The 63770-nt window shown below is 38.6% G+C and overlaps 1 protein-coding gene across 1 annotated transcript; it reads left to right on the forward strand.

The window, feature by feature from the left end:
• The first annotated feature begins 2664 nt into the window (after positions 1-2664).
• On the forward strand, positions 2665-59035 carry LOC134653683 (uncharacterized). The gene is made up of 25 exons (XM_063509075.1): positions 2665-2737; positions 4209-4378; positions 5778-5938; positions 6488-6924; positions 7390-7613; positions 9024-9126; positions 14837-14964; positions 15190-15480; positions 16091-16378; positions 16744-17243; positions 17436-17619; positions 18288-18483; positions 18955-19721; positions 20057-20249; positions 21148-21258; positions 21598-21658; positions 39735-39852; positions 40641-40798; positions 49619-49769; positions 50308-50565; positions 51219-51430; positions 52316-52601; positions 54556-54681; positions 57967-58108; positions 58869-59035. The coding sequence occupies exons 1-25, from the start codon at positions 2692-2694 to the stop codon at positions 58985-58987; spliced, it is 5430 nt and encodes a 1809-aa protein (XP_063365145.1). The 5' UTR covers positions 2665-2691; the 3' UTR covers positions 58988-59035.
• The last annotated feature ends 4735 nt before the right edge of the window (positions 59036-63770 follow it).

The following is a 63770-nucleotide window of genomic DNA, read 5'->3' on the forward strand; positions in this document are numbered from 1 at the left end:
ATTATTATTTATATTTCAATTCAATTTCAATGTTTATTTGCAACCAAGTAGGTACAGTGGGCACATGCAACTTAATGCTAGGTAGGGTAGGCACATAGGTACATAACTACTAGGACCCGGATAGGGCTTAGCAAAATAAGGTTTTAATTTTTCCTAATCTAGATTTCAGTAGTAGTAGTATATTATTTAACTATTAACATTATTTCATATTCATTTAACCACTCATAAATATTTACAGGTCAAATATTCCTCGACACTATAAAACGGCCGCCCAATAAGCCAATTTTTGAGTTTAGCCTTGAAACTTACCAGACTAGGCGCATCAGTTATGGATGCTGGTAGGTTATTATATGTATAGATTTAGCCGTTTTGGCTAGAGTACGTGGCACTGCCGCTAATTTGTGTCCATAGCGAGTTACACGGGCGATTTTTTCACCCCGTCTGGGATATTTATCGAGATTCTAGACCCACATAAGTCCTATTTGTGAAAAAAGTTTTTTTTTTCTACAGCGAATGTATGAGAATTGTAAGGGGAAAATTCAAGGGGCTGGTGGTGGAAACGGCACCACTTTTCAGCCCGGCAACATCGGGTTACGACACAGTTCTAGAGATCCTGGTCTATATCATACCATGACCGTAGTAGGAGCGTGTCAGGCAAAAAAATATTTTTTGTATTAAAAAGTATGAGACTATGCCCACTAGCCCGTTCCGTCACCGACCATACCCGTAGCGTGCCATGCACGGACCGTTAAAAATTGTCGGCGAGGATATTTTGCCGGTGCCGAAACGCTCCGTGCACGGCACGCAACATTGCCGGAACGGTGCGTGCAGGCAGCGAAACGGTGAGCATACGGGTTATAACCGGGTATGGTGACCGTTCTGAGCCCGTTATAAACGCGTTGCCGTATCTGTTGCTCGCTCTTGCCAGTATGATAACTATTCGCTCGCTCTTTCTGACGAGTCTGGCTCTCGCGAATAAAACGCGGGTACTAAGGGGATGAAACGCGGATGCTACGGGAATTATAGGTGAATGCTATGGGGATGATACGCAGTTACTACGGGCACTAAACCCTTTATGTACGGTTAGGAAACAATATGGACACGGTGTAGTGGGCATAGTAGTCCGTGTCGCGTTACATTCCGTACCTGATACGTTCATAGCACGGTCATGGTATGATACGGTGTAGTGGGCAGAGATCTAAAGGTAACTACTGAGTTCTACGTATATCAGGTATCTAAACACAGCAAAAACCAAAGTTCCTTATAGCGGCTCTGCCTAACGGAATGTTCTGTTGTTTTTATCGATATAGGTACGGCGCGTGAGTTCACATCCTCCTTTTTAACCGACTTCAAAAATAAGGAGATTCTATAGTATACATATTGCAGTGAATGACATTAATAAAATATGCTGTCGGATCTTGAAATTCCTGGTGACTTTCATTTATTAACCTTTTCGACGCCGTGTCAAACACAAAAGCTGTCACGCTTACGCCACGTCAGCGTCACCGAAGTGTCAAAACTGAAATTGAACTTTATGCATGCATATGCACGTAGGTCTATGTTGCTCTGTGGTCTGTGACCGATTAATCGGTATTTGGCGTTGAACCTACGGTGCGGATATATCGGTCATTGGCGTCCAAAAGGTTAAATGTCAAAATTATAAAATTTATTTCTCACAAGATAGCCTAAAAAAGTTGTTTAACAACATGAACAACTTAGTGTTTCCCTGTTTAAGTAAGGTTTATTCGGGTAATTCCGGAAATCGGGTAATCCCGAAAATCATTGTAAAATCACTCATATTCCGTTGTGGTAAGAGTCAGCTTTCGGAATTATCCGCCACTCTCGTTCATTCGGAAATACACGAATACACCTTAAATATGTGACTCTTAGGCACCTTAATAACACATTACCTAAACATCTCCAAAAGCCTTCTACTAAGTCCGGTTCATCCGCCATCATTATTTACGCCACAATCATTATTTATGTCATTAAATCCCCAAATGAGTAGTTACAAAATGCCATGGACAGTGTAACTGGATTACTGCGCTACCTTCATTATTCTGTAATAGACAGATTACAGAGTGGTTTAATTTTACAAGACTAATTGCTATTTTAATGAGGTCAGTTTCAGCCCCGAATTGAAATCGGGAGCTTCTCTGAGGACGTTGTAAATATTGTATGTACATGTAAATAACTTTTTATGAATAGCCCCCCTGTTGTATATACCTTTGTACTGACCATGTTTTAAGCAAATAAATTGTATGATTTCTGATTTCTGATGAAGGGAAAACATCCAAATTATAATTAGTTTAAGAATACCTAGTTATTATTAGGTAAATAATTGAATTTTCACTGTGCGTGTACCTACAGTAAAATGTGCCTACTTTGCTCCAAAATTTGCTACGTAATTCGAAATTTAACTAATTTTAATTTTAATATTATTATATTGTGGTAGGTATCATGACATAATGCCGATTTAAAGTTAGTTTAGTCTTGCACTTAAGCAGTGATTAACCAGTAATATATTATAATTAGGTATGGGACCACGTTAGGACGATAATCTCTACCAATGATTCATAATTGGCAGAGATTATCGTCCTAACGTGGTCCCAAGTCTATGGACATAATATATTTGTCTAAAATAAAAGTTTATCTTCTTTTCAGCCTCTGCATCAGTCAGGTGAAAATAATATGACGTCAAAAATTGTATTCAAGATTAATGGAAAACAATATGAAGGTAAGTTTCCGCCGTCGTCATACTTAGAGCCACCCCACACTAGCGTCTTTTGAGCGTCGGCGTCTAGTCAGCGCTATGGAAAATGGCGTCGCTGTGCAGGCGGCCTAGCCAAGGTGACGATCGCTTGCGCTTCGCCATCGAATCGCTTTGTGTCTCTCTATCACTCTTCCATTTTAGTGCAACAGTGACAGTTGCGTTACGTTCGCTACGTAGCGTTAGCGATTGGCATGTTGTCTATGGGGCCAGCGCTATTGAAAGTGGCGTCGCTGCGCAGTTGCGTCAACGATGCGTCGAGCAGCAGCCATACGGTTTGAGATATATGGGAGCCAGGAACTAATTAATTAGGCCAAACACGTTGTTCGTATTCAAAGATGTATTTCGAAGAGAATTACAAAATTACCACCAAAACATGACATTTAATTATTTATGAAATCTTAACCTACCCGCGAGTTCACTGACCCGAGTCAGCTGTGATACGTGTCTATACTGTCTATGTATAATATACATGTACATATATCACACGGCTCAGCCACGACATTGAGCGACTTGCGACGGCGACAGCGACAACCATAAGTGGGAACGAAAGGTCCAATCGCTGAGTCTCGCTCCAACCTATGGTTATTGCTGCCGCCGTCGCAAGTCGCTCAATGTCGTGGCCGAGCCGTTAGAGACGCCGACGCTCGAGAGACGCTAGTGTGGGGTCACCCTAAAGCTTCTACGAACTGCAACAACCCGTAATTGAATACTTGATCGAATGACTATTTGTCTACGTTTGTCAGGTAACTCAAATGCACTTCCCAAATTGGCAACGGAGCTTTTCTGGTAGCGATACATTGGATTCCTCGATTCAATTTACTTTTAACTTTGTTCAAGTAAATTGATTTGCTCGATGAAGTTAAGACACTGTTTTAACGTGAAATGTCTTTTAAATTTGTTAGTATAGTGTTTCGTTTTTGTTTTTGGCCGATCCACTTCACAGCGAATACAAAGGGATTGTTAGGTTTACCGCAAAACATGGAATAGACCAGTAACAAGTCGTTAGAACCATCTTGGCCCAACGGATTATCGAGTCTATAAATGACCATTTATCTATTATTTGACATTATACCTAATCTATTGTTTGGATTGGCCAAAAAGAAAAAAGAAAACACCTTAAAGGCTCCTCTAAAGTTACTAATGAACCAAATCTTGATGTGGGTTTGTTTTTTCGTTGAGAAGTTTCTATAGCCTGGCGATTGCATCATCCACTATCGAATTACAGCTCAAACAGAAACTTCACTTATAACACCGACAGATGATATCTAATTCAAGATCAAATTCATAAAATCAGAATAGGTCTCTGGGAAGTAGTTCAAAAAGTTACAAGTTTTGACTGAAAACCAATCATTCTTAGTCTTATCGGCTATACATACTTAACAAAGGTAAGGATTAATTAAAGCGTATAAAAAGACACATTTTATCTCATTTTCAGCAAACGGCAGATTCGGTCCAGACGTGTCTCTGAACGAGTACATCCGTACAATAGCAGACCTACGCGGCACGAAGGCGATGTGTCATGAGGGTGGCTGCGGTGCGTGCATAGTTTCCGTACGCGCCGCCACACCGCCCACTCATGAGATGAAGACATTCGCCGTCAACTCTGTAAGTATAATAAAACGAAGGCGATGTGTCATGAGGGTGGCTGCGGTGCGTGTATATAGTTTCCGTACGCGCCGCCACACCGCACACTGATGAGATGAAGACATTCGCCGGCAACTCCGTAAGCCGTTCCGTAACTTTTATCTCTATCCCCTCCACTTGGATTGAACTGAAATCTGATCTTGAGACCCAATGAGCAAACTGGCCTTATTGGGATTCATTCCATTTCCTTTTAAGAGCCAACAGGAGTGGTCATTTCTCCATACAAACGTACTCGACTGTTTCCTCCGTGGGTTTTGAAGCTAGAGCAATGATTTTTTCAACACAGATTAATATTGTCAATATCTGTGTCAGACCGTTTTGCTTTTTTTGATATTTTTGTTTTATAGGCGCTAGAGCCCTTCAAAAATTGCCAAAATGGCCTAATTGACTATGCCGCAATGAGAGGCGTGCTATTCAAAACTGACATCAATTAGTCAAAAAAGCAAAACGGTCCGACACAGATAATGTCATAATCATTTAGATTTCCAAATTTGGTTACGATTGGTTAAGTTTTGGAGGAGGAAACAGTCGAGTACGAAACCTCGATTTTTGATATTTTTACGCAGGATTTTTCGCCTTGTCCTTATCGCACTAGTTTTAGGAGCCGCTTCCGTTAGCGAGATGGGTATATTTACCTAAAATATTGAAACTTAGCTCCTGTTGGCTCTTAAGGTTTTTCTTCATTCAATAACTATATTTGACCGAAGCGTAGCGAAGGTTTACGTTTTGACTCGGGCATTTTGCTTTTGTATGTCCGGATGTTCTCCTCTACAGGTCACAATTCTCAACCGATTCTTGTGAAATTTTGTGACCAGATTCTATGAGTAAATATTTTTTTTTTGTCGATCCCGTTTTTGGAAATTTTCAAAAATGGAGGAGTTGTGATACCTCGCGCTTAAACAAATAGTCGTATCCATATCATAAGAGTATTTTCTTTTTGAGACATATTTACATAGTAAATGGCAAAAAATGCAGAAAAATTGTATTGCTGGTTTAGGCGGTATTTAGATATTTAGTTTGTACTCGAGAATGAGTAGCCGAATTTCGTCAGCTTAGCTAAGAACTATCATGGCGCATTTTGTAAACAATCGCTTTTTTTGTTTGCACACAGAAAGTCTGGGTTCGATCCCCAGTAAGACATAACTTTTTGTATTTTTTTTTTCACTTAAACTTCAATTTTTTTTTAATAAATTAAAATCTTTGTATTGTTGATTGATTACACCGATGTGTGGCGCTGTCATCGTGCACGGTCCCAATAAGCTATGCTCGCGAGGTCTACAGCTCACAGAGCCACTAGTAGTATCGATTTGAAACTTCACACAGAAAATTTTACTATAGGTACCTATAAATATATTTCCAGTGTCTGGTTTCCGTCCTCTCCTGCCACGGCTGGGAGATCACGACAGTGGAAGGAGTTGGCAACAGGAACAAAGGCTACCACGACATTCAGACCAGGCTGGCCAAGTTCAACGGGACGCAGTGCGGGTACTGCACTCCTGGCTGGATCATGAACATGTACAGGTAAATAATTACTGTAATCCGCAGACCATTGATGACCAAGGTCACGACGTTGCTTCACGAAGCTTCTCATTCACACTTGTAGGTTTTGGTATGGGAAAAGATAGTAATTAAGAGTTATAAAACAGCAAACCTCTAATTTTGTCCCTTTGAAACAAACACAAATGATAGATAAAGTACGATTATCAATAGCTTGCGAGACTGCATCCTGCCAGAAAACTTAATTTATTCTAGAAATTATAAAGTTACATAGAATTAACAATAGATCTAAAATAATAATCTTCGACTATGTTGTCAAGGTCAAAACACTAGAGCAATTGGTTTCATTAAAAATATTTCAAATTGCTAAAGAATGATCTAGAAGAGACTGACTGGATGTAAATGTGTGATAGATAAGGTAGCTTCGACTTGACTGAATATGCAACACTGTAATCTTTTACAATTACTTACATACCTACACAAATTCAAGTTAAATATTTAATGTAAGTATGTAGGTACATAACTAACTAATATAGTTATTACATTAACTCAAGATTTATATTTTTGTTGCAGCCTTCATACAGCAAAGAAAGGCAAACTAACTACAACAGAAATCGAGAATTCATTTGCTGGCAATATCTGCAGATGCACAGGATATAGACCAATCGCAGATGCATTCAAAACCTTCGCCACAGATGCAGACAAAGATCTCGTCAATAAAATGACAGATCTTGAAGATTTGGGCATGTTTAAACCTTGTGGTGTATCTTGCAACAAGAAATGTGTACACAAGAACAGAGATGATGATATTCTACTTGGTAAACTAAATTTTGAAGAAGTCAAAGAAAAATCAGATGATGATTGGTGTATTGTAGAAAAAGCAAACAAGGAATTAATAATTTTAGAGTATGGGGCACAGAAATGGTACAAAGCTTTTACACTTGAGCATGTGTTTGAAATTATGGCAATGTGCAAGGAGTACAAATTGATTGCTGGGAATACGGGACAAGGTAATACTTATTTTACAAGGAGGCAAAGATGTTGTTTAACCTCTCGTGCTAATATTGATAACCGAGCAAGCCAAAGATTCCAAAATTTATTCATATTTCAAAATGTGGAATCTACAGCGTTGCGAGGATTTCAAGGCACGAAGGTAAAACAAACTTTGCTGACCATTGAAACACAACTTTTTCACCACACCAACGCGAGGAAAATACTAACTGTAAAAATCTAATCAAATCAAATCCCATTGAACGCTATTAAATACTTATTTATCATTAAAAAGTCAATTAAGAGCTAACACGAGGAAACAACTCAAAAACTGCATCAATTTACGTTGTCACTCTTGTGGATAAAATGCAAGTTCCTCATCAGTTTTTGAAGAATAAAGAGTCACCTGACAATGTAGTTAACATAAAATTAGCAGAAATTTTAGTAAACGAAGCGGTCCTTTTCAAACGCCTATGTAATTTCAGGTGTCTACCACGTTGAAAAATACCCTTCAAATGTGATAGACATATTTAACGTGGCGGAAATGAAAGGATACATGATGGATGTGAACCTAGTGCTGGGGGCTGGCATGACATTGACAGACATGATGGAGCTTTTCCTACAGCTGTCAGCGCAAAACGAAGACTTCGCTTACCTCAAGCAGTTTTATGAGCACATGGACTTAGTTGCCCATATACCAGTGAGAAATGTAAGTATATTGTGTATTAAGGGCGGTAGAGAATTTGAACGAGTGTGAAGAGAAGCACGGAGCTGGAAGCGACGGCTTCATAAACACGAGTTTGTAATTCCTGTACCGCCCGTGGCAAACACGTTTTTCATCACACTTGTGAGGAAAAAAGGGACTTGTGCCTAATATAGCATTTATGGACCGCATCGCCTAGCAAGTGTGATGAAAAAACACATTTCCTAGCAAGTGTGAAGAAAAAATAATGACGTCAGAATACGTGTAATTCATATTGTCTCTCTTGTTAAAGCAGCGATATTGATGCGAGTGCTAATAAATATTGAGTCCGTAACGAGTAAATCAAGAAATTCTTAAATAGAGTCACAGTGTGGGACTCAAAAACATACTTAATAGTCCCTGGTGCAGACTTAATTATACGGCAAATGATGATGATGGAATTTCCTTTTGCAGTGTTGCTCCTCTTGACACACAGATTGATTTAGGAAGGGGAGCCAATCGAATTTTTCATGCAAATTTTTGTCTTCCGGGGGGGTGCCCCCCGAAATTTGTAAAAAATAATTCTAATAGCTGTAACACACATCGTTGTATACTATTCGGTGAGCTTGTGGTCGAAAGTAGGTCTACATTTTATTTTTTTCTTCACATTTTTTAGAAATAAATATACCATGTGTATACTTTTTATAACGAGGAATAGTAGGGCTATTTCCTGAATTTTTTTTTTGTATATATTAAAATAAGGAAAATTTTGGCATTTATTCGGAAAAAAATAAAATAGCAAAATTTTTTTTTTTCAAATTATTTATATGAAACCATATAAATTAAATACCAGAAATTAATTTAGCATCCTTGAGTTACACGAAAATGATACCAAACTTGACCAAATAGCAAAACTTTATTTTTTACAAATTTCGGGGGGCACCCCCCTTGAAGTCAAAAATTTGCATCAAAAATTCGATTGGCTCCCCTTCGTAAATCAATCTGTGAGTCAAAAGGAGCAACTCTGCAAAAGGAAATTCCATCATCATCATTTGCCGTAAATCGCACTTTTTTGTCATGTGCGCCAGGGACTATAATAAATAACTTTTAACTCATTGTGAAAATGTGCAAATGCATATTTTCCTCACAAGTGTGATGAAAAACATTGCGCGTGCCAGGGGCGGTACCTACACAGGAGTTGCGAACTCGTGTCAAATAAGTAATTAAGCCCTCGACTTCGGCTTCGGGCTTCAATTCACACTCGATCGTAAATTTTATAAAACTTCTCAGATTTTATAAAATGGACTGACGCAATTAAATAAAAAAAAATGCATTTATTTCAGACTTAAGTGTCCATAGTTTGTTAGTAACAACAAAAAATACTTAAACAACTATACAATATACAATTAATACAAAATATACTATTAAACATTTCAGATTGGCACAATCGGAGGAAATCTGTATTTAAAATATGTTAACAACGATTTTCAATCAGATTTGTTTCTGCTTTTTGAAACCGTTGGAGCTATAGTAACGATAGGTAAGTGTGTATAATGATGCTTTTATTCATCATCTTCCTCGCGTTGTCCCGGCATTTTGCCACGGCTCATGGGAGCCTGGGGTCCGCTTGGCAACTAATCCCAGGAATTGGCGTGGGCACTAGTTTTTACGAAAGCGACTGCCATCTGACCTTCCAACCCAGAGGGTAAACTAGGGCCTAGTATATTGGGAGTAGTATTGGGATTAGTCCCAAAGTGGTAAAATGTGTGTCCCCCCCCCCGTAACTTCTAAAATAAGAGAATGATAAAACTAAAAAAAATATATGATGTACGAGGGGTGTTCAAAATATTCTCGGTATGAGAATGAAAACAAACAAGTACGAAAAGTTTGATATTTTTATTTTTCAATATACTCCCCCCCTATGTTCATACACTTAAAAGATCGATCAATTATTTTTTTTAATCCCTCGTAAAAATATTTTTTATCTTTCGTGTAAAAATGCTCCTCCACTGCCGCCTTCAATGCTTCATCGTCAGAAAATTTATTTCCACGCAGATCCTTTTTAAGATTGGGGAGCAAAAAGAAGTCGCTGGGGGCTAAGTCCGGACTATACGGTGGGTGAGTAACAGTTTTAAACCCACATTCAACAATAGCTGCCTTGGCAATATGAGCAGTAAGGACGGGGGCGTTGTCATGCAGAAGCAGAATACCTTTGGTTAACTTTCCTCGCCTCTTTTCTTTAATTACATCCTTTAATTGACGTAGAATGTTAGCGTAGTACTGTCCTGTGATATTTACACCTTTTTCTTTATAATCGATTAGTAATACTCCTTCACAATCCCAAAATATCGTGGTCATGACCTTGCCAGCTGAAGGGATGACCTTGAACTTCTTGGGATGAGCTGAACCCTTAATGTGCCACTGCATGAATTCTTGTTTACTCTCTGGGTCATAATGATGAACCCAGGTTTCATCTCCAGTAACTATTCTTTGCAGCACCTCATCAGGATTTTCACCGCACAGGTCAATAAAATCGGAACAACAAGCTACTCGCATGTCTTTTTGAAGCCGAGTCAGCATTCGCGGAACCCATCTTGCACTTACTTTTGACATATTAAGATGGTCATGTATAATATCATGTACGGTACCAATAGAGAGATTGGTTACTTGTGCTATAGATTTTACCTTCACTCGACCGTCTTCCAATATAAGTTTTTCCACTTTATCAATATTTTCTTGTGAAGTAGCTACTACAGGCCGGCCAGGTCTAGGGTCATCTTCAATACTCTCCCTTCCGCGTTTAAACTCGCTTGACCACTTTTGAATGGTAGATAAAGAAGGAGCAGACTCACGGTAAACACAATCCATTTCCTCTTTTATGGTTTTTTGATTTTTACCCTGTTTTGTCAAGAATTTTATCACGCATCGATGTTCTAATTTAGTTAACATTGTCAATTCGCACATGATGTTCATGTTTGTTCAGCAATTGCAGAAAAACAAAAGACTATCTCGGTTCGAATTATACTTTTTTTTAATGTCAATGAATAAACCTTAGCGGCCAGTAACGAAAGAAATTTTAGAAGAGGTCGTAAGATATCAATACCGAGAATATTTTGAACGCCCCTCGTACATTACCATGTAAACTTCCACCGAAAATTGGTTTGAACGAGATCTAGTAAGTAGTTTTTTTTTTATACGTCTTAAATCGCCTAAATACGGAACCCTTCATGGGCGAGTCCGACTCGCACTTGGCCGCTTTTTTAAATAGATAGAGTGATTCAAGAGGGAGGTTTATGTATAATTTTGTTAACCCGTGCAAAGCCGGGGCGGGTTGCTAGTACTTTATTAGGTACTAATGTAAAATGTATGACGATGTGTTCTAAATAAATATTTTATTATTATTTAATAAAAGTATCATTATACTAGTATATACTATTAAACATTTCAGATTGGCACAATCGGAGGAAATCTGTATTTAAAATATGTTAACAACGATTTTCAATCAGATTTGTTTCTGCTTTTTGAAACCGTTGGAGCTATAGTAACGATAGGTAAGTGTGTATAATGATGCTTTTATTCATCATCTTCCTCGCGTTTTCCCGGCATTTTGCCACGGCTCATGGGAGCCTGGGGTCCGCTTGGCAACTAATCCCAGGAATTGGCGTGGGCACTAGTTTTTACGAAAGCGACTGCCATCTGACCTTCCAACCCAGAGGGTAAACTAGGGCCTAGTATATTGGGAGTAGTATTGGGATTAGTCCGGTTTCCTCACGATGTTTTCCTTCACCGAAAAGCGACTGGTAAATATCAAATGATATTTCGTACATAAGTTCCGAAAAACTCATTGGTACGAGCCGGGGTTCGAACCCGCGACCTCCAGATTGCAAGTCGCACGCTCTTACCGCTAGGCCACCAGCGTTCGTATAATGATACTTTTATTAAATAATAATAAAATATTTATTTAGAACACATCGTCATACATTTTACATTAGTACCTAATAAAGTACTAGCAACCCGCCCCGGCTTTGCACGGGTTAACAAAATTATACATAAACCTCCCTCTTGAATCACTCTATCTATTTAAAAAAGCGGCCAAGTGCGAGTCGGACTCGCCCATGAAGGGTTCCGTATTTAGGCGATTTAAGACGTATAAAAAAAAAACTACTTACTAGATCTCGTTCAAACCAATTTTCGGTGGAAGTTTACATGGTAATGTACGAGGGGCGTTCAAAATATTCTCGGTATTGATATCTTACGACCTCTTCTAAAATTTCTTTCGTTACTGGCCGCTAAGGTTTATTCATTGACATTAAAAAAAAGTATAATTCGAACCGAGATAGTCTTTTGTTTTTCTGCAATTGCTGAACAAACATGAACATCATGTGCGAATTGACAATGTTAACTAAATTAGAACATCGATGCGTGATAAAATTCTTGACAAAACAGGGTAAAAATCAAAAAACCATAAAAGAGGAAATGGATTGTGTTTACCGTGAGTCTGCTCCTTCTTTATCTACCATTCAAAAGTGGTCAAGCGAGTTTAAACGCGGAAGGGAGAGTATTGAAGATGACCCTAGACCTGGCCGGCCTGTAGTAGCTACTTCACAAGAAAATATTGATAAAGTGGAAAAACTTATATTGGAAGACGGTCGAGTGAAGGTAAAATCTATAGCACAAGTAACCAATCTCTCTATTGGTACCGTACATGATATTATACATGACCATCTTAATATGTCAAAAGTAAGTGCAAGATGGGTTCCGCGAATGCTGACTCGGCTTCAAAAAGACATGCGAGTAGCTTGTTGTTCCGATTTTATTGACCTGTGCGGTGAAAATCCTGATGAGGTGCTGCAAAGAATAGTTACTGGAGATGAAACCTGGGTTCATCATTATGACCCAGAGAGTAAACAAGAATTCATGCAGTGGCACATTAAGGGTTCAGCTCATCCCAAGAAGTTCAAGGTCATCCCTTCAGCTGGCAAGGTCATGACCACGATATTTTGGGATTGTGAAGGAGTATTACTAATCGATTATAAAGAAAAAGGTGTAAATATCACAGGACAGTACTACGCTAACATTCTACGTCAATTAAAGGATGTAATTAAAGAAAAGAGGCGAGGAAAGTTAACCAAAGGTATTCTGCTTCTGCATGACAACGCCCCCGTCCTTACTGCTCATATTGCCAAGGCAGCTATTGTTGAATGTGGGTTTAAAACTGTTACTCACCCACCGTATAGTCCGGACTTAGCCCCCAGCGACTTCTTTTTGCTCCCCAATCTTAAAAAGGATCTGCGTGGAAATAAATTTTCTGACGATGAAGCATTGAAGGCGGCAGTGGAGGAGCATTTTTACACGAAAGATAAAAAATATTTTTACGAGGGATTAAAAAAAATAATTGATCGATCTTTTAAGTGTATGAACATAGGGGGGGAGTATATTGAAAAATAAAAATATCAAACTTTTCGTACTTGTTTGTTTTCATTCTCATACCGAGAATATTTTGAACACCCCTCGTACATCATATATTTTTTTTAGTTTTATCATTCTCTTATTTTAGAAGTTACGGGGGGGGGGACACACATTTTACCACTTTGGAAGTGTCTCTCGCGCAAACTATTCAGTTTAGAAAAAAATGATATTAGAAACCTCAATATCATTTTTGAAGACCTATCCATAGATACCCCACACGTATGGGTTTGATGAAAAAAAATTTTTTGAGTTTCAGTTCGAAGTATGGGGAACCCCAAAAATTTATTATAATTTTTTTTCTATTTTTGTGTGAAAATCTTAATGCGGTTCACAGAATACATCTACTTACCAAGTTTCAACAGTATAGTTCTTATAGTTTCGGAGAAAAGTGGCTGTGACATACGGACGGACAGACAGACGGACAGACAGACGGACAGACAGACATGACGAATCTATAAGGGTTCCGTTTTTTGCCATTTGGCTACGGAACCCTAAAAACCGCATCAAAATCCATTGCGTGCTTTTAGAAGAGCATACATAGGGACAGACAGACAGCGGGAAGCGACTTTGTTTTGATGACTATGTAGTATGATGTACGTCTTTTTACACGAGTGCCCAAAAAAAAGAGTGTACCTTTTGTTTTTCGAATTCTGTAAGTATCTCAAGCTAAATAAAGAATTACAGTTTTTGTTCCATTGTTTGCTTTTTCATGGAAAAACGCATTTTTTTTGTAAATTTCATTTTTCCTCTTGTTCAACAAGTTCTTAATAACAGCCACGGGGCTAAATTCTACAAAAGAACTGAAAATATTTATTTTCAGAATTCTTAAACAGAATAGTAGCTACCCATTCAACCGTATGTTACGGAGGCAATTTAAGGTGCCGTGGGTTCAGCCGGCAGTTTTTTGAAAAATCGTAGCGTTTCTTTGGATCATAATACGGTTGGCAAAAAATATGAATTACAAACTTGAGGTATTTTTCTAGTAATTTTATCGATTCGAAACCTGAACAACTGTCGCTTGATAGGAAAAAATCATAAATATAAAACAAAACACACCATTAAGAAATTATAAATATTTTTGCACAAATGCTATTAACATAATAATTGCTTATACTCGTACATAATGTTATTTTTGATCGAACTTATCGATTACTTTCTTTGCTAAAAATAAGTAAAAATAACATTTCAACAAAAATGATATCCGCAATCCCAATTATGCACGGCTGTCCACCCAGTGCTCAGCGAGCTGCGTTCGGAGAAGGACCTGACAATCGCACATCGACAAACGCCAAACGAATAGAAAAATGTATCGGGATAACAGATGCTACAAAAAGTCACGTGACTATTTCCAACATAAATGGTAGGATCCTAATAGATATGTTATATATACGCGTGCGTGGGTCCGTGAGGGACAAAACATACGCAATGCGACACTATGATTGGTCGAATTTATTTGTTGCCTACCATAATCCATACTAATTTACGGTGGGAAATTAAAACCATGTGAGACAGTGACAAGGACTAACAATAATAGCGCTTTCGCTGCTACTCCTACTGAAAGATACATAAGACATGCATAAGAGTATCCCGTTCGGTCATTTCCCCCACTGTTCAGTTAAAATACAGTGTATCAGTTAAAATACTAGATTCATGATTTAATACACTACTTAAGTTTCGTTTGGCGTTTTCTATCAAATGATTGTCATCTTGGCTATTAGGTACGCTCCCTGAACTCGCTGCACCTTAAGCAAAGTTCTAAGTTTATAAATTGTGATTTACAGCGGAAGGAGAGCGCAAAAAGAAGACTGTAACGTTGCCGGCGTTCTTGAAAATGAACATGAAAAGAAAAATCATACTCAATATTATGCTTCCTCCTTTATCGAAATGGTGTTCGGTTAAAACTTACAAGGTAAATTTAAATATTTATAAAAAAAAATTAACTGAAGATGAAAATAGCCTCGAAAATCGCCCTCTCATACAAACGAAGTCCTCATTCCTTTAAAATGTGATTATTTGCAAGTTGCCAACCAACCATAACTAGTTTTGCAACTCAAAGATCTTGAATAAGAAAAAGGTTTTATAAAATTCTACCTCACAAAATTCGTATTTAATTTATATCTTCATTCCTTTTAAGATAATGCCTCGCTCACAAAACGCGCACGCCGTCGTCAATGCAGGTTTCCTCTTCAAATTCAAACGTGACACAAACGTTATAGAAAAATCCTCATTGATATTTGGAAGCATATCAGCCAATTTCATTCACGCTGAGAGAACGGAGAACGCCTTGATTGGTAAAGATCTGTTTACCAATGAGACTGTGCAGTTAGCTGTGAAGACTTTATTTGAAGAAGTTAATCCGGAAGAGGCGCCGCCGGAACCCGGAGCGGCTTACCGGCGGATGCTAGCTGTTGCTCTTTTCTACAAGGTAGTTAAAAATTTGCGCAATACATACCTTTTTTAGGGTTCCGTACCTCAAAAGGAAAAAACGGAACCCTTATAGGATCACTCGTGCGTCTGTCTGTCTGCCTGTCCGACCCCCCCCCCCCCTTTGTCTTCGAAACTACTGGGTGTACATTTTTGAAAAAAAATACACAAAATGATACCGACTCGCACTTGGCCGGTTTTTTTTTTATTAGCCTATTTGGTGTCCCACTGCTGGCAGGGCTCCCCTTGTTTTCTCCACTCGACCCTGTCATCGGCATTTTCCCACCATTTGGGGTAGAATGCATCCAAGTCGTCCCGCCATGTCCTTTTCGGTCTGCCTGAACCCTGGATGAACACATACCTAAATATGGGTTTTACTGCTAAATATGGGTTTTTTGGCCGTGTATACATAATTTTCTAAATGACTGCAGTACCTAAAACGTAGTTCTTTATCGAGTAATTTTTCTAATTATCAGATCCCCACGGAACTATATGTATATCAAAGAAAAGTATAAGTTATCAAGTTTTTCTTCGCAGCTTCTCATTCTATTGGAGGCGATTCCTTTTTAGACACATTTAAAGTAACTGGCATATCTTCTTGGAATTTCTAGGCGGTGCTATATTTATGTCCTGATGGAAAACTAGATCCTAGACACCGGTCTGGCGGTGAAGCAATAAAAAGAAGTACATCCCAGGGCACACAAACCTTTGACACGGACAAAAGTATCTGGCCTTTAAATCAGCCAATACCTAAACTAGAAGCTCTGGTACAATGTAGTGGTGAAGCTACTTTTGCAAATGACTTGCAGTCGGTAACTGACGAAGTTTATGGTGCATTTGTTTGTGCTGATGCAAAACCTGGCAGCATTATTAGCGGATTTGATAATACCGAAGCTATGGTAAGTAAAACATGTTTGAAGGAACAATTTATTCTGATTGCCATATCAAAGGGATGGGAAATGTATTTTCAATTTGAAATACCTCCCAATCTATAAAATATTAAATGAATACTGGAAGTTTGTCTACTTGTGAACTATTAGATTGCAGATCAATATAATACAATAGTTATTTACGATACAAGGCAAGTAAAAAACTCGCAACGAGTGGTGATGAATTAAAACATGATCGAAGGGAGTAACAGGAGTTGCAACTATTTGCACGTGTATTGTACAACGTTTTACAGTACATTCAATATTCGATATAGGCACGGAAAGTGTCAAATGTACTGTAAAATATTTTCTAACGAGATTATTTTTCTTTTAAGAAACTTCCGGGAGTTTTAGCTTTCTACACCGCTCAAGATATACCAGGAGTTAACTCATTTACAGCTTTGAATGTTCCGCTAATTGTGGACGAAGAAGAAATACTATGCTCCAAAGAAGTAAAGTTCTATGGTCAACCTGCGGCGATAATCGTAGCTAATAGAGAAAAGACCGCAAACAGAGCTGCAAAACTCGTCAAAGTAAAATATGCTAGCATCAGTGAAAGACTTCCTTTATTAACCGTTAAAGATGTTCTAAAATCATCTGAAGAGACTAAACGAATAAAGAATAATAAGACAGTAGAACCAGTTGACGTTGGTAATGACGTACATTTGGTGTTGAAAGGAGAATTTAATTTGGAAACACAATACCATTATTATATGGAACCTCAGACGTGTGTAGTAAGACCTACTGAAGACGGGATGGAAGTATACTCGGCCACTCAATGGTTAGATTTGACGAATGTGGCTGTAGCGCAATGCTTAAAACTGCCAGCAAACAGGTAAGTTAATTAGTAAAAATTACAGTTTCTACATAAGTATAAGTTGGGATACTATATTTAATATAAGGGTCAAGATTCAAGATGTCTTCATTAGTTCCATAAAACAAATTCTTTCTTTTTTTATCCAGGTTTAACCCTGTAATACTAAACTTTTAAAACTAAGCGTATGCAAAAAAATATTTTTTTTTACAGTGTCAACGTGATAGTCCGTCGAGTGGGCGGCTCGTACGGCGGCAAAATATCACGATCTGTACAAATCGCGTGCGCAGCTGCGCTAGTATCGCACTTGGGGAACAAGACTTGCAGATTCATAGTGCCTCTGCAAACCAACTTCAAAATTGCTGGCAAGAGAATACCAACATATTCCAATTTTGATGTATGTACAAAATATTTATGAGTCCCGTTCTGTTTACCTACATTCTTGGCCAACTCGTTTTTGGGACATGCAGAAAAGCAAAAGTGGTTTCGTTGTATGTTCCCTAAAATAAAGTTTAATGGAGCTTGATTTGTGGTTTTGACTAAAATTATGTAAATTAAATGTGGTATTTAACTATACCAAAATTGTGACCATTTGCTTCACCATGTTCTAAATTTTTGTATTACCCTTTTGCAAGTATGTAATAGGTAATTAGGTAGGTACGTAGGTACGTACCTACCTAATTACCTATTACATACTAAAAAAGGACAAATAAAAAAGTCCTATTAAAAAAGGACAAATGTCATTTATTTAAGTTACTATAAATAGGTATTTATAGTAACTTAAATAAATGACATTTGTCCTTTTTTCCAGAGTTTCTCTGCAATTATTTTGGCTTTTAGTCTCTTAATTACATCCGCAGCAAATTGCAGCAATATTGACTATACCCTCAAAACGTGCCTTGCTAAGCTAAAAGCAATATTTTAAATGAAAATTGAATGCAATCTGAAAGTTCCATTGTCGAGTTCATTTGTTTTAAGATACCGCCTTTTAGCTAAGGAGGGCAGAAATATTCTCCTGTGCACGTCACTTCAGCATAAATGATTACAAATAATGTGTATTTTCAGGTTGGAGTTAATAAGGAAGGTGTAATACAGTACTTAAAGAATACATTCTATCAAGACAACGGCTGTTCGGATAACGAGACCATAAGCCCAATAACCATCAATCATTTCCTTAACTGCTACAACTCTAGACGGTGGTACATAGAAGCTAACAGTGTAGCTACCGACACCCCTTCTAATACGTGGTGTAGAGCTCCTTGTAAGTAGCGATTTATTTGAAATTATGTAGATTGTAGATACTTAAGAAGTTCATCAAAATGTGTCCGTCTGTATGTAGATCATCATCTTCCTCGCGTTGTCCCGGCATTTTGCTACGGCTCACGGGAGCCTAGGGGTCCGCTTGACAACTAATCCCAAGAATTGGCGAAGGCACTAGCTTTTACGAAAGCGACTGCCATCTGACCTTCCAACCCAGAGGGTAAACTATAGGCCTTATTGGGATTAGTCCGGTTTCCTCAGGATGTTTTCTTTCACCGAAAAGAGACTGGTAAATACCTAATAATATTTCAAAAGATAACAATTTACATATTCTAATTCTGTTCTATTATCATGTAGTGTAGTCTTGTTATTTCTGCCAGTAAGGTACACGGCGATGGTACCTATACGGCCGGTTTAAATATGAAAAATAAAATTCTTTTTATTTTGCTAACCAAGGTCCCTAATTTTGTAGCTTCAACAGAAGGCGTGGCTATGATAGAAAATATAATAGAACAAATAGCTCACAAGCTCAATAAGAATCCATTAGAAGTACGACTTAACAACATGAATAAGAAAGACAACCCCATTCCTGATTTAATTGAGCAACTAAAGAAAGATTCCGATTTCGAGAATCGATCTAGAGAGGTTGAGGAATTCAACAAAAATAATAGATGGCGCAAACGAGCACTAAACCTACTTCCAATGGCATACGACCTGTTTTACATTGGCAATTTTAATTCAATTGTATCAGTCTTACACGGAGATGGTTCGGTAGTCATAACTCACGGCGGCATTGAAATGGGACAAGGAATTAACACGAAGGTGGCTCAAGTAGCTGCTTATATACTTGGTGTACCATTAGAAAAAGTCAGCATTAAACCAAGTTCCAGTTTTACTTCTCCTAATTCCATGACGACTGGTGCCAGCATTGGTAGTGAATGCGTAGCGTTTGCTACTATGAAGGCATGTGAGATTCTATTGGAGAGATTAGAGCCTATAAGAGCAAAGATGGGTAAACCTTCTTGGGAAGAATTGGTCGCCAAAGCGTTCAAGGCAGGGTTCGATCTGCAAGCTTCTCATATGTATTCAAGCAATGATGGGGTAAAACCTTATTTCATCTACGGAGTTGTTGCTTTAGAGCTTGAAGTTGATATCTTGACTGGTAACCATGATGTAAGAAGAGTAGATTTGCTTGAAGATACTGGGAGAAGCTTGAGTCCAGAAATTGATGTTGGCCAAGTAAGTACATAGTGATTTAGCCAAAGGCAAAAAGAATTTAAAATGGTAATAAAAATAGGTTAATGGCAGATTTTGGTGGTTATCATCATTCTATAAATAATTTCATAACCAGAGTCTATGTGGTAGGTGCTAAGGGAGATAATTTCTGAACTTTTGACATCTAGGAGTGAAGCTAATGGAGCTATAATATACTTATACTTATACATTTTCCCAAGTGCGAATGTTGTACCGTGCGTATTTTATTGTAAGTTTACATTGTGAAATCTATCGATCAGGTTCTCAATGTGTAAATTATCTTAACTTTATAGGTGTGACTTTACTGTTTTCTGTCACAGATTGAAGGTGCTTTCATCATGGGCCTCGGCTATTTCACATCAGAGAAGACCCTATACGACCCAGCGACAGGACAGCTCCTCACAGACCGCACTTGGACCTACAAGCCACCAGGCATCAAGGACATACCTGCGGACTTCAGGGTCTACTTTAAAAGGAACGGGACTAACCGCTTTGGAGTTTTACAGTCTAAAGGTATTTGATACTTGGAATTACTTTTACGTAAAAAAATAAATGCGTAAATGTGTGTTGCATTAGGAAAACAGTTGTAAGAAATGAGGGATTTTACAATAATCGACCAAATCTACTACGATTGCATAAAAGTGTTTCATCTGTTAATTAATAACTTCCCATAAAGGAACAGTTGTAATCAATAAAGCGGTTAAAGTCTGGTATCTACTTAAACATGCACTATAATGCCTAAACACTGCCTAAACGATATAAATACATTTCAAATAATATTTACATTGTACTTGTGAGCAGATCACTTCGGTAGCTCCGATATATCTAAATAATTGCAAATCCTAACAGCTTACATTATTTATTGTTTTATCCATGCCCCGTATTCCCTAACGTCGGTTATTGGCATTCCCTCAAATATAGAAAACAAGAGTGATGTGATCTGAATACCAAACACATATTTGTATTCGTATTAAGCTTTTGCCCTTAGGAATAGATCAAGCCGGATAACAGAAAATTTCACTAAAATTTCATAGTTCTAGATCAACGGGACGGTGCCCTATAAATTTTGATTCCCTTGAGAGTGTCAAAATAAACAGCCGTATTTTACGTTAGGTTAGGAGTTTTTCACGTCTTCAAGGGACTGTAGACCTGAGTATATGGTTTTAATTTCAACTCGATACCTCCAAGCATTCCTAAGCTAAAGGTCTTGACAAACAGACGGAAGAACGGACGGGCCGATAAAAAAGTGATCCTATAAAGGTTCCGTTTTTTCCTTTTAAGGTACGGAACCCTAAAAATAGTTCAGAACATTACAAACATACTAAGCGAGCCATTTCATTGAAACATTTCATCGCTAAGCTAACGACGCTTCAACATTTATATCTACATGTTGATAATATGCTTGTTACAGCTACTGGGGAACCGTCGTTATGTTTATCTTCTGTGGTGGTACATGCATTACGGCAGGCAGTACGCTCAGCTCGGCTAGACGCTGGACAGAAGGACGAATGGATTGAGATGGGTAACAACATAAACAACATCTTTACCCCCTTGTAAAACATGTAGGTAACATTAACAAACACAGGAGAGACAGTTATACAAAACAGAAAAACATACGAAGGGAAAAGTGCAAGGAAATGGTATCATTTCAGAGCACGATGCTGGTAATTTCCAGCGCTGGTTTTCCGATAGTGAAACAATAACGAGTATCACGACAGGTGACAAATGATCACCAAAAAAGGAAAATAAACATACAATAGACAGAAATAAACTTAGGTACACGTGGTGAACCAAAGATTCAATAAAAGACAATGGACAGTTCGTGAAACCCTGATTTTATGGTGTTTAATTGTGTTTTCAGGTCTGCCCTGCACTGTGGAGAACATCTTTACTGCTGTTGGACACAAGCTGGAAGACTTTAAGCTGAAATAACACGGACGTTAAAATTACAATTTTACGGGAAATTTATCCTTAGACATATATTAATTTCTCTTTTAATATTGAACCTAGCGAAAAAAAGTAGCACTTATTTTATAAGAAATCATAAAATAGATTATTTACGTAACAGATATTTTTTTGGTGTGGGCGACCGTTTACGAGTTTTTTTACTAAAAACTACAAAAAAAAAACATTTTAGAACAAATTATAAGTGGCTTTCCCACCTTAATATATTTTAAAACATTGATCCTAGCGATAAAAATTACTGAATCTTTTTTGTAGAAAATTTTCTGTAGATTACTTTAGAACATTTTTTGCTACGGGCCACCGTTTAAGAGTTATTTACCAATAAACTTTGAACCCCTCTGTCTACTGCAAAATTCGTGTACAATTTTTTTTATATGGTAACACTTATTGAAACTCTGTAATGTAGACTGTAGAGTGTAGAGGTCCAACGGAGCCGACATGTCTAATTGATAAAGCCTTCTTTTAAATATGTACCTAGATAAAAAAAGGGTTTTTTGAGTGAAAGCTGAGCGCAGCAAAACACTACTTCAAAGACTTTATTTCTCCTTGAAAGCAATATTACCGAGAAATCGAAGATATTGCTGAATGAACAAAACTCAATATCGCTGATTTATTTCTGGATCTAGATTCAGTCTCATAGATACCGCATTTGGAAGTCGCTAGGCGCATATGATGGAAATTCGCTGTACTCGAGTGAAGTCTCGGTAAGCTCAGTTGACAGAGCGATGGCGATCAGAGATAATGTTTTTTTTTTCTGTTTTAATATATTTCTAAGCTTTATGCCCTTTATGGCATCGTTTGCCGACGTTTCTGCTTAAAATAAAATTAATTTGTTAGAATTTATTTTAAGTAATAATTTTGGATAATAATATTTAATACATTTATATGGATTTTATTTGTATTTTTAGATGTAGTTAGTATTGAAGAAAACATGTTGACATGTTTGACGACCGGTCTGGCCTAGTGGGTAGTGACCCTGCCTGTGAAGCCGCGGTCCTGGGTTCGAATCCCAGTAAGGGCATTTATTTGTGTGATGAGCACAGATATTTGTTCCCGAGTCATGGTTGTTTTCTATGTATTTAAGTATTTGTATATTATATATATCGTTGTCTGAGTACCCACAACACAAGCTTTCTTGAGCTTACCGTGGGGCTTAGTCAATTTGTGTAATAATGTCCTATAATATTTATTTATTATTTATTATTATTTATTATTTATGTTGGTGTGGTGTGTTGGTGTGGCGTTGATCACTCTGTGGAAAAGTTTGTTTGTTTGTTTAATCCTCGTGCCTTCAAACCCTCGCCACACTTAAGATTCGACTTTTCAAACCACTCTCTACACCCATGGTTCAATTTTGGAATATTTTGCGTATCAATATTAGCACGAGAGGTTAAACAACAACTTTGCTCCCTTGTAAAACACATAATCTACTTACTAATAATATTAGTATAACTCATGGAAATTTACTCAAACTTTATTTACTTACGTTTTTATTCTTTGTCAACGAAGACGCAACTGAACTATAATTATATGGATGCATATAAAATAGCATAAGAGCACATACGCGTAGTAAGCGCGCAATGGTCCATGCTCCATCTATTATAAGCGATCTGTGGGCCTGACAAAGGATTCTTCTTGCTCACCGTTTGCCCCTTTGCAGTGTATTTGCATTAAAATAAGAATACTTTACAAGATTTTATTTTGTTCCGCTCCGTAGTTTACCGATAATCGCTACGCTCGTGATTAATTTTTGGAATCTTTCGCTTGCTTGGGTATCAATATAAGTACGACGGGTTAAACAACAACTTTGCCCCTTGTGCAACAAATAAGTTTAAATTTATTACTATACATTAGGTTAATATACCTGTCAGTTGAAATCAGTCGTCATTTAATCAGTTAAATATTTGGGAGACCGAGCTTTGCTCGAAAAACGTATAAAAACTAAAAAAATAAGCGTTTTCCCACAGATAAGACCTAGCTAGATCGATTTTTCGCCCCCGAAATCCCATATAGCAAATTTCATCGAAATCGTTAGAGCCGTTTCCGAGATTCCCGAAATATATAGGTATATAAATAAATAAACAAGAATTGCTCGTTTAAAGGTATTAAATATCTGGGAGACGGAGCTTTGCTCGGAAAACATAATTATTAAAACTCTAAAATCCGCGTTTTCCCAGAAATAAGTCCTAGATCGAGTTTTCTGCCCCGAAAACCCCCAAAATTCACCGAAATCGTTAGAGCCGTTTGCGATATCTCCGAAATATATGAATACATATATACAAGAATTGCTTGTATAGGATAAGATTATTTGTAAAAGACGCAATTGAACTAAATGGTTGCATATGAGAGCATCAGAGCACATAAGCGTAATAAGCGCTTAATGGTCCAATGGTCCAACTCCAAATACAGGTGGAGAGAAAATACTTTTAAAATATTTTATCACACTTGCTTATAACACAAATAACACAATTATACTGGGTCAACCAAATCTTGTCAGTAGAAAAAGGCGGCAAATTTGAAATTAATTTTTGGAATCTTTCGCTTGCTTGGGTATCAATATAAGTACGACGGGTTAAACAACAACTTTGCCCCTTGTGCAACAAATAAGTTTAAATTTATTACTATACATTAGGTTAATATACCTGTCAGTTGAAATCAGTCGTCATTTAATCAGTTAAATATTTGGGAGACCGAACTTTGCTCGAAAAACGTATAAAAACTAAAAAAATAAGCGTTTTCCCACAGATAAGACCTAGCTAGATCGATTTTTCGCCCCCGAAATCCCATATAGCAAATTTCATCGAAATCGTTAGAGCCGTTTCCGAGATTCCCGAAATATATAGGTATATAAATAAATAAACAAGAATTGCTCGTTTAAAGGTATTAAATATCTGGGAGACGGAGCTTTGCTCGGAAAACATAATTATTAAAACTCTAAAATCCGCGTTTTCCCAGAAATAAGACCTAGATCGAGTTTTCTGCCCCGAAAACCCCCAAAATTCACCGAAATCGTTAGAGCCGTTTGCGATATCTCCGAAATATATGAATACATATATACAAGAATTGCTTGTATAGGATAAGATTATTTGTAAAAGACGCAATTGAACTAAATGGTTGCATATGAGAGCATCAGAGCACATAAGCGTAATAAGCGCTTAATGGTCCAATGGTCCAACTCCAAATACAGGTGGAGAGAAAATACTTTTAAAATATTTTATCACACTTGCTTATAACACAATTATACTGGGTCAACCAAATCTTGTCAGTAGAAAAAGGCGGCAAATTTGAAAAATGTAGGCGCGAAGGGATGTCGTCCCATAGAAAATTTGAATTTCGCGCCTTTTTTACTGACAAGAATTGGTTGACCATCTATATGTTACTTATTTCTTGCACATTGCACGTTGTACCAGATGTAGTGCATAATTACATAATTACTCGGATAATATTTTCGTATTTATTTTGTCATGCTACTTCAATCTACCTCTACAAAAATAAAATTAATTAATTAAAAATTAAAAAACACGACTGCAGTTTAAAATCGAACTGAAAAGCTAAAAATAATTTTTAGTTATGTTAGGTACTCAACTTAATGAATGTAAAATAGAATATACATATAAGTGCTCAGTCAGGGTCGTAAACAGCAAACGGAAAAGTTTAGGCGCATTAAGGATCGTGACTGTACCTGTATATTTTATTTCGAAGCAGTCGGGGACCTTGATATATTGAAATTTTCCCATTCACAGGTCCCCGACTGCATCGAAATAAAATGTACAGGTACAGTCACGATCCTCAATGAGCCTAAACTTTTCCGTTTCCTGTTTACGATCCTGACTGAACACTTATATGTATATTCTATTTTACATTCATTAAGTTGAGTACCTAACATAACTAAAAATTATTTTTAGCTTTTCAGTTCGATTTTAAACTGCAGTCGTGTTTTTTAATTTTTAATTAATTAATTTTATTTTATACATTTTAGTGGCCATACAAACCAACCATATTTTTTATGATTTAAGGCAATTAAGTTGCTTCATGGAGCTTTCATCATGTTGATCTTTGATAATGTTAGCATAAAACGAGCTTAAAAACCAAAATAGGTTGGACCCAAAAACCAGACGTATTGAAAAGTGCTAGGGCTTAATATCTCTGCAACTACATAATTATTTCCTATTAGTTGGCTTTCGGCCTTCGCAATTAAGATACTTGAGGAAGCTACAGAAAGCGTGCACCTTTCTTACGCTTACGCCCTACGCGAAGCTCGGCTTTCGGCATTCGTAATTAAGATACTTGGGGAAGCTGCAGAAAGCATGCACCTCTCTTACGCTCCGGGCCTTCGGCCCTACGCGAAGCTCGGCCTTCGGTATTTACAATTAAGAAACTTGGGGAAACTGCAGAAAGCGTGCACCTGTCCTACGCTTGGACCTTCGGCCCTACACGAAGCTCGGCCTTCGGCTTTCGCAATTAAAGATACTTGGGGAAGCTGCAGAAAGCGGTTACCTTTCTTACGCCCCGGGCCTTCGGCCCTACGCGAAGCTCGGCCTTCGGTCTTTGCATTTAAAAAACTTGGGGAAACTGCAGAAAGCGTGCACCTTTCTTACGCTCCGGGCCTTCGGCCCTACATGAAGCTCGGCCTTCGGCTTTCGCAATTAAGAAGCTTGGGGGAGCTGCAGATAGCATGCACCTTTTTACGTCCCGGGCCTTCGGCCCTACGCGAAGCTCGGCCTTCGGCCTTCGCAAATAAGATACTTGGAGAAGCTGCAGAAAACGTGCACCTTTCTTACGCTCCGGGCCTTCGGCCCTACGCGAAGCTCGGCCTCCGGCCTTCGCAATTAAGATACTTCGAGCTGCAGAAAGCATGCACCTTTTTACGTCCCGGGCCTTCGGCCCTACGCGAAGCTCGGCCTTCGGCCTTCGCAAATAAGATACTTGGAGAAGCTGCAGAAAACGTGCACCTTTCTTACGCTCCGGGCCTTCGGCCCTACGCGAAGCTCGGCCTCCGGCCTTCGCAATTAAGATACTTCGAGCTGCAGAAAGCGTGCACCTTCTTACGCTCCGGGCCTACGGCCCTACGCGAAGCTCGGCCTTCGGCCTTCGCAATTATGATTCTTGGGGAAACTGCAAAAAGCGTGCACCTTTCTTACGCTCCAGGCCTTTGGCCCTACGCGGAGCTCGGCCTTCGGCCTTCGCATTTAAGATACTTGGGGAAGTTACAGGAAGCACGCACCTGCCTTACGCTTCGGACCGTCGACCCTATGCGGAGTTCGGCCTTCGGCCTTCGTTATTAAAGTACTCGGGGAAGTTATAGGAAGAGCCCATCGCTTTTAAGCTCCCGGTATTTGCCCCCTACGTGGAGGTCGGCCTTCGTAGGTAATTAATATTCTTGGGGAATTTGGAAGCGCGCACCGAACCTGTCTTATGCTCTAGGCCTTCAACCCTACGCGGAGCTTGGCTTTCGACCTTTGCAATTTGAATACTTGGGCCGTCATCCCTATGTGGAGCTCGGCCTTCGGTCTGACACTTTCACACTTTGTTCCGTCAAAGTCGATGCAGAATCATATCTGAAGACGTACTCTACAATCTTAGAGTCTCTACAAAGAACTTATTTAGACTTTTCTATTCCCTTAGCGCAATTAAGAACATATTGGCTTGGTTTGAAAACATGTAAAATATGATTAATATAATACCTATGTATAATTTTTTTTTATAATGAGCGGTCAAACCACTTCCTCTTAATATTCCAACAATAGGATAATATATGGTTTTATGAGGTTAGCTTTTCTTAACATATTTTGTAAATTCTTACTTTATCAAAATTAGACTTAAACCCTCATATTGTATATATATTTTTGATCGTCTTTCAAAGCGCTTCATTTTGATGCCCTACTCGATGGGTTTGCAAGATATTTTATTCTAAATGTTGCGTAATATGGCGTATTAAGTCCGCCATATTGTTTTTATAATGACGTCACATAGCCTATGTTACTCGGGACGATATAACGATTCTAATGATATATCATACATCTTAATCGGTTAAGGTATTCAGAAGTTATGGTGTAACAAAGAAACTTACATACCCACATACAAACATGAACCCTGAAAACAATACACTCCTTTTTTGGGGCAGTCGTGTAAAAAGTACCGAGACTGACTGAAATAGCAAGACATGTTCGTACGTTTTCGTGAAAATTCGAAGGAAAGTAATTATGCAACACATCTGTACGAGTATTAATTAGACTCAGGTGTGGGTAAAATCAGCTTTTACTGTCCAGTACCTGTAATAGCACGTAATAGGTAGATTTTATTGACTGTAAGTAATTGTTTACATAATTTATGTTTGAGTTATTTTGTGTATATGTCTAAAACTAATAATAACATGGAGGACCAGTATTCCGGACTTACTATTGCTCTGTATTCTGTATAAACTTTTTGTAATATTGACTTCGGTTGCCTACCGCGATAGTTACTCATGAAATAAAACTATTAAAACGCGAATTATTAATTACGCGATATAATCCGTTTTAATAGTTTTATTTCAAAACTTTTTGTGTTTAATCTTTTTTTAATTGTTCCTTAATAATATATAGGTAATATTTTCCTCAGAAAATGTCCGTATCAAAAAGTGTATTATTTTTTAAATTAAAATAGGTATATATCTGTAAAGTACTTACTTAAATAAGAATAAGAATAAGAAGAAACCATTTATTGCAACACAAAAAGCATACAGGTTACAAAACATAAGGATTGAAAAAATAAGAATAATTGTGCGGCAAAAGGAACGGGCTCAGCATACGCTGCGTCAGTCATTTCATTACAAATTGCCTGCGCAGCGCTGATTTTCAGTCCGTCCCCTTCACTGAACCACATTGACATTTATGCGGGTTAAAAAAAAATCTAAACAAAAAAAAAAAAAAAAAAACAAAAAAAAAATATATATATAAATATTACAGGCGTACTCTAATTTGAATTATAGGATATGAATTCGATCTGGATTGGATTTGTCAGTGTCAGATCAGATTCGTGTCAGATCAGATCCAATACAACACATTTGGTTAACTATTTTAACGATTTTATTTTTAACAACATTTTTAAACTAAAAAATATATACTAGGAAATAGAGGAATAGGAATAAGCTCTGTGCCTAGAAGCGATATATAAAATGACGATACTAATGATTATCTCAATAAAATATGCAGCAACAAACTGCATGCCCTTCCAAGATTTTTCGCATGACTCAGCAATCAATTTTAAACCATATTCCAAGGTCGTAAGGTCCACTATCGGTAATCTCGGTTGTATAATGGTTGCACATTTTTCTTTCACATATATTAAAATAAAATTTCCAGTGACATTGAAACGTACCTACGTTATACAGGGTGTACAATAATTCATGCCGTGACGTGCCCGATATCGCCTTCAGCCACGTATAACGAAGGGGCGTGATGGATAGTCGCGCTCGAAAGTGAATGGCTTAGGCCCTTCGCCAGGCGTGGCTCACTCCGCGATTTCGTCGCGTCGCTACAAGTATCTAGAATAAGTACATGCGGTAATAATTTTGGTGTTTAGCCATAGTAGTTGCCGCGTAGTAGTAGTTGTCATATCTGTCGTAATAGACGCGGTTTGTTAGAGAGTGAATCTTCTGTACCTAGTACTATTATTTATTCTGTGCCTTCGCCTATCTTGAAAAAACATTTTGAATTGAATTGAATTTGCACTAAAAACTAGGTAGTAACGCCTCAAAAATCCTTTCGGCCACCTTCGAAACCAAAATCTCGAAACCAGGCCGCGTAGCCAACATACGCTCCGTAGCGATCGAAACGCAACTGTCAGTGTCACACTAATAGGGAAGAGTGATAGAGAGACACAAAGCGATTCGATGGCGAAGCGATAGTGATTGTCACCTTGGCTAGGCCGCCTGTTGAGAAAACATTATTCATTTTTTCCGAAATCGGGTAGCCTAAACATAAAAAAGTCTGTTTTAGAAACTCTTGCCAAAACCAGATTATAGACTATTTTTACGAAACCCAGTCGCAGCTAATGTTCCACAGGAGTGGCCCCAGCACCGAGCCCTGTGGAACTCCGCACGCTATTTTTTGCAAGCACACGCGCACGTTGTGATACTTAAGAGCCTCCTTTATTGTCTACCGGGGCAGGGTGTAGCCTATAAAAAATACTTATAAATGATGATATAATATATGAAGATATGAGAAAGAAAGGAGTGAGTGCTGAGGTGACGAAAGCCAGAAGAGAATATAAGAGAAAAACATGTTGTGCCTACCCCACATAACGTGGGATACATTTTAACATACCTTTTAACATTAAAATTGATATGTAATGATAAAAATTCCGAAAAAGTATTGAGAAACTTAAAGGATGTTCTTATTCAAAGTTTCAATTATAAAACACTTTTGTACTCGCCGCTACGTGCTTCCCGCCCATACGCTGGAAGCGTTGCAATACAGACAAGTATTCTGACGGCTGCCTTCAAAGACGCCACCACGTACGTAGACACTTCCAGACATTTCCTTATTCCAGACATTTTTTGGATGTATATTAATTTATTTGGAAATGAATTATTTTTAAGTAATAAAAATAATATATATACGGTAAAATAAAGTAAGGTTGAAGTCAGCCTTTGCAAATATAGTCTAGTTTTTCTGTGATTTTTTTATGTATTTTATTCTTGATTAAAACGTGTAAAAATGAAATATAAATAAATAAATAAATAAAATATTATAGGACATTTTTACACAAATTGACTAAGCCCCACGGTAACACCACGGTAAAATATAAACACTAAAATTTTGCGTAAGCCCCTTAAGGTCTCGGAATTGTAGGAAAGGAAGAGTTCTTAACCCCGTATGCTTAAATACACGTACGGATCCCGCGGATCCGTACGTGGGAATTTAAATCTATTTTGTTTTAAATATCAAGGTCGCTTTTTCAATGATCAAATTTGACAGGCAGCATACGATTATTTTTTAGTATTATCATGTGACTTTTAGGTTTATGTCTTTATTAAGTATCTCTAATTGTTTATTTTCCCTACAAAAGATCCGATTATCTTGTTCCATAGTTTCTCGTACCGTACCGCACCATTCTTTTTTTTATGACCCAGGGGGAATCCCTTATGGACCCCACTGGCATGGGAGAAGCCCAGTGGGCATGTCCAACTTCCACTGACTAAACCCCCTGGGGTGTTCCGCCGCGCGCTATGTAGGCGGGGTTTCGGGAACTCGATTGTAGACCTCCGATAATACCGTACCGCACCTAACCTTACCTGACTTAAGTAGGTAATATTACTAATAATAGATTTTTTATCCACGTGGTGTGTTAAATTACCAAGAACTTAACCATCTATGTAAATGAGGAACTTTCAATCAACCGCCAGCCTTCGCAAGCACCTTTACAAAACACGTCTACTAGCTTTCCCAATTTGTAGAGCAAACATTTTGCCGGTGGACTAATTAACGGGAACACTGAAACGACCAAAACAAGTTTACCAGCGGCTATACAGTGTGTAAATCCAATACGGGCGAATATTTAAACAGATGTTAGCATATGACATTATGACATTATGATGTGACATTTTTAATTTGTATCTAATAAATAATATCATGTTAATGTTAATGACGATCATAATATAAATTCATGTAGATTAGTTTAGCATAATTTATAATGTAATTTCATATTATGAGAATAAATATCTAAATCTAAATCTAAATCATAGGACCAAAAAAGTACTTATAATACATTGAGATAGATTTTGCTTACAAATACAATGAAAATTTTAAGTACTTGATGTCATGTCATCTTATGTTTCTTAATGTTTGCAGTAAGGTCAATCAATATATGTGGCTAATTCCGTCATAGGGACTATTCCGTCCACGAGCGTATATTTCTATGTTTTTCAATCATAGGAAAAAAACCATTTGCTTTTGATTGCTGAAACGGCTGAAACTAAAAGCAATCGCTGATTTGTCGATGAATTTATCAATTTTGTTCGTTGTTCAAGAAAAAGGCGAATGGACGGAATAGGCCATATGACGGAACTAGCCACATTGACCTTACATTGCTGCTCGGTAAATTGAAAAAAAGGGATCATAATTAAGTGTAACTTAAAAAAAACTTCTTGATTAATGATTATAAACGGATAAATTCTACATCTGGTTTAATTTATTGCCCGTATTCTACTTAAACACTGTATATACCTTGCTGGGCTTCTGCTGGTAGGCAGTAAATAGGTCATAAATAAGATGACGCAATAGAAATACAGATTAAAAAAAAACATTATAAATTTGTTTCTTTTTATGTTACCTCAGAACTCCGTCATTTCTCAATTGAGAAAATTACTTTTAGATTGAAAGTACCTATTATACTTACAGATTGGTCTCAATTTTATCAAATTCTGCTTCTGATGATTGATTCATGATGAATCGAGCGAAATCTTTAAATTGGGCACGCTTAAAGCAATTATTTTAATTTAACACTGATTTAAACTTTCACGATTTTTACACATTATTAAATACAAACGACTTAATCGCGTATATAAGTTTTAAGATTTACCTCCGACGTTTATTTTAATTTAATTCTATAACCAAGCATTTTCATTTAAACATTTGCTATTTGGTGAAATGGAACTGCTCATTCATGAAGACCAAAATGCAACTTCTCCGTGGTCGCAAATCATTTAAATGGGATTGTAAACTCTTTTGGGAAGTCGGTATTATTCTAACTAACTAACTAATTTGGCTCAGTGATCCAAAGTGAATCTGGCCTCCGAAACGAGAGCGTGCCACTTGTCCCGATCCTGCTCAACTTCCCGCCAGTTACCGACTCGAAGCTGAAGCTGATCCGCCATCACACTGTCTTCCCAGCGATACCTGGGCCGACCCACCGGACAACCAGTCGGTCGTCCCATGAACGCCCTCTTGACAGCCCGATACTCTCCCATTCTGAGTAGGTGACCGAACCAGCGAAGTCTGTGGGCTTTCGTTTCGCCGATAATATTGGGTTCGGCCACTAAATCTCGGCATTTTTCCGGATCCTCCAGGTGCCGTCATCTCTCTGAATAGGTCCCAGGATCTTGCAGAAAACTTTTCTCTCCGCTACCAGGAGCTGACTTTCTTCTTTTAGTGTTAGGGACCAGGCCTCACAGTCATACATTAGGATAGGCCGTATAACGGTTTTAAACATCCGTAACTTAGTATTTTTCTATTAAAGATTATCCAATCCATACAGTTAACTACCTAAAAATATCTATAACTTACACGTGTATAAGAAGCCTTGCCTTACTTCAATACCTTTCGTTTTCGAGGCACGTAAGACGTATTTGCCTCTTTCACAGCGTAATATTGAGGAAAATTATGAAAAACATCTATTTTCTTGTGAGTTGATAAGTTAATACGTTTTCACCTGCCAGCGGGCTTAATTCAAGTGGAAATTAAATTGGGAATAATAAATGTTATTATTATAAGTTAACGTTCTTAAAAAGTTACCTACTGTGTATACTGAGCCCGTACCATGAGTCACTGACAGTGTCAAAAGTGTCAAAACTGACATATAGGTACGCTATCGAGAACGTAATTTACTTTCTATACATCTCGTTTGCACTAATATGCGAGTACGAGCGAGATGTATAGAAAGTTAATTACGTTCTCGATGGCGTTTATGTCAGTGCCAAACTGATGGTAGCCGTACTGACTTTGGAAGTAATGATCTACACTCGTGCACAATTTTAAAGGGGCGCAAAAAAAGTATTGTTACTACTTTTCAATTACCTACTTTAGGTGTTGTATTCCAGTAGGTACCTAATTAAACCTTTATTTTGCGTGTTTCTAAATTTGTCCATGAGTAAATTTAAAATATCTTCTATATGTATATATAGGGAATGAGTTATGTTGGTTAGGTTTTTCATTAATGTATTTAAAATAAATCATTATTATTCGAATTATAGTCTTTTAAATCTCTTACAATAAATTACTCGTAAAACTGGGCCGACATGTCTTAAAATAGCAAAATCCTTAAGTGGAAAACTTCTACAGACGATTTTAAAATTTTATTACAAATCATTATAAGCCTAATATTAGCCTATATAAGCTTTAGAAGCCTATATTTCGTAGATGTTGTATTACCCTTTGTCTTGTGTTTTTCAACATTGTCATGACAAGTTTACTCATCAAATAACCTACCTTAAGTATAAATAATGGTAAAATAATGGTATGGTAATATAATGATGATTTGTTATACGCGCCTTCCTTTTATTTATATGAGACGGATCACTTGGTGTACTTCTAAAAGAAATACACTTATACAAGTTTTTTGTCTTGTTGCCCCACCACGTGTAATACTTATTCATTTATTTATCGTATTGTCAAGAAATGAATTCCGATTTTATTACAATTCCGTGACAGTGCAGACCTTACAATTTAATTAATTTTTATAGCAGGTGTAGGTATAATAAGAATAACCGGCACTGAAGTTAAACAGTTTATTAAACTTAAGACACGGTTTACGATACACAACAGTCCACTATACTTTAAAAATACTAAAATTATTACAATTGAACAAAACTATGATCGGTCGTAGGGTCAGATACGCGCATACGTTTGTACACCAAGATCTCGGCTACCGAACTAACTCGCGCGCAGCGCCCTCAGCGATCACGCGATACAAAACATGGCCGCGCATGCGCCCAGGAAAGACGCCCAGCCGACGTGTCATCTCTGTCTAACGCACGGGTGGGCGTGCTGCCTCTATCACACGCTATAGACTCCCCCTCGAGTTCATGAAGACGCCCACGTCCATGGACTCGCACAACACCCTGGTCTCGGTTACGTGGACGACCTCTATTTCGTTTAGGCACTACGGGAGAAGGAAGCACATTACCTTTACCATTAAAACGAACGAGCGGAGAGGAGTGATACTTGCCCAGAACCTCACCGGGTGAGATAGGATCAACGACCAGATAAGTTGTAGGACTAACCTTCTTAACAACCTGGTAAGGACCATCCTTTTCCGGCACACACTTGGCCGAGACGTTCTTTGCTGCATTGCTAAGAACACGTGACTTAATGAGGACACTGTCCCCGAAGTCAAATACGTCACCTGGCTGACGAGACTTGTGAGCGAGTTCCTTACGCCTGTCTTGCTGAGCTTCTACCCGATCTCGTACCGCTGACAGGGAACTAATAAGCGAGCGAAGATATGGCGTAACCTGAGGAACAATGTTTTCCTTGTCGAGGACGGCTCTCAAATCATAACTAACCTTTATGACATCCGCCAGCAACTTCTCTACTTCCGCTTGCATGACCTCCTTCTTGGCAGGCGTGACGCGACAAGGCGGCACCGCGATAAGCGCACGGTCGCCCGCGTCGATCCTGTTCTCTGGATAAAAAGTTAGCCCTCCCCCTGGCTCAAACAGGTCCTTGTTTTCAGGGGGCAACTGGGCAAGCAACTCGTGTTGTTGCGCGCCGAACAAAGTGGCTTCGTCCTCCCGAAGTACCTCTAAAGCAGCAATACACAGAGCTGGAGATGACACGCTTTCAAACTGTAACCCATACTTTTGTTTACTATTCTCAGCGAAATACCAAAGATCGTCGCGAAAATCAACGATTAAACCGAAATCCTTAAGGAAATCTATTCCTATGAGAGACTCGTTACTAACGGCATCAGGAAAAATCACAAAACTAGTTTTTCTTGTCTTGTGTTTCAGTGTCACCTCCACCTCCGCGGTGAGTACAGTCATATCCCTACTAACACCGTCTGCCAACCTAACACTCATTGTTGACGACACTAACGGGTGTCCTTTACTTCGCAGGAAAGCGTATAACGTGTGACCGGCAACACTAGCCTTAGCCGCAGGATCAACAAGTGCTGAGCCACTCGCCCCAAGAATATTTATAATCATAATAGGACGGGGAGAAGCCTTGACACTGACCTGACAAACATTAACATTATCACCACAAACTTGATTTTCATTACAAAATAAAGTTTGACTAACATTACTACAAGACACATTTTGACTTTCATCATTACAAAATAAAGCTTGTACGTAACTAAAATCACCCACGGCATGCGTAGGGTTACCTCCTCCACAGTGCGCAGGCGAGGGGTTAGCGGTCGGCGCGGCGCTTGTCCCTGGCGCAGGCGCCGCCGCTGCCCCGTGACCGGCGGCGTAAGTATCGCGTTCTCGCAAACACTCGCGAGCACGCGCAGGACTTTCGCAGAGCCGTACGCCGGAAGTTTCGCCGCCCCGTACCTGCGCCGTCACGGCGTCAGGCGGCGGTGATGCAGGTTGCGACGAGTCGTGTCCGCTCGACCCGCCCTCACGCGGGTTGGCGGCGCCGTCGACGTCACAGGATACTACGTCGAGCGAATAAAACGACAGCCCCGATTTAGAGTTACAATTAGGACACTTAGACCGAATAACATCAGGGGCACCGCAACCGTAACACGTAACTTTCTCAACGACTTTATTTTCTACGCACTTATCACTTTTTTCACCTTTATTTAACCTTTCACAATTGTCTTTACTGTGCCCGCCGCGACGACAGTAAACGCAAAACAAACGACGTGGTTTGGCGTCAACTTGATCGGAAGAACCCGGCGACGACGCACGCGACGTTGAAGCGTTGGCGCCGTTGGCCTCGTCGGCGGCGCGTTGCGTAGCTAGCGAAATGCTCGCTGCCGTAGTACTTTGACGATCGCTCGACTTCTTTGCTGCAACGGGTACATGATTCTCTTTGCGTGAATCTTCAATACTTTGACAATGTTTCAACAAAGTATCAAACGTATCTATCTTTTCTCTTTTTAACCTTTTTCGTATGCGGCGGTCTAAGAGCCCGAATACCATATCTATTTGGACTCGCTCGCTAAGGTCTTCTGGTGGCAACTTAGCTAACAATGCTCTGGCTTTAGAAACAAATATCTCCGTATTTTGTTCACCTTGAACCAAAGAGAAAAGCTCTGTGTATATTACAAAAGGAGGGCGTCGCTCGCCGAAAGCACTTCGCAGCTTATCGAGCGCATCTTCCCACGTCCTTACTTGTGATTTTACACCTTGCCACCAAACTCCTGCATCCTTAGTAAGCAGTAGCGACAAACCGCGAACAGCATTTTCGTCCGTAATATGCATGCACGACTTGTAACTTTCAATGTTATCAATGAAGCTTTCTAGATGCTCTTCTTTGCTGCCGCTGTAACGAGCCGTACATTGTGCGAAGTTACCATTAACTGAAGCGAATGTAGCAGCCGCAGCGATGGCAGCAGCCGTGGCGTCAGCCTGTGACGGAGTTGAAGACCTCACCTCGCGAAGCAGTTGCTGACAAAACTCGTTCTGAGATTGTTGCAAGGTGGTCAACATCGTCGTTAGGGCTTCCTGGTTCATCGTGATGTTCTCGTTGACAGACTCGTTGCTCCCCAACGAGAGTCTACCACCACGACGCCGACGTGTTTGAGGCATTTTCGAGACAAGTCACGGCCGGTAGGTACTCTTGGTAAACGCGCGATCGAACATTCCAGACCCAAAAACGTTGGGCGGCCAGAATATAGCGGGTGTAGGTATAATAAGAATAACCGGCACTGAAGTTAAACAGTTTATTAAACTTAAGACACGGTTTACGATACACAACAGTCCACTATACTTTAAAAATACTAAAATTATTACAATTGAACAAAACTATGATCGGTCGTAGGGTCAGATACGCGCATACGTTTGTACACCAAGATCTCGGCTACCGAACTAACTCGCGCGCAGCGCCCTCAGCGATCACGCGATACAAAACATGGCCGCGCATGCGCCCAGGAAAGACGCCCAGCCGACGTGTCATCTCTGTCTAACGCACGGGTGGGCGTGCTGCCTCTATCACACGCTATATTTTATATTTAATCTTTATTGCACAAAAGAAAATACAAACGTACAAAAGGCGGACTTAATGAAAATGAAAATGAAATGAAATGAAATGAAATCTTTTATTTCAGGCAACTAGTGGCCCATACATAAATACCTTAAAAACTAGCACACATATTATAAAAATATAACTAAACACTAAAAAACACATTATGATTGCGATGCATTACGCAACCCCGCAGTGTCAGGGAACCGGCCGTGAAACTGCCGAAACTTGACACCCTTCGGCCAAAACTCCTCCTTAACTGCCACAAGGCATTCTCTACCAGTCAACCTTCGGGCAAAGCAAATTTATGCTGTTATTGAGTGGCAAATTTTGCTGTAAGGCTACTAATTTTGTAGATACAGAACCCTAAAATTACGTAAAAACAAGAAAATTACGGGACAGTAAATTTACCGTTGCTTCTTTAACTTCCTTTTGTTGCATGCTATTTATTATTTATTATTTCGTGATCAGAAAATTACAAGTTTTACTTAGTTTCACCTGTCCGTTGTCTGTATTCTGTATGTCTGTGTGTCTGTCGTTAATCAAATCTTGCAAATAAAATTTGACCCACTTCCCGGTTTCCAATAAAGTTGCAATTTGAAAGTCAGCATCAGCAGCAGAAGTTGATTCTCTTAACAATAAAGTCACGTCAAGATCATTTTGAACACCTGGCCCGCTTAGCTACTGCTGCTGACTGTACATATATAAGTCGGGTGACAATTATGGTTCCATCGAGCTGATCTGATGATGGAGACAGGAGGTGGCCATAGGACTCTGTGATAAAACAAGGCAATTGTGCTTGGGGTTTTTAGAATTGTCTCGATGAGTATTAGTTGTCTGTGGAGAGAAAAGTGCAGTCAGCAATAAAAGCTTGTACCAAAAATATTTTTTTTGCCAAAAACTTATTGTATCGTTAGCGCAATAGACTAGATAATAACCGATCGTACGAGGAATAAGAATTATAATAAAATGCACCTTTTATACACGACTTTGAATTCCTGAGAACCGACGGCTTGCAAATCTAGCTATCGATTCGCGTAATCGCTCAATCACCAATTGGCGAAGGTTGTGCCATTACCGGGCCCTTGATACTTACGTGATGATAGGGAGTAGGTAATCAGCAATGAACTTGTAATATGCGTCATCTTCATTAAATCAAGTAACAGAGGTAACTTTCATCATACCGCTCTGACCAGTTTCGACCACGGCGACTGCATATAGCTCTGATTATTGAGAGCGACGTTCGTGAGCTCTCAGGTAACTGACATAACCGATTTTGGCAGTAAATGTACGGCCACATTCACTGCAGGTCAGCACCCCTCCGACAAAATTGTAGTTGATGACCGCAGGTGGTCGGGCCTTTAACTCGTTACGCTTCGCGTCAGGTTCCACTCGCCTCTGCTCTTCAAAGGAGGTAAATTTATTAAAAAAGTGTCGGGACGGTGGTGACCTATAGGTGTCTCTTGGGACCACAGAGCGGGCTCCTTCTTGGCGCAGAGGTTGATTGTAGCGGTGCAGAGGTAACGCCGCCAGCATTGTAGGGCTAAGATGGCCGGCCCTTTATCATTTGTCACCATAGCTGTCTTTGTGTCTCTCTATCACTCTTCCTTATTAGTGTGACAGTGACAGTTGCGTTTCTTTCGCTACGAAGCGTTAGCGATTGGCATGTTGTCTCCAGCGTCCTCTGTTTACCGGACAGGTGACTGAACCACTTGGCCATGGTTAACTGTATGCCAAATTGATCAACATTCAATGAGAATTATGCAACGGATTTTTTTCGTATGGGAAGACATTTTTATAGTTTTTTGGTCGGAAAGCGTCAACTGTGCTAAACGAAGTGCCCGATTCCCGGCTCCGTCGAATCGAACAGAAAAATAGTATACACACCTCACAGCGTCAAAACTGACATTTACGCTATCTAAAACGTAATTTACTTTCTATACATCTCGTTTGCACTAATATGCGAGTACGAGCGAGATGTATAGAAAGTAAATTACGTTCTCGACGGCGTTTATGTCAGTGCCAAACTGATGGTAGCCGTATAGATCACATGTAAATGTCGGCCGAGGCGAACGCGAATGTATCCAGGGCAGTAGGTAAAAAAGTAAAAAATGTAAAAAAGAAGTTGTTGTTCGCAGTGAGGAATGCAGCTGCCAAAGCACCTGAAGATAGCCGCCGGGTCGGCGGGCGCCGCTATCTTTGGTATTCTGTTCGGTTGGGTCATATTCCCTGCCATACTCAAGTCACAACTCAAAAAGGTACGCTTCGTTCATGGTACAGTCGCCATCAGATATATTGGAGAGGAAAATGTCTTCAAAAATATCTGAACATGTACTTTAACGTAACGTCTTGATACTAAAGGTTCTGTTCAGATAGTTTGATATATCTGATGACTAACTTTAAGAAACTATTAGCAAAGTGCGAATTCGATTCACATCCCAAGGGTTCCATGCATCACACAATTTATTAAAATATTTTTTCCTGAACTCCGACTCACGCTTAATCATAAGCTTCTAATAGGTTTTCCTGTAATCTATAAGTGAACTATTTTCTGTATATTTTTCATAATTTTATGCCCAGTAGTTTCTATATGGGAGAATGGATGGGTGAAACCACCAACTGGTTTAAAAAAATAATAATTTATATTATTGTGATTACTACACAAGAAGGTAAACGCTTAAAATCGGTTTTACGCATCGTATGCAAAGTAAATGTTAGGGCGGGCACGCTTACAGTCATCGCCCGTCACGACCCAGCGGGCGTAGGCCGACTGGAAACGACTTCCCTTTCGTTTCAACACTTGCGACTAATGTCACCGATTTCTGAACCAAGAACTACTTACCTATACAAAACTTATAAGTCAGGTCCTCACTGAAATCCAGCGCCACGGATTACCGCGGCATTATGCTGAGTGGGTCCTATTCTAGCGTCCAATGTTTTCTTTATGTCTGTATGTCTTCTTTTCTATATGTAATAATGTTGTGGCGTTAAATAAATGTATTTTTTTTTTCTTCTTTCTTCTATTAAAATCGTGTTTTTTTTTCAGGAAATGGCTCTGACAGCGAAGACGGACGTGCGACAGATGTGGCAGAAGATTCCCTTCGCCCTCGACTTCAAGGTGTACCTTTTTAACTACACCAACGTGGCAGAGGTCCAGAAGGGAGCTATACCCATCGTGCAGGAAGTCGGGCCCTATTACTTTGAGTACGTATTATAGAGTAGGATATTTGACTGATATTTGACTGTATTTAAAATAAATTATTTTCACCATCATGCTTGAAATACAGCACCAGAAGATTATTATTTTAAAACTCATGGTAATTTGATTGTGACGTCACATGCTAGTGTTTTAGGTAAATGTAAAAGAATCGTTCACCATAATATTTAAGTAAAACAATCACGCTTTTTTTCTGTTGTTATACTTTTTGGTAAGGACAAATTTAATTATCTACAATTGGATACCCTACAACATTTAATTAACAATGATAAAACCTTTTTCTACTCCAGCACTTAAATGTGTCAATTAAATGACTGACAGTGATATCTAAAGCAATGTCATTTGAATGCTTTGTCTATAGGCTCATAAGATGACTGCTAGCAGTCATCTTATGAGTATAATACAACTGCTTTATTTTTTTTTAAAGATACAAGTTCCGATCATCTTGATTGAAAGAGGTATGTTTTCATTTACAATAATAACTCTTTTTTTTTTAAATAATAACTCAATTTTTTTTAAATAATAACTCTTTTTTTTTATAATAACTCTTTTTTTTTTAATAATAACTCTTTTTTTTTAATAATAACTCTTTTTTTTAATAATAACTCTTTTTTTTTAATAATCTCTTTTTTTAAATAATAACTTTTTTTTTTTTTTTTTTTTTTTTTTTTTTTTTTTTTTTTTTTTTGCTGCAGCTGTCATAGAAAAAGTAATGTATGCAACAGCTCATAATTGGTTCTTAAAATTCTCGGGTCTTTTTTTACAAAACTCGACTACGTCTCGTTTTGTAACTTCGACCCTTGAATTTTAAGAACCCTTATTATATCACTGTTGCATAAACTACTATTTTAACCGTTATGACAGCACTTTGAGTATGAAGAAAATAAAATGTCACACTTGAGTGAGATGCGATTTTTCAAAAGTAACCAGACTCCGATGACATTCAATTTGGCACTTGTTATGGATAAAACCACAGACCTGTCATTGTCGCGCTCGCGCTTGACAGACAGCTGAAGTGTGCGAAAGGAAAGCCATCACGTATATGAACATCGCATGAGTGCGAAAGAGTCAGACTACAAATGAGAAAACGTGACCATTTTTGAGTTTGACGACGGCCGCGGACGGCCAAGAGCGTATCACCGTAATTTTCAATTTGAAAAATATACACAAATTCGGAAGAAAACTATTTGATAAACTAATACAATGAAGATAGTGTCTTGTAGTGTACCGGATTTCAGTGTCACGGGGCCAAATAAACCTAGCAAATATTCATTTCAGAGGAATAATGATATTCCTAACGAAATTTTCTTAACGATATTTTGTCAAATTAAATAAAATAAAAAGTGTAAGAAGCCGGTTTATACAGTTGATTATAAGTTTTTCTTCCTTTGTGTGCTAATATTTTATCATATTACTCAATAATTTAAAATATTTTGTGTAAAAACATAAACTGTTACTTTACGCTAGGGCTTGACAAAATGTTCAGATGACAGTATCGATAACTTGTCGGTATATTAATAGCTACCTATGTAATCATTTCTTCACAAGGCATAATTGGGTGGATCAACTATTTCTTGTTGTTATTCTGTCCGGTCACCCAAGAGACAATAGTAGCATAGTTTGTTAGATTAAAAGACATTGTCCACCACCTTCTTCTGACACGCTTGGTAGACGACCCTCAATGGAAAGGGTTTATAAGTTTCACAATAAAGCGTGTTTGGAGAATTTAAATGCCTAAAAATCAGGTTTTAAAGAGTGACCCAGGGGAACGTAACCATGGCAACGAGTGACAAGAAAAAGTTGATTCTCCCAATTAAGATATTAACCTTTATAACCGACTTCAAATAATGATTGCTATACCTTTTTGAAGGTGCAGATGTTTAGCAGTAAATTTAAACTTCACTTTCCAACACAGAGTTAGACTAAGATAAGGCTGTAACGATTTTGATAGCACACGCAGTCTGGTGTTATTTTATACATCATATTGTCGTAGAATTTTAACGTTTAAAATAACACATTTGAAAAAGTAGTCGATAAAGCAATCAAACACCGACAGATTATTAATATGTTATAACATGACATCACTATTTTTGATCTCACATAGACAAGTTACGCACACACTTGCATTTCATTTTAGGTCGCACTTTTGAAGATTGACAGTTGTTCTTGTCTATTCTAATTCTATGGATAAAACAAAGAGGGTGACCATAAATGTCGTAAATAAATTAAAACTTTTTTTTTTAAACAGTATAAAATAAATTAAAGTTAATCTCACAAATACTGGTACAGTCACCAGCATAAATAAATGACTATGGGCAGCCGTGCAAAAATATCTGATGCTCCATTGGAGGCATAAGTATATGACGACACTACCTCGGTAAAAATATGTGATCCTTTGTGACCAGCAAAAATATCGTTAGTCCGTATCCGCATAAATATCGGATCGGGTCGCTTAAAAATATTTGATTACTCATAAAATTCAAAATTATGTGATTACTCTCATCTGGAATAAATATATCTCCACTGTAAATGCAAATACATCGGATGGACGACAGACCGCCTATTTATCTGATACGTTGGAAAATCACAAATATGTTATCGACCTTTAAAAACGAACCATACATGTTTGGTATAGAGCCGTAAATTGTATAAAGTGATTTGACAATTCACGAAAAGAGTGCCGACTTGTCATTGTATATGTCTGTCTCACATTATATTCTATCATCGATTTGACGGAATAAACTGGATATAATTTTGAATTGTAACGTATTGCAATCATGAATCTAGTATATAACTGGATCTGGCATGAGGGGTAGGGGAAATGACAAAACGGGATAGTCTTATGTATCTTTCAGTAGGAGTAGCAGCGAAAGCGCTATTATTGTTTGTCCTTGTCAGTCTCACAGGTTGACCTCTTCATCATTCTTTTTTATGTAAGAAGGAGGTTTATTACACATTGTCTATAAAAAGTCTACCTGAATTATGTCACAATTTAAAATTGCAAATGAAATATGTGAGACAGACATATGCAATGACAAGTCTGCACTCTTTTCGTGAATTGTCAAATCACTTCAAACAATGTAAGGCTCTATGCTATCCAGTACGGATATGATGGTCGTTCTTGTCTACGTGACAGCGTGATAAAACGGTGTCCGTCACTTTCTTTCCCACGGTGTTAAACAGTGACAGTTATTTTATCACGTGGATAAAGATGGATAAAGCTATCCATAATAGGCTGGCTGGTATGGTTCGTTTTTGCCGATTGATGACATATTTCATAATTTCGTGTCAGATATATAGGCGGTCCGTTTGCCATCCGATGTATTTGCATTCACATTGGAGAGATATTTATGCCAGATGAGATTAATCACATAATTTTGATTTTTATGAGTAATCAAATATTTTTAAGCGATCCGATCCGATATTTATGCGGATACAGAGTAACGATGTTTTTGCCGGCCACAAAGCATCACATATTTTTACCGAGGTAGTGTCGTCATATACTTATGCCTCCAATGGAGTATCAGATATTTTTGCACGGCTGCCCACAGTCATATATTTTTGCTGGTGACTGTACGAAACAGTTATGTATAACTTACTGTACGCGTAGGATTGATCCTGCTCACGTCTCCTGAATCACCCTGTATATTATATTGCCTAATAACCGCACACTTTTATGTGTTGATATTTTCGAGATGTTCTCAGAAATCGTAGAATTGCAAGTCTAGTAAGTAAATGGTTGCTGAATATAGAATGCCAAACGAAACATATTGGAAACCTTATCAAATGGTGCGGAGTATAGTCTCGGCAACGCGCATATTGCATATGTATCACCTCTGGAGTTGCAAACGTCCACACGCTATGGTGACTGCTTACCATCAGGCTGGCCGTAAACTTGTTTGCCACCGACTTAGTACTTGACCTCACTTGACCCCGTGGGATCATTATATTCTAAACATTTGAGTTCAGTTGACCAACATTACAAAGAAAGAATTTGCTATTATAAGTTTACATTTACAAACGTCAAATCGTAATTATAAGAACTTTTTCGAACTTCGAAATTCGAACCTCGAACCTCGAAATTTTAATGAAACAAACACCTAAAGGGGCCCACTGATTAACAGTCCGCCGGACGGTATCGGCCTGTTAGTTAGAATAAAAATTTGACAGTTCCGAACAACTGACAGGCCGATACAGTACGGCGGACTGTTAATCAGTGGGCCCCTTAAAATATTTGGAAATTTGTTAATTCTAGGTTAATGTATGACCCAAAACTCATAATAAAAAATTTGAAACAATCTAGAGCCCTAATTAAATAATTTCCCCGCCTTCAAAACGTTCCTACCCTCGTAAATCCATATTTCACGGATAATTACCAGTCATTACCGTCATTGCTGGTAATGATACAGGCCGGCAAACAGAGGAAGGGAAATATTATTGGCCACAACGATGTGTAGGCCGTTCATTATTGTAAGTGGCGTGATATTTTACAGATTGCTTTATTTGCACGTTATTGAGCGCGTGCAAAAGCCTTAAATAAGGTGGTTGTAAGGTTGTATCTAGAGATTGTACTTAGAGCTGGCTGGCCGGCTGGCTGGGCGGTGGGCGGCGTCCAAGCTGGGGACGCCTCGAGCAGCCCGACTGGCGGGGTCGCCATGAAGTGTGGGGGATTTATAATAATTTTGATTCTCGTAATTTATCGACTTACAATGTTATTGTTCATTGGAGCGTCATGCATCCAAGGAATGCGGCAAATGATTATTATAAATTAATAGTACATTATTGTCGAGGTTGGGAAGTAGCTACTTGCAGGCTGAGGATTCGTTTTAAACGGACGACCTTGGGAGTCCGTTTAATTGAATCCGAAGCCAGCAAGTAGCCTTCCAGCCGAGTCATATATAGTGCTTTTCTCAAACATGGTGCAAGAAATAGAAATATTTTACAGAAGCAACTTTCTAATTTTCACAGAAAAAAGTAAAACCATTAAAAAGATTTGCTTGCCGCCTTTAAAAAAAAGAAGTGTATTTTTCTGCTGAAAATACGCCAACATATTTGAGACACCTAAATAGTCGCGGTACCAACATTATAATAATAAGTGCTGATCATCTGTTTGGCTGTTTAATGGACCTATGCCTTCATTTGATATGGCCATTAAAAGTTTTAAAAAGTTTGGAACTCGTTAAATAATGGAATTTGTATGCAACATTGCAGTCCCGAAATCAAGACTACAATGTTTTTATAGCTGGTCAACCAAATCTTGTCAGTAAAAAAAGGCGCGAAATTCAAATTTTCTATGGGACGCGATCCCTTCGCGCCTACATTTTTCAAATTTGCCGCCTTTTTCTACTGTCAAGATCTGGTTGACCAAGTATAACTTTTTAATTTTTTGAATGACCATGAACTACGCACTTCGCGACCTATTTTTTAACCGGCAACGTCGACTTTGCCGTCCATTTTTGAGAAAATGTCTATTTTATGGGTAACAGCTGATCAGCTGTGATCAGCTATGTGGCCCCACTACAGTGCTGCTTCAGCTGCCTGCCAATCCAATAATCTGTTTGTGGTTTAATACACTATCTAAAGAATACGTAAAGACTTTAGCTAGACCTAATAGATAGACCTTGTCAGCGCTGCTCGTCTTCAATTTAATTTAACATTCATACTTATTTATAATTCATACTTATAAAACTAATATAACAATTTAAAAATCGATACAAACACCAAACACCTTTGAAGTACGGAGACCTATAATCAACCTTGACATGCAAAACAGCCTGAAAAAACCGGCCAAGTGCGAGTCGGACTCGCGCACGGAGGGTTCCGCACCATCAACAAAAAACAAGCAAAAAAACGGTCACCCATCCAAGTACTGACCCCGCCTGACGTTGCTTAACTTCGGTCAAAAATCACGTTTGTTGTATGGGAGCCCCACTTAAATCTTTATTTTATTCTGTTTTTAGTATTTGTTGTTATAGCGGCAACAGAAATACATCATCTGTGAAAATTTCAACTGTCTAGCTATCACGGTTCGTGAGATACAGCCTGGTGACAGACGGACGGACGGACGGACGGACAGACAGCGGAGTCTTAGTAATAGGGTCCCGTTTTTACCCTTTGGGTACGGAACCCTAAAAACCACGTCGCGTCAAACACAGGTGTTGGAATACGAAGAACCTTTGCCTTAGCCGTATAATTTCCCGGACTATGTTTAGCCCAATAAAAGAGTGTTTTGAATACAAAATTAACCCGTTATTACGGTTTGGCAACACTATCATTACACGACACTCCTTCAATTTACTATGAATCGTTGAACGAGCTTCTTGTGAATTATGAATGTCGTGTGTAAAATAACTTCAAAGACATAGTTGGATTGAGTTATTTTAGTAAAATACTTATTTTAATGTATTCCATTAGTTTGATTTTTGACACTCAATTTGAGTACACTCTGGGGTCCGTTTCTCAAAAGCTTGTAACTTGTGATACAAGCGGATGCCACTTTATGACAGCTTTTGTTAGAAAGGGACTTCCACTTGTGTTACAAGTCTTTTGAGAAACGGGCCCCTGGGGCCTATTGCATAACATTTTACAACTCATAATACAAGCGGACGCCTCTTTTCATTCCCTTTTATTAGAAAGAGACTTCCGCTTGTATTATGAGTTGTAAAATGTTATGCAATAGGCCCCTGGTCGTCAAAAGAACGTCATCAGGGTACCTAGTCACGATGACTATCGTTGGCGCTACGACAAGGCAACGCTTTCTGTCCTATCGCTCACTCTTCCATATATTAAGTGCGATAGCGCTATTCACTACGCTCGTGGTTCAATTTTGGAATATGTCCCTTGCTCGGGTATCAATATTAGCACGAACGTTTAAGTACCTACCTAACAACTTTGCCCCCTTGTATAACAATAGTTATTTGTTTTGTGGTTCGAAAATTGGAATCTTATGATTGATCTATCTCATGCGTTGAGGGGGTTTCAAAGCAAGAAGGTTACACAAATTTTGCCACCGTGTGAATCACAAAAAAATTCACAACGCCAACAAAATACTAACCGTAATATATTTATCATTCAAAATCAATTCTACTAGACATCATAAGGAAACAACTCAAAATTTGCATCAGATTACTTTGCCTCACATGTGAACAAAATGCAACTTTGCTATCAGATTTTGAACAATCAAGAGAGCCTTTACCACCTGGTATAACTTTGCAATGACTAAATATAGGTGCGTTTAATTACATATTGGACGCCGAAGCGTGAAATTGATGCCAACATGTTCATTGAACAAGCTTATACAAAATGCATCGGCATTTGGCTAACACTAATTAGAATGCGCTATTCGTGATTAAACTTGAACGTTGGTTGGTAATTAATTACCAATTGAAATAACTAAGCTTTGTGTTGCAGTAAAGCTAAAATGCGATTCACTGCTTTGGTAACTTGTGGTAAACCCACTGATGTACCTACAGATAACCCGGTGCGGAATTCAAATAAAATGTGTAGTAATGTAATGGCTCGTCTACACGATCGCCCAGCGCTGGATCACCGGGATGGCCACGCGATGGTTATGGCTCCTCTACACGATGGCCCAGCGCTGGACCAGCGAGATGGCCAATTGGCCATGCGATGGTTGAGAGCACCCACTATGGAATGAGCCACGTGTAGATCGCTGGCCCACTACCTACCTCACCTGGTACCTTTGATGTTCGGACGAAAAACTGACACCGCGGCCATGCCATCGCCATCCCGCGCCATAATAAGCCATCCGGCACCATTACTCTACACGATGGCCCATCTTTGCAAATATAATCTAGTATTTGTTTAATCTTTTTGATTAAAATGTGTAAAAATTCAATATAAAATCTACGGCGAATGTAGTAGTATAAATATTAAGGATATAGTATAAATAGTAATTCAATCAAGTTAGGGTATTAAGTACATAATATTAATTTTATTGTCTACTGAAATTTTACGCTGCACCAAACCCGTCCAAAGCCGATTAAAATTCAAGTAGATTTTCAAGTTTCATTTAACTAGACAGACAGACAGCTTTCTTGTGTAACATTTAGTACTACCACCAAGATTTTAACTGACCAAATGTAGGCCTTAAGGTCTTAGCTTTAAGGTTAAAACATTTCAATTAAATACGTGGATTGTGATATCTGGCATGCGAATAGTAAATGCATTCTGTAAGCAATATGCAAGATGTAATCCCGTATGTATTAAATTATGCAAGCCTTAGTGCTCTATGTTTCTAGAGTATGGGATATTAATTAATGCTTTTGATCATAAATTATACTATATACATACATTGTACAGTCACCTGCAATAATAATAATATGTTACTCTTCGAAGGCCGTAAAAATATGTGACACGCTCTTATGGCTCTACAAATAAAATCGTGTCAGATATTTTTGCAGTATTTTGTGTAATATATTATTGCAAATGACTACATACAAGGTTCCCTAGCTAGGTAGGTTTAGACAGTTTTATACTGTAGTACAATAGGCACATTTTAAGATATACAACGTGTTTGGGTACTCGTTGTACAGGTTATACTGAGCAACTTTTACTTTGGGACCAACCCCGAAATTACGATAAGAAAATTGACACTCCCATACAAGATATCACAGCACATCAGCCAGCCAAAATGTATGGGAGAGTCACTTTTTTTCGCGACTACGGGGTTGGTCCCATAGTAAAAGTTGCTCAGTATGACCTATACAACACGTACCCATCCCACTTTCAGTGGCTGGTGTAACACCTTGTAGATATAGCATATTAAAAAAAACTATAACCTTCAGGGAATGGAAAGAGAAAGTAGAAGTAGAAGAGAACGACGCAGAAGACACGATCAACTACAAGAAGGTGGACGTGTTCTATTTCAAGCCAGAAAAGTCGGGTCCAGGACTTACCGGTGAAGAGGTCATCACAATGCCTCATCCATTCATGTTGGTAAGTACTTCTTCTTCCTTATTGGTACCGTAAAATGTGCCTGTTTTGCTCCAAAGTATGAAAAAAATATTTATTTTAACTATCATATAATGTGGTAGGTAACCGAGTGCTATATAATAGTTCATCATCATCTTCCTCGCGTTGCCCCGGCATTTTTTTTGCACAGCTCATGGGAGCCTGGGATCCGCTTGGCAACTAATCCCAGGAATTGGCGTGGGCACTAGTTTTTACGAAAGCGACTGCCATCTGACCTTCCAACCCATAGGGTAAACTAGGCCCTTGTTGGGATTAGTCCGCGGTTTCCTCACGATGTTTTCCATCACCGAAAAGCGACTGGTAGATATAAAAAAATGATATTTCGTACCTATAAGTACCGAAATTTTCATTTTACTGAACTGTGACGCGGCAGGCAAAGTTATGTTAAAAGGCAAAGTTTTATACTTTAAGGGCCTACTGCAGCCGCGTCTGGCGCTTCGTAAACCACGCCCGCTAGTTCTTCCCTCCCCGCTAATATGCAATATGTCTCTTTTTTTACCAGGGTATGGCAACAGTGGTCTACCGCGACAAGCCAGCCATGCTTAACATGATCAACAAGGCCCTCAACGGCATCTTCGACAACCCTGAGGACATGTTCCTCAGGGTCAAGGCCCTGGACGTCCTGTTCAGGGGCCTCACCATCAACTGCGCGAGGACGGAGTTCGCGCCGAAAGCGGTGTGCACGGCTTTGAAGAAGGAAGGGCCTCCAGGTTTGATTCTGGAGCCCAATAACCAGTTTAGGTTCTCTATTTTTGGTTCGGTAAGTGAACCATGGTCAATTTATAAATAGGTATTTGGGAACAATCTTACACAAAACGGCCTTAAAGATAAAAGATAGTTTATTCAAGTTGGCATATTACAATGCGCTTATGAACGTCAAATAAAGCTACACCGGCTCCAACCCTACACCTTATGCCTCGTGAAGATTTAAATCCCCCCTCAATTGGAAGGATCCTTATCTCTAATACACTCTTAGGCCAGTTAGGCCCACTTACACCATCCCCTAACCCGGGTTTAAGTGGTTAAACCGTTAACCCAGTGTCTAATTGTAGGTACCGGTAACCATGGTAACTCTAGGTTTAACTGGTTAACCCCCGGTTAATGGAATGGTGCAAGTAGCGCTGTTTATGATATTAAAGTGCAACTCAACGCAACACATCAGACCAACCTCATTCTTACCTGACAAACAGCGAAACAGAAAGGAATTTGAGCACTTTATGTATGCAGTTTTGTAAGTGGATGTGTGGGTATATTTGTGACTTCTCGTAACTAATAAACATATTTCAAAGATTGTCATGAGATGAGGACTGATGAATCTAATGCAAGATTAGACAGATTTTAACACACCAAAGTTTTTTAAACGATTAAGCATTTCTAATTTTACTTTTTTAAATCAGTATTATATTTCTACAGCGTAACGGCACGGTAGACCCAAAAGTAATAACCGTGAATCGAGGCAAAAAGAACGTCATGGACGTGGGCCAAGTACTCGCAGTGGACGGCAAGGCTAAGCAGGAGCTATGGAGGGACCATTGCAATGAGTACGGAGGCACGGATGGCACGGTTTTCCCCCCGTTTTTGACGGAATTCGACAAGTTGCAGTCGTTTTCTGGGGATCTGTGCAGGTATGTTACTTCTCTTTAAGTTAATAGATAGCCACAACGTTCCCGTTGCTCAAAATGGGTCATAGATATTTTATAGTATGCTTACGCTCTCAGCAGTAGAAAGCAGTCGCTGTGGCCGAAAACGGCTAGGAGATGATGATGATGACCTAACCCGTTCGAGTATTTGAAGTAGACATCGTAAAGTTAAGGGAATCTAAAGCGAATTTTTACGCTGTGTCCTTATAGACAGGATACATATTTTCAGTAGGTACCAACTTGAGACTCCAATAAGAAATTCAGGATATATACTTAAGTACCAGTACGGATATGATGGTCGTTCTTGTCTACGTGACAGCGTGATAAAACGGTGTCCGTCACTTTCTTTCCCACGGTGTTAAACAGTGACAGTTATTTTATCACGTGGATAAAGATGGATAAAGCTATCCATAATAGGCTGGCAGTTGTTAAAAAACTTAACCGTTAACACACCGAAATTTATGACAAAAATGCAAAACATAAGACACGTGGCATAGGATGTGTCAAGTTCCAATGTGGTCCAAATAATTAATTATATTGCTTAAAAATAAAGATAAGATAAAAGATAGTTTATTCAAGTAGGCATATTACAATGCGCTTATTAACGTCAAATACAGTTACACCGGCTGCAACCCTACACCTCTGCCCCGAGAAGATTTAAATCCCCCCTCAATTGGAGGAGGGTATCCCAATATGGGACCGGCAACAAACTAGGCGGGACACATCTTTTAAAAAAAAAATTACATCTTATAATTAACATAATAACATAAACGAGAAAATAAGGAAAAAATACAATTTAAATTACTATAGAATTAGTACAAAACTGTGTATCATTTCCAATCCATCAAATAAGAAACTTTTCCCTGTCAGGTCTTTCAAACCCTGGTACCAAAAGAAGACCTCGTACCGCGGCATCAAGACGAACCGCTACGTCGCCAACATCGGGGACTTGGCCAACGACCCAGAGCTCAACTGTTTCTGCGAGGCCCCGGACAAGTGCCCTCTGAAGGGCCTCATGGACGTGACCAAGTGCGTGGGCGCGCCGATGTACGTGTCCATGCCGCACTTCTTGGACAGCGATCCCTCGCTCGTGCAGAACTGCAAGGGGCTCAATCCTGACGTTAATGAGCATGGCATCCAGATCGACTTTGAGCCGGTTTGTACTTATCATAACCATCATCTTCCTCGCGTTGTCCCTGCATTTTGCCACGGCTCATGGGAGCCCGGGGTCCGCTTGGCAACTTATCCCATGAATTGGCGTGGGCACTACTTTAAACGAATCTGTGTGTGTATGAATCTGACCTTCCGACCCTGAGGGTAAACTCAAACTCAAAATATACTTTATTCATGTAGGCCTAGCAACAAGCACTTATGAATCGTAATATATATGTATATTATCTTAAGCTAATTATCAGAGCAATTTATTGATGTTATTATTCCATAATAATATTCGATTATTATACAAATCAAATTTAACACAAATTTATGAATTTCACAAAAGGATCGTCAAACATGAAAAAAAAATTATAAAAAAATACTAGTCTAGAATGTTTCTAGAATAAAATCTAAATGTCAAATAAATAAATAAAAAATAACAAAAGAAGTGGTACATACATCGGAATATCAATTTCCTCATCAGTAAACTAGGCCCTTATTGGGATTAGTCCGGTTTCCTCACGATGTTATCCTTCACCAGTGAGTACAAAAGTGCAAGCCTTCGAAGAGCAGAGGCGAGTGGAACTCGACGCGAAGCGTGACGAGTTAAAGGCCCGACCACCTGCGGTCATAAACTACAATTTTGTCGGAGGGGTGCTGACCTGCGGTGAGTGTGGTCGTACATTTACTGCAAAAATAGGCTACGTCAGCTACCTGAGAGCTCACGATCGTCGCTCTCAATAGATAGTAAAAACCCAGTCGCCATGGCCGAAACCGGCCAGGATAGGATGATGATCCTTCACCGAAAAGCGACTGGTAGCATTTCTACTATAAGTACTGATTTCTCTGATCCACTTTACCAGTGAAATCCCAAGAAGCCGATACGTGATCCTAACCGAAACACCGCTTTCAGGAAGCTTCGTGGAACTTATAATGAGGATACTTTGCAATTTAATTATACTGGAGTTTAAAACGTGTGCATTAATTAATACACTAATTAACGCGATTTCATGAATATTTGGGTTAACTGGGAATTATATTACGGTGACATGACGGTGGCAGACAAACTCGTTTAGCGAAATGGTAAAGCTGCAGCATTCCATGACAATGCAAATTATGAACACAATGCAATTTTGTATGTAATGCAACTATGAAAATATGTATGTATGTATAAACTCTTTGTTATACAGAACTCAAAACACATATATGGCACAGGATAGACAGTACAATGGCGAACCCTTTCTCTTCCGTTAACCTTTGAGAGTGAGAGAAAAACCTAAACCGATGGGGCCTTCAAAAGAGACCTCGAAAAACGCAATTTCGGGGCAGTTTGCACTTTAAGAGTTAGAATCTTATGTCAAGTTCCCGTTCAAATTCGAAAACGAAAAACGCAAGTTCGGGCCAGTTTGCGCTTTAATAGTTTTTAGTACCATCAATCAATTTAGTTTGAGCTCACTATAATTGTGTTGATGAGTTTAAGACGTGGTTATCTTATGAAAGCGTGTACCGAAATGAACTTATTTATTTAAACGTACGGCGTAACATTAATGGCAATATATGCTAACCATTGCCGTATATCTCAGGGAAGACCTTACGGACACTAAAAATGGTACTAGTTCAGTGGTGTCACTCACGATTTCGAGCCAATCGTGCAGTCTAACGCAACTATTAGTCCCGACCAATCGCGCGCGTGATGCGAACCCATCAACCAATCGCATTGTACCGGTGTCACACCGCTGTACTGGCCCCATTCATGCCCCATTCTTATTGCCCGTAAAGCCAGTCCTGAGATATATATGTCAATGATGCTAACAGTATAACTTATTATAAGTCGACATCGAGGCTACGCAGCCAACCGATCGCGTCAGGTGTCAGATTGCTCTATAGGTCCTCCGGGCTGCCTTGGAAACTCTCCGAAATGAACTTTTCGATCAACACTTATTTTGTTTATACAGATAAGCGGGACGCCAATGGTGGCTCGCCAGCGCGTGCAGTTCAGCATGCTGCTGCTGAACACCGAAAAGCTGGATCTCTGCAAAAACATGCCTAACACTTACGCGCCCTTGTTCTGGATAGAAGAGGTAAATTGAGTCATTCCCATCCGATCGAGAGGTAATTTGAGTACCTTAGTTGACAGAGTTCAAGTTCAAGTTAGAGCTCCGCAAAGACTTGCTTAACTACGCGCCCCTGTTATGGGTAGAAGAGGTAAGATGAGTGATTCCGAACTTGACAGAGTTCAAGTTCAAGTTGAAGCTCTGCAAAGACATGCCTAAGGCCTCATTTAGACGGCGCGAGAACTCGCATGCGATTTTAGTTACATTGCGGACCATTGAAATTACACCAACTCAGCCGACCGATCAAATAACGCAATGTAGTAAAACTCGCACGCGAGTTCTCGCACCGTCTCGATGAGCCCTAACACTTACGCGCCCCTGCTCTGGGTAGAAGAGGTAAGTTGAGTCATCCGTTTTGGGTCATTCCGAACTTGACAGAGTGAGTTCAATTTCAAGTTTAAGCTCTTTAAAGACATTCCTAACAGTTACGCGCCCCTATTCTGGGTGGAAGAAGTAATTTGAGTCGTTTTGAGTCATTCCAAACTTGACAGAGTTCAAGTTCAAGTTGGAGTTCTGCAGAAACATGCCTAACACTTACGCGCCCCTATTCTGGGTAGAAGAGTTCTGGAGAGAGAAGTTGAGTCATTCCGAACTTGATAGAGTAAGTTCATATACACACCCATATTTATTTCTTATTTAAGTATTATTTATTCTGCTATTGCGGATTAAATAAACCTTTATAACAAAAACAGCATACAGTTCACCCAATATATCAATCACTGCCAATAACGTCTATTCATATCTTGAGAATATGAACATGTGTCATCAGACTTACAATGTATAAAGCTTTTCTTTGTGATTTTAAATTAGCTTGCCCTTTCTTACCCAATAATTTAGTGGCCGTATTCCGTAATTTCAAAATTGCTGTCTTACTGAATTTTACTTACTTTAGTTTATCGGTGTTCAAAATGAAATAAAATTATATCTGAAAACTTTATATGAGGGTCAAGCACATTTTAGGAAAAGGTCACTTCTGTGGATAATGCAATAAAAGTTAACGACAAGTTTTTCTATTTGAGTCTCAAGTAACTACTGATAAATGTGTCGCGCCTGTAAAAAGTGCAGCATAAAACTCCCAACTTTGCGATGTCTACAGGAGAGACGCGAACGAGTTAAGAATTTATGAAATGTGTACCTATGAACCATGTGACATATTTTTTTGTATGGCGGGATCACTAAATAAATATCCATGAGATAAATTCAGTTTACTGACAGAAAGATGGGTAGACAACTAGACATTGGAAGCTTAATAGGAAAATAAATCACGTAAGCACACTTCTGTGGCGATGTGACGAGTCCACTTTTTTTTTCAATTCGAATCATTCGAATTGATTCGGCCGCTGATTCGAATTCAAAATCGAGTTGACTCGACTCGACGATTCGCGTGGTTTGCGACAAGGTCACAGGCACAGGCGCGGAGCGAGTTGAGACGGCGAGTTACGCGGCAGTTGTTGTAAAACGAACCTTCAGGGCACGGAATTAAGGTTTATTTTTGAATGGTCATAGTACCAACTCGAGTTGAGACGGCGAATCGAGCGGCAGTTGTTGTAAAAAGAGCCTTCGGGCTACGGTATTAAGGTTTATTTTTGAATGGCCTTAGTAGTAGTGTGATAGCGTTGACTCGGCTCGGCGAGTTGGCGAATTGGCGATTCATTCGCCGAGTTAGCTAGTGGTCGAGTTGATTCGAATTGCCAATAGTTTTGATTCGAATTGACTCATCTGTAGGCTGATTCGAATTATTCGAATCAGATAACTCGACTCGCCCATCGCTACTCTTCTGGCATGAACCAAATATTTCATGTTTCTTGAATCCGAATAAAAATCACGAAATAGTAAAGCAATTTATTTTGCAACGTCCCGTTTAACCGCCAACGTACGACGTGACATTGTAAGTTTCTTTTGAAAACTTCGTACCTAATTGCTCTTAGTTTCGACGCTTCTTCTCAAGTTTCCGAACAAATAGGTTAGGAGCATCTACTATAAATTAAATAGAGTTAGACCAAGAAAAGTCTGCAACAATGTTTATAGCATACCTACGCAGTGCAAGTGTTATTTATACGTCATAATTTCATAGAAGTTTGACTTGCTTATACGTGAAGACAGACAGACATATTTACAATCGCAGTTAACTAAAATAATATATTATTAATAGGGATTTTACCAAACAGTGAGGTAAACCAAAATGTTAGGAGCTCCTGGCGTTCGTTAACTCGATGGGTGGACGACAATCGGTAGGACATTTCTGGATGAGATTAGCCATGGTATAATAATATACTCCGCCTGGTACTCTCTTCCGACCACGTGACTGACACAAGCCTACATCATCATGCGATAGCGCTATATGATAATATGCAATAGCGCTATATAAAGTGGCAATGTTATTGTGACGTAGGCTTGTGTCACGCTGGGAAGAGAAGACCATGTTTTATTAGACTATGAGATTATAGCTTAGGACCGGGACATTAGCGTACTCGAAGAGAGACCTAACCTCAGCAACGATAAAAAGCTTAGCTGACAATGGTGTGTAATTAATAAGGTACCTGGGACATTTTATTTAAATTAGGCCCCTACACTTTTTTTGAAGTGAAAACTTCTTTAGCGGCGCTGTGCACTTTTTGAGGTGGGGAAAAAATGTTAAACTCGAGACACCGTAAGACGGTCACGTGACCGTAAGACGGACACGTGACCTGATCGAAAAACTGTTACATGTAATGTCATCGAGTTTTTCTTAATTGATTTAAATGCCATCTAGTGAGTTTCGCTCTAACTGGTATTAGTATAACTCTAGTACTAACAGTGATATGCTTAGGGGTTTCAAGTAATTAACGCTAACGCTAGATGGCGTTAACATCAATTATACATAGTGCATTTTGCACTAGTCATTGAGTTTTCACTTCTGCCGGCACTCCCTGAGTGCAACCCGTTGTTTTTTTTTTTATTTGTGAATTTACATGTTATTTCTACTCAGAATCACGAGCTCTTTCTATCCTAATAGGAGAAAAAAAGGGCCCCAAGGTTTTTTCCCATTCCATTACCATTTTTCATAGACTTTATATGGCGGTCACGGAATGGAAAGAACGAAAAATGTATGGTCATTTTGGGACACTTATCTTCTCCTATTAGGATCAAAAGAGCTCATGATTCTGAGTAGAATATAACATAAAAAATCCCGATTTAAAAAAAAAGTGTAGGGGTCAACTTTAAATAAAATGGCCCACCTATTCCTTTAGTTTAAAGATGTTCCGTTTTCAGGGTCTGGCTCTAAACAAGACGTTCGTGAACATGCTGAAACACCAGCTGTTCTGGCCGAAGCGAGCCGTGGGCGTCATCAAGTGGATGCTGGTCTCGTTCGGAACCCTCGGCGCGCTGGCCGGGGCGGTGTTCCACTTCAAAGGTAGAGTGCGGGCGGTGCGTTGACTGCGCTTACTTACACATTAGAAATCACCACGACTAGTCTTTTTCAAACGGCACCCAACTTACATCAGGAAAATATGTTTTGAAGTTTAAGCTCTCGAATGTGGAAGTGGGTCTAATTTAGCTTGCAAGATTTGACCCGAACACACAAATTTTGCAAGCTAAATACATCATCATCATTAACATAACGTACCAGCTTCGCTCTTGTAGGTGGAGTATTCGCCAATCTTTAAATAAATTCCCCATACGTCGCATTATTTTTTATTTGGTTGAGATAAGTACTTCTAGGTTTCCCTTCTTCTTTTGTCTTTTCAATCCTGCCTTCCAGGAAATTAGGAAAAAGTTGTCACGGCGTATCAGGTGTCCTACCATCATGCCTATTTCATATTGTATTTAGTAAGTAAGTAGTAATTCTCCTATCATACTCAGGACTTCTTCATTCGTCTTCCTTACAGTCCAGCTGATCCTTTCCATCCTCCGCCAACACCACATTTCAAAAGCTTCCAACCTTTTTGTCTCATTCGCATACAACGCAATGCTCCAGATAAACACCTTTATAATAAGTAATAATAAATAATAAAGCCTTTATTCTCACAAAATATTACACTAACATTTAGGTTTTACACATCATACATTATAAGCGAGGTACCCATTTTTGGGCAATGGCCTCCTCCAGGCCCTTCCAAACACCTTTATCAATCTTTAAATGTACAAGCGTGTAAATGAACCTTTTGTTCCAGGGGGCATAATGAACTTCGCCGTGTCCAAGAACTCAGCGTCAGTGGCCAAGATCAAGCCAGAAGAAGAGGCCAAGGAGGTCAGCGTGATCGGGAGCCACGAGCCGGCCAAGGTCATGTAATGGGCGCGGCGGCTCCTGCTCCCCTGGGTGCCCTGGAGCCGTTACTTGCTGGTCTATAGGCTCGTCAGAAAGTTGCCTGTTCGCAGATTTAGAGTTGGACAACGCTAACTCTGGATGACCTTTGCAAAGACAAAGTGTGGTTTGAAATTACTTACGGGGGCCCGTTTCTCAAAAGCTTGTAACTTATAATACAAGTGGAAGTCCCTTTCTAACAAAAGCTGACAAATAGTGACATTCGCTTGTATTACTCAAGCTTTTGAGAAACGCGCCCCTGGTCTATAGGCTTGTCATATAATTGCCTGTTCGCAGATTTAGAGCTTGATTTGTAGCAGGCGCTGAGAATAGATAAAACTTACCAGATTTTACATTAAATATAATTAAGAACGGGTCTCGACATGACAGGAAACCATTATTATATTATGTCCGTCTAGTTATCGTCAGGCGCTGATAATATTGTGCTGACAAACTCATAATGTTATTATTTATAAAGAGGACCATTTAAAATATTTTCTGAAAATAATTTAATTTGTTCTAATATAGGACCATTTAAAATTAGGTGGTGACAAGACGTAATTACTTTATTTTAAGTTGTACACTTTTAAACTTTAGTAAGAATGTTGTGAAATTCAACAGGAGGCACCCGAAAAACGTGACCAACTGTGCGGGCAAACTGATCATATAACTCAGTGAACGGCACCTGACACATACGAGATACCGTGAGGTGTTCCTAATGTTTCGTAAGGCACCTAAGGCAGATATCACACTGGCGTCGCATTAGATGTCAATTTCACATCACAACTTGTAAATGTCAATTTGCTTGTAGAATTAGACCAAAAAAAGTCTGCAAAGATTTTGACAGCACACGCAGTGCCAGTGTTATTTATACGTCATAATTTCATAGAAGTATGACGCTTAAAATAACACCTGCACTGCATTGCGTGTGCTCTCAAAATCTCTGCAGACTTTTCTTGGTCTAACTCTAGGTACCTACTTCGCCGTGTTTTCCAAAAGTTTGAGATCTCTTTCCTTTTAGTAGAAACACAAGATACAGAATAATTGCCACTGTTCTTAAATTTACTTCTTTCTAACCATGCATGTTTTACTTTGTTTTCTTGCACCAAATTTACAACACATTACTATGTAAGATAATTACTATAGTTTACAAGGTATAGATAAGTGATTATGATTACTGTCTAGATGCTAGATGTCATCATCATCATCATCATAACTTAAGAGCTTTGCTCTGGTCGCTGGAGTAATCGCCAATCATTTCTTTCTTGTGCCAGTCTTTTAATTTCCTCATACGACGCATTATTTTTTATTTAGCTGAGATAAGTCATTTTAGATGCTGGATGTACAAAACTTTAATTAAATTTTCATTAATTATATTTATTTATTTAGTTTCTAGAGATTGTAAATGTGTTATGGTCTATATATGTAACAAAACTGCTTACCTGAGAAACATTACACCAGAAGGCGTTCATTTTTTGGTATTTTATTTATTATAAATGGCACTTAAAATATTTAATTACTTTCAGATACAGAACTTACAAATACCTAAAGTTTTTACTGCACCCCTAGTGTAAATTACCGGTGGATATCTTGTCGCATAATGATTGATTGTCCTAATGTAATGTTACGCATTATTTCGCATAATTTTTCTCCAGCTGAAACAGAAATATTTTCGAAAATATTTTGCATAGGTTGTGTAGAATATGGTAGGTTAGGTTAGGTACGTTTGTTTTATAATTTGTCTGAAATATTAATAATTTTGAGCACAGTAACAATTATAAGAAATTAGTTTTATTTATGCGTAACATTACATTAGGACAATCAATTATTATGCGACTCAATATAGACCCATAAATCTCATTCGATAGCGTGACGTGACGTACGCGTTTGCGTTTAGTGTCATTTTGTATGGGATTTTGAGTTTCCAAAACGTCCCTCGCGCTGTTCAAAGGGTACGCAAGGGGTACCTATTGTTAAATTTTACATTGCATGTAAAAACTTGTATTTATCTAATTAACTCTTAAGACTTTCTAGATGGTTAAGGTAGATTATTAAAAATTCTATTAGAACCGCAAAAACTAGTCTTTCTATAAACTATACTGCAGTTAAAACTTTCGAACAAATGTATGTACTTAGTTACTTTTAGTTCTATTTTCACTGGAGTTTATTCATTACATAGTTAATTTAAAATAGAATTAGAACTGTGATTTTAATTTATTAATTGTGAAAATAAAATAGAATTCACTAAGGGATGTTTAATTTTAGACTACCTTTGTAAGAATAGTAAATCACAACGGTACCCTATGTTTTATTTAAAAATAAATAAATACCAGTAGGACAAAAAACTACAAATTGATTTCTCATATTTATTTGTTTATTTTTCTAACTTAACGTATATTCAACTTAATAAAATATTTACAAAAAACAAGGCAGGTACACACAACCTTTGCTCACAGTTTATAATAATCTTTTGTACCAGTTAAACCATGGTTAAATCACTCATATTTAGACCGAATCACTTGGAGTAACCAATCATTTCATAGAAGTTTGACGTTTGCACTGCGTGTGCTATCGAAATCGTTGCAGACTTATCTTGGTCTAACTCTAACAGGTTCTTTTTAACGAAAAAGTGACTGTGTTTTGCAAATAGTGTAGGTATGTGTAAGTTCATACCCTGTTCCGAGTACCCTGTCAAATCATGATAAAATAAGATAAGATAAGATATATTTATTGTCAAGGCTGTGTTGGTACATAGGTCTTATACATATCACAGAAGTCCATCAGCTTGTCCATTACGGGCAAAAATCATAAAATCATGGGCTTCATGGTAAAAATCGTAGGTACATTTAATTATTTAATATCTGGGTGACCGAGCTTCGCTCGGAAAACATAAAAAAACACGAAAATGCGCGTTTTCCCAGAGATAAGACCTAGCTAGATCGATTTTTCGCCCCCAAAAACCCCCATATAGCAAATTTCATCGAAATCGTTAGAGCCGTTTCCGAGATCCCCGAAATAAATATATATATATATAAATAAACAAGAATTGCTCGTTTAAAGGTATTAGATAGATAGATAATCTCTAATGGTAACTTCATATTAGTAACGAGTCATATAATAGATGCAGTCATTTTCATTAGGCCACCAAGGATAACTTATTGTTAGTTTAAATCCATTATCTATATACATTATACTTTTATTTTCTTTTTAACTAAAAGAAGGTAATATAAATCATATCACTTGGTCATTTAGTCTATGAAACTGGGTATTTTTATCAGTTGTTATACAACATTGATCACTTTGCTTAGATTAAATATAAATTTCACCAAAACTATAAATGTAATAAGTCTACATTTGTATTTGGATACAGAATGAAATTGTTATGTTTGACCACACGCTGAGGGGTGAATATGCGGTTCATACCACTGACAGGGGGGTGTCACTCCGCAGTTTAGTTACCTACATTTGGCCGGCGCGCCCATAGGACAGGCGTATGGCAGTGGGCTGCCGCTCGGCTCGCACGATAGTCATGTCACGTGGCGCTCGCGCAAAATTGAAAATACACAATAGCTTCGAAACTTACTTCCGTGAGAATCAGACATACTATCTCCGGATAAAAAATGTATGTTTACATAATCAACGTTTGTAATTCCTACATATTTATCTTAAAAATAATAAATCAGTGGGTATAAAGTCTATTTTTTTATTCGGTAGACTAAAATGACATTTCATAGTATGAAATGACACATGATGTTCATACTATGAAATGTAATTTTAGTCTACCAAATAAAAAAATAGACTTTAGGTATAAAAACTTGTCAAGTGATAACCCCGTGCCGACACTCACAGCTCGGTCATAAAACTGCGGCGCGCAAAGGAGGTTCGTGCGCGGTTATAAGTTTCAATTTTGCTTGCAGGCGGCGATATAGGTGTAATTTTATACCTAAATCTGACTTTTGTGAAGGAGTGAATTTTCTGTACGGTAGTACTATTAGTTATTCTGTGCCACTGAACAGCTTTTATTATGGGGCCAATCCCGAAATCGCGCAAAAAAAATCTGCTGTTCCATAGAAAACATACAAACAGACGGCAGATTTGTTATTCGCGTTTCGGGGTTGGCCCTATAAAAGTTGTTCAGTATGACCAATGATGTTATATAACATAGATAGGTTATACTCATATTTGAGGAGCACAAAAAATACTTCCATATTTATTTCTGTGCCTACGAAGAAATCTCTTATTTTTGATTACTTAGTTTTATCATTCAATCCATCTTTGTCAGACTCGTTATTAAACATAAGGTCGTCTCTTTCTCTTTCGGTGTGCGGGAGCTCGTTAGCACGTGTACATTTCTCGCTTGTCCAGCCGCGACTAAAGGCAACTTGTCCAATTTGTCACAAGGTAAGCGCTTCAATTTTGGAACGCCTATAACCTATCTTGAGTTATAAATCATTGAGTATGACCTACATATTCAATTATTCACCCCTCAGCGTAATGGTCAAACATAAAAATGTCACCCTGTATGTACAAACAAACAATCCGAATGGATAATACTACCTATACCGAAATACATTTCATATTATTACTATTATTAGGTATAACAAGGCATTGTTGAGCGAAAATATTATCACGATTATCCTATCCCTACAATAAAATAATATGTAATAAGCACAGCTTATTTTTGTTCTTAAAATCACCCGTTTCTATCCTTAAAAAAATCGAGTTTTACAGTAAGAGTATTTTAAGGAAAATTTAATGTACAGAATGCGTA

This window comes from Cydia amplana, chromosome 13 (assembly GCF_948474715.1).
Source record: "Cydia amplana chromosome 13, ilCydAmpl1.1, whole genome shotgun sequence".
Lineage (NCBI taxonomy): Eukaryota > Metazoa > Arthropoda > Insecta > Lepidoptera > Tortricidae > Cydia > Cydia amplana.

What these genes read in the sequence shown, in the direction of transcription:
- LOC134653683 (XM_063509075.1), top strand. Translation starts at nt 2,692, where the DNA reads ATGACGTCAAAAATTGTATTCAAGATTAATGGAAAACAATATGAAG. An exon ending in TGGATCATGAACATGTACAG is followed by an intron (nt 5,939 to 6,487) that starts GTAAATAATTAC and finishes TTTTTGTTGCAG; the next exon opens with CCTTCATACAGCAAAGAAAG. An exon ending in TTGATAATACCGAAGCTATG is followed by an intron (nt 16,379 to 16,743) that starts GTAAGTAAAACA and finishes TTTTCTTTTAAG; the next exon opens with AAACTTCCGGGAGTTTTAGC.